The sequence below is a fragment of the Salmo salar genome, chromosome 20, assembly GCF_965601325.2.
Source record: "Salmo salar chromosome 20, fSalSal1, whole genome shotgun sequence".
Lineage (NCBI taxonomy): Eukaryota > Metazoa > Chordata > Actinopteri > Salmoniformes > Salmonidae > Salmo > Salmo salar.
The window spans coordinates 14,731,367-14,803,455 of NC_138310.1; the positions used below are offsets into that span (position 1 = coordinate 14,731,367).

At 44.2% G+C, this 72,089-nt stretch overlaps 2 protein-coding genes and 1 pseudogene across 5 annotated transcripts in view; 2 read left to right on the forward strand and 1 right to left on the reverse strand.

Moving 5' to 3' along the window:
- The first annotated feature begins 2,858 nt into the window (after window positions 1-2,858).
- Window positions 2,859-54,037, forward strand: LOC106580083 (protein prune homolog 2). Of its 4 annotated transcripts, XM_014160704.3 has the most exons (19): window positions 2,860-3,233; window positions 15,968-16,072; window positions 16,253-16,455; window positions 16,673-16,836; window positions 18,062-18,214; window positions 19,229-19,323; window positions 32,017-32,175; window positions 34,150-38,237; window positions 38,807-38,857; window positions 38,992-39,465; window positions 41,767-41,837; window positions 42,249-42,452; window positions 42,772-42,951; window positions 43,771-43,870; window positions 44,141-44,272; window positions 45,380-45,466; window positions 50,951-51,049; window positions 52,225-52,266; window positions 53,625-54,037. In XM_014160704.3, the coding sequence occupies exons 1-19, from the start codon at window positions 3,198-3,200 to the stop codon at window positions 53,653-53,655; spliced, it is 6,474 nt and encodes a 2,157-aa protein (XP_014016179.3). In that variant the 5' UTR covers window positions 2,860-3,197; the 3' UTR covers window positions 53,656-54,037. The 4 variants fall into 4 exon arrangements, with proteins under 4 accessions (XP_082822345.1, XP_014016179.3, XP_014016182.3 ...); XM_082966219.1 differs by lacking the exons at window positions 52,225-52,266; window positions 53,625-54,037 and adding an exon at window positions 52,331-53,618 and having other exon boundaries at window positions 2,859-3,233; XM_014160707.3 differs by lacking the exon at window positions 52,225-52,266.
- A 476-nt stretch (window positions 54,038-54,513) lies between these two features.
- Window positions 54,514-55,674, reverse strand: LOC106580232 (beta-1,3-galactosyl-O-glycosyl-glycoprotein beta-1,6-N-acetylglucosaminyltransferase-like; annotated as a pseudogene).
- Window positions 55,675-65,590: 9,916 nt separating this feature from the next.
- The window catches only part of LOC106580082 (riboflavin kinase), a 17,205-nt gene continuing 10,706 nt past the window's right edge, over window positions 65,591-72,089 (forward strand). The window contains exons 1-2 of the mRNA XM_014160703.3: window positions 65,591-66,103; window positions 70,770-70,921. Of these exons, the coding sequence (XP_014016178.1) occupies window positions 66,022-66,103; window positions 70,770-70,921 (234 nt within the window). The 5' untranslated portion in view covers window positions 65,591-66,021. The remainder of the gene's footprint in view (window positions 66,104-70,769; window positions 70,922-72,089) is intronic.

A 72,089-nucleotide genomic window follows, 5' to 3' on the forward strand; every position in this document is an offset into this window, starting at 1 on the left:
CATGTCAATTAATTAGCCAACATTATCTCTCCCGTTATGTCTGCCACCTTCAAGCACTACAGAGTCACCAGCGCCATATAAGAGTATATTTTATACATAGCGTATGAGTCCTCATATAACCACCTTTAAAATAAAGCACTTTTAAAACTAATTTAGGACTATCGGCTTCAAGAAAAATGCATTGTTTTTCAGCGCCTAAAATTGAGTTGGTGCCCTTCGAGGCCCACAGAGGCTAATGCGGGTGGATACATCCTCTTTAAACGCGCGGGAAAGATAAATATTAAATCTGTTTTCACATAGGGGGCCGTTAAGTAGGCCTAGACATCGCGCTGATATGCATAACAAAATTAATTAGGTAGTGTTCGCAGCATCCAACTCCTGGACAAATAACTAGGCTACTTGTAAAGCACACCTTCTGGGCATACTGAACATATGCTGGAATTATCCTTAATTGACTAATTACATAAATTACTCATTAATTTTTACAGCACATCAATTATAAAATATATATCAATTAATTTTGCATAAATTAAGGCGGAACACCGCTGAAGAAGGAGGTAGGGGGATAAAGGCGCAGGGAGGGGGCCCACACATGGGGTGGGGCTGCGGGGAAAGGGGTCGTCTGTTTGTTTCGAGAGTCTAATAATTATTTGTTCAGCTTAGGGCAGGATGTTATTCCTCTGTCTCCCATTTGAAAAGAGATGTGGATAATGGAAATTATGATAATAATCTTTAAAGACCCCTCGTGAAGTCATCAGGGCGCATAGCGGCAGAGCGAAACATTTAAATCAATTAACCCTATTGTTTCAACGGAACAATTAGCCGGTTTGGGAGTGGTAAGGTTTAGGCCCTACCGTTGGAGTAATGGGGAAATGATTTAGTGGTGACGCATAATGCTCCACGATTGCTCTATTTCCCCATAAAACAGCGGGTGGGGTGGTGGTGGCGTCTCCTTGTTGTCGTTAAAAGTTATTGGAAACTCAGTCAAGTTCTGGTGAACCTATATAATATGCCTCATGACAGAAAAGTGGCTTTTTGGTTGGTGCCATCATGAGATAAATCTGGTCCTCATTAAGTAATTGAAGTAGACTAGTTATTAAGACCGGCTTATATATTTTTTCACTAATTGGTCTTTTGACCAATCAGATCACATTAAATGATCTGACGTGATCGGTCAAAATACCAATTATTGGAAAAATATAAAAATTGGTCTGTCAGTTGTGAACAGTGAGTGAATTACACATTCACCTCGGAAGAGAGATCATTTGGAGAGATCATTTGGTACGGGGGACAGTTGTAGCGCAGTGGCTGGTAAGCGGGCAAGACCGTTGATGCTCTGTCGGGCAATGGACACTGGGCGGCAGTGGTCAGCTCTCTCCATCATTTCCCTCTCTCTACCTCCCCTCCCCGCCTCTCAGCTATAATGTTCTTCCCGTGCCCACACCATGGGTTATGCACCTGCCCTGGCCATGCATGACCAGTTTATTTGCAAGAATATTCGAGTTGTGGAGTTGACTAGCCTGGTTAGAGTCCGAATCACTGAAGAAGTCTATTTCAGGTATGTATTCCCTATTATGTACAATTGTAAAGTTTGAACGTTTGAAATATGGCTGAACAACCACACTGGGAGCTCTCCCGTTCAGGATTATTGTGCAGCCCTCTTTCATTAAATGGGTTTTTCCTTAGTGGCCAGTGAGATTTAGACTACTGATAGTCCCGCCTACCTAACGGCCGCTGTCCACTGTCAGTGTGGTGCTGAAGGTCAGTTCTCTGGAGTCGGGACGAGACCCATGTTTCGCCGCTGTCCACGCTGAAATCTCATATCGCTGGTAAGTTGTTTGTTGCTCATACATCGGATGTCCCTCCACAACTTCTGTGTGGTTTCAAGAAAGTAGACTTCAGAAAATTGTTAATTTTGGTTTCAAACAAGGAACAACAATTTTGACTATAATATAGTTAAGCAATAAGGCCGGAGGGGTATGGTGTATGGCCAATAAACTACGGCTAACGGCTGATCTTAAGCACGACGCAACGCAGAGTGCCTGGACACAGCCCTTAGACATGGTGTATTGGCCATATATGTGCCTTACTGCTATTATACACTGGTTATCAACATAATAAGAGCTGTAAAAATGAACGTTGTGTCATACCTGTGTTATATGTCTGATATACCACAGCTGTCAGCCAATCAGCATTCTGGGCTCGAACAACCCAGTTTCTAATAACAATTATAGAATTGCATTTTGTTGAGGAACAGAAATGAATTATTACCAAGTGATAGAAGTGATAGCCAGTCAGTTACAGTCATGGCCTCCTGTTTATAGAGGACAGGAGTGAGCTTGAAGATGGGTGAGAGGCAGGCTGCTGAGGTGTGTGTTGCACCACATTTACATATTGCCTACCGGTATTATGAAATGGTTGGGTAGGCCTATGTGACGCGAGGACTACAGTATGTAACGCCAAACGCCTTTCGCATGCGGTCAATCACAAATCGCTCCAAATCTATGTGTGAAAAAGAGAGAGATCTTCCCAAAGGTGTGTTTTTTATGTTATCCTATAACATTTTCACATTGCGTTTTAATTCAAAAAATTCAAATAAAATGTATGCCAAGGCAAATTGTATGAGCATTCAACATTTTGTTAACGTTTCTTAAAAACAACCTCTCTGGGTTTTTATTTGTCATGCAGTGCATATTATCAATTTGTGCGCCAACCGGACGCGCACGCGATCACACGCACGAAACACTCACGCGCATAAACACACACACACACACACACACACACACACACACACAGTCCTTGGCCTCCGTGGTCGGACAGTCTCATCTGTAGGCTACTACAAACACGTCAAACCGTGTCCTCGGTGCTGCAGCATTCTGCATTTCTGTAGCGTCTGGGCGCTCTATCCATGTTTGCTTTCCTGTCGCAAACTGCTTTAATCTACCCGGATACATTTTTGCCATTGGCGGGGATTCCCAAACGCTGGGTGCACGTTGAATTCAGTGAGCGCGCCCCCGCTGGATAGCTTCTCGTCACACCCACTCCATATCTGGCCAGCCTGGAGAGGGAGGACCGCTCGTTGAGCCAGTGCTGCAGTGAGCGCAGCGGGGGATTCGGCGGCGCAACAGCGTAAAGACAACCAGCGTTGTAAACTTGTATATGGAGACTGCAGCGTCCCCGCAACGACAAAGTCCAACATGGAAGATTATTTGCGGCGGGCCAAGACCATGCTGGTGAGTTTTAGCCTAAACAGCCCGGGGTTAATAAGGGTTTTACTGATTGGGATGATGACGACATGCTACAGGCTGTATTCCTGTTGCTGAACTGTACAGTCTCTCGTTTCTTTGCCCCACAAGCAGCACATTTAGTAGGCTACGGCGCAAGGCCTGAATGATGAATAAAAAACGAGTGGTCCAAACCATAAGCTTCTCCTCCCACACATTTTTTAAAATTGCATTTTGATCAGGGAATGCATGGAAACAACAGCAAGTTCATCAGAGGCACGCACCAGCCCGTACGCACCTATGCTGCAGATAACGCCTAATCTGTCATCAAGCGCACTATTTGCATTTTATTTACGCCTAATCTGTCATCAAGCAGACTATTTGCATTTAAGGCCTACTGTCTCGGCAGAGCTCAGGGAAGTAATTTCCAGTAAAAAGTTGTTGTAAACACCTCATGATGACGACTCACTTACTTGACAGGTAGGCGAAAGGATATTAACTGTTCGTTTTAGGTAGGCTTAGGCTACATCACAACGGTATAAATGAGTGTAGGCCTGTAGCCACAGTAAACATGTGGGCGAGGTCTAAAGTTGCTTGATTTTGTTTGGTCATTCTCCATTAAGTCATGTTGTGTCTAAAGCTCCCTGAATAGACAAACCCCAGTGAAGGCTGTCGTTTTCTGTATACGTCCAGAGCCATGCATTACAGCCTAATAGTGTCAGTATGCCTATTGTTGTAGGTAGTTGTGTGTGTTGTAGGTAGAGTGTGTGCAATGAATTATTTTTAAAAAAATTTGCTGGTCCATCCATTGAATACACAGTTCCCTTTTGTGTGATGAGATCATGGGATCCTACTAGGATGACATAGAAGGATAAGACAGAGATGATGTCATAACAGAAAGCAGGAAATACACATGGGAGCATGGGATCCACCATGGAGATTGGGATAAATTGAGCCAACTGAAAGAGAAAGAGTAATTGGACGATATGGCCCAACTCAGTGGCCTTGTGTTTAGTGTCCGCCCAGAGGTTGGAAGGTTGGGAATTCGATCCTCGGCCGAGTCATACCAAAGAAGACCGTAAAAATGGGACCCAATGCGTCTCTGCTCGGCACACCACATTAAGGAGACGGATTAAGGCCCTGCGATGGAGTATAGCGTCCTGTCCAGCGGTTGTACTTGTACATCAAGCTGTCTCACGCTACAGAAACAGGAGGCTCGCACAAGCCAAGGCTCGTGCTCGTGCAACTGGACTATAAGGATGCTAGCTGATTGTGTCGTGGTTGGAGATGCCGAGTAGTACAATACATGTTTATGGACATGAGGACTGCTCCCCCCTCTCTCTCTCCCATTCTCGCCATCTTTCTTTTCACCTTCCTTTAGCACTGCAGTGTGTGAATGGCCTCTCTTCCTCCTTTTTCATCTTCTCCTGCATGGCAACCATCCAGAACATCCATACCTCTAATTGGCTTTCCTGTATAAGTGCTTACTGGGTCTATCTTCCTTACTCGCTCGCTTTCTCTTTCTGTCTGTGGCTCTTTCTCTTTCACTCTCTCTCTTTCTTGCTCCCTCTCTGGCATGGCACTAAGGCAATGTGCTTAGTGGACACACACACACGTCCACATACGCACGCATGCATACACAGTGCACACATGTTTTTGAGGAACAGATTGATCTAGGCTTTGGCAAGGGGATTTGGGAAGTGGATCACCCTGTTCACCCCACGGCAGAACCCTGCCCAGTGTCTGCACACTTTGTGGAGATTGGAGACATATATGGAGATGCATATATATATATATATATACAGAGATGTATTGCCATAGTAGACCTAAAACATTTAGACTTTGGTCACTCTTTGACTCGGACAGTGAATGTGATTGACAGAAACACACAGACTATTGTTTCTTACACACATGGGCAATACGCATGTGTCTATGTGTGTCTGTGTTTTGATATGTACGCGTGTGTGTGTATACATTTGTATAAAAAGCTTTCCTTTTATTCATGACGACGCACTGTAAATCACTGATGCCCAGGCAGCAGTCGGCTGTAAGTCATTTTAGTCTTTAGTACGGAAGGCTTTATGGGCAGGCAGCCCTGCTAAATTAGCCACGTCACTGGAGAAGGAATCACGATGTTACCGCTGAGCTATAGAGGAGGGGAGAAGGGGGGGAGTAGGAGGGACTCATAAACAGAAGACAGTGGCGGTGAAAGAGAGGAGATGATGGAAGGACAGAGATAATGGAGGGTAAGAGATAGGGAAAGCAATAAGACGGCTAAGGAAGGCAGAGAAAAGCAGCAGCACTGCGTCTGTCCACCCCGAGCCTCCTTGAGATGAATGGGGTGAATTTTAGATGAGGAGCACACAGTGGAGATGAGAGAGCGGTACCGGCTGTGTTTTTGTTGTCTGTGTGCTGCTGCTGCAGTGGAACAGACAGTGAGTGGCCTTTCCTTTCTCCACTAATGCGTCTCTTCCTCCCGTAGCCATCAGAGTATCGACCGACCCAATCCCCCTCCCTTCTCCCACCTCCCCCATCCATCCACCTTAAGAAACATGAGACCCGATATTAACATCTCAAACAGATATCCCTGCCCAGTGCCCATCCCTCCCCTGCTCCCCTCCTCATCCACTCTAATCATGGACATGCACGGTAATATGAGACTGAGATATGGATGGGTATTCATTGCAAATTTCCCTATTTGACCTATGGTTGTATCCAGGAGAGATTTCAGCAGGCCAGTGTGGCACGGTATACTGCAGTTGGCGTGTATACCCAATACTGCCTTAATATGCTGACTAGCTCAATGTAACAACCACCCCAGATACTTACTATCCCATCCTGTCACAACCGTGTATGACGTAGTACTCTTCATTCTCATTGGTGTAGTACTAGTGCTGCTAGTTGTGACTAGGATACACGGATGCAAGTACACACAAACCACTGATCACACACATCACAAATCATATTTTGCATTATGCATGGATTTTTCAGAGTACTGCATTCCAGCATAGTGTTGGGTGGTCCTTTGCATGGGGTGATGTAAGTTTCCTTGAACAATCAGTCTTCCAGTTAGATGACACAGACACAGGAACCTTGGTATAAAACTCTTTAGTAAAAAATGCAATTGCAGACAGAGATTCACATCCAGAATACCTCAGTAGTCTATAGTAAAGATCCGTGTGGCGAAACAGGAGACACCTCTCTTTATATTTGTTGGTGTGGACAACCTACCGTCAATCGTACCTTAACATTGTTGCATTGGATTAGATACGAAGTATCCAAGATGAGAAAAACATGTCTAGACTGTGGTTTCTCACTCTACTATAAGCTATCAACCACACCTGTTTAGTCTCAGGCCCTTTGCTACTTTCGGAACATCTCAGCCTTGAGGCTGCATGACTATCAGCAGGTGCAGGCAGTTCTCAGCCTGAGAACTAAAGCATTTGCATAAACATAAACACTTTGATCTCTACAAGAATCATAACTATATAGGCAATTATATGTATAATCGTGATCTGTAATAATGCAATTTAGAAAGTAATATTTTATGATCAACTGTGTCAAACGCTTTGGATAAATCTAAGAAGATGACGAGCGGATTCATTGTTGCTAAAGAACCATATCTGTGGAGTAGTTTTTACGAAAACCATATTGGTGCTCATATAGAATACAGTGTTGATTTAAATGTTTCAACATTCTCTCATACACACATTTATAGAGGAGGATAACTTTGGCCATTTTAAACTCTTTATTAACAATACCAGTTTGCATTGATTTGGTGAAGATGTACGTTAGAGGCTCAGTAATCGAGGAAGACACTGATTTCACCAAAGAGGCACCAATCTCATCATGGCCTGCTGCTGATATCTTTAAGTTACCAATTACCTCCATCACCTCCATTACACCAGGAGGATCAAAGTGAAGCAGAGAAGGGACATTTCCCTTAATGTAATCCAAGGGATTTCCGTCAGTTTCCTCTATTTTCTTTGACATGGAGGAACCCACATTCACAATGAAATAACATCAGGATCACTATAGTTCTTATTTCCAATAATGCATTGAGATGGGATAGTTCTAGATGCCTTTTTCTTATTCAACAGTTGATTGATGATTTTCCAATTTGACTTTATATGATTTATTCTTGAAATGCCCCAAAAATGCATTTTACAAACAAATATCTGAAGTAGGTGTTCTTATACTTTTTGTAATTTGCAGAATTCAGAGGAGAGGGATTTGTGAGACTTTTTTTATATCCACTTTTTTTTCTCCCCAATGACGATCTTGTCTCATCACTGCAACTCCCCAACGGGCTCGGAAGAGGCGAAGGTCAAGTCATTCGTCCTCCGAAAATTGACCCGCCAAACCGTGCTTCTTAACACCTGCCCGCTTAACCTGGAAGCCAGCTGCACCAATGTGTTGGAGGAAACACCATTCCAGCTCGATGAACCAAGTAAAGCCCCCCCGGCCAAACCCTCCCCTAACCCGGATGATGCTGGGCCAATTGTGTCCCGCCCTATTGGACTCCCGGTCGGTTGTGACACAGCATGGGATCGAACCCTTGTCTGTAGTGATGCCTCAAGCACAGCAATGCAGCGCCTTAGACCGCTGCGCCACTCGGGAGGCCACAACTAGTTTTTTTTTTAACTGAGGATTTTTTTAAACGGGTTGTAAACCAAGATTTCCAGAACCCATCTGCTGCTCTCCTATGTGATTTAACTAAGGGAACGCAGTGGTGAAATACAGAATTGAAAGATGTGAGAAAAGTCTGGTAAGCAGACTCCACATCGGCCTGATTATTAAAACATTTCATCAATCAACAAGCGCCAACAATTACTTTTGTTAAATATTCTACCTTTTAATGGTACTAATCACTCACCATCTGTTCATTTCCAGCTGCCAAAGAGAAGTGTAGCTAGCTATAGCTGGTACACAGCGGCAGTGTGTCCTTTGCCCCCGCCTGTCAGGCATTGTTTTCCAGCAGTTCTGTTAATGACAGCGAGGGCAGGTGTTCGGCAAGTGGGAGCGAAGGACACTGTGCTACCTTAGCCAGCTAGTCCTAAGGAAGACTCCGGTACACAGCAGGCGGGAGGCAGGAGCGACACCGTGTACTAGCTGGCTAACTAGTAAGATTTCTAAACTCAGCAAGAAAAGAAACGTCCTCTCACTGTCAACTGCGTTTTATTTTCAGCAAACTTAACGTGTAAATATTTGCATGAACATAAGATTCAACAACTGAGACATAAACTGAACAAGTTCCACAGACATGTGACTAACATAAATTGAATAATGTGTCCCTGAACAAGGGGGGGGGGGGTCAAAATAAAAAGTAACAGTCAGTATCTGGTGTGGCCACCAGCACTGCAGTACTTAATTAATGCAGCATCTCCTCCTCATGGACTGCACCAGATTTGCCAGTTCTTGCTGTGAGATGTTACTCCACTCTTCCACCAAGACACCTGATTTCCTGTCTTGCAGGAAATCCCGCACAGAATGAGCAGTATGGCTGGTGGCATTGTCATGCTGGAGGGTAATGTCAGGTTGAGCCTGCAGGAAGGGTACCACATGAGGGAGGTCTTCCCTGTAACGCAGTGCGTTGAGATTGCCTGCTATGACAACAAGCTCAGTCCAATGATGATGTGCCACACCGCCCCAGACCATGACGGACCCTCCACCTCCATATCGATCCCACTCCAGAGTACAGGCCTCGGTGTAACGCTCATTCCTTCGACGATAAACGTGAATCCGACCATCACCCCTGGTGAGACAAAACTGAGACTCGTCAGTGAAGAGCACTTTTTGCCAGTCCTGTCTGGTCCAGCGACGGTGGGGTTGTGCCCATAGGCGACATTGTTACCGGTGATGTCTGGTGAGGACCTGCCTTACAACAGGCCTACAAGCCCTCAGTCCAGCCTCTCTCAGCCTATTGCGAACAGTCTGAGCACTGATGGAGGGATTGTGCGTTCCTGGTGTAACTCAGGCAGTTGTTGCCATCCTGTACCTGTCCCGCAGGTGTGATGTTCGGATGTACCGATCCTATGCAGGTGTTACACGTCGTCTGCCACTGTGAGGATGATCAGCTGTCCGTCCTGTTTCCCTGTAGAGCTGTCTTAGGTGTCTCACAGTACGGACATTGCAAGTTATTGCCTTGGCCACATCTACAGTCCTCATGCCTCCTTGCAGCATGCCGAAGGCACGTTCACGCAGATGAGCAGGGACCCTGGGCATCTTTCTTTTGGTGTTTTTCAGAGTCAGTAGAAAGGTCTCTTTAGTGCCCTAAGTTTTCATGTCTGTAAGCTGTTAGTGTCTTAACGACCGTTCCAAAGGTGCATGTTCATTAATTGTTTATGGTTCACTGAACAAGCATGGGAAACAGTGTTTAAACCATTTACAATGAAGATCTGTGAAGTTATTTGGATTTTTACGAATTATCTTAGCACATGGTGCCGCCCCAACCTCCCGCCTGCTTTACTAGCGGAGGTGGGGCGACCGGTAGACGGTGTCCTTGGCCCCAGCCTGTTGGGCAATATTTTCCCACAGTTCCATTAACGACAGTGATGGCAGGTGTTTGGCAGGCGTGAGAGAAAAAACTCAGATAATGCTTTTATTTCCCTTTAGACCCACATTCAAAGTGCCACACTAGCATGAATATTGATTTGACTTTCGGTTGACTCGGTACCGATACCCCCTGTATATAGCCTCGTTATTGTTATTTTGTGTTACTTTTTATTTTTACTTTTGTTTATTTTATTGATATTTTTTTTTAGATGTTCTTAGTTACTTAAAAAAAATCATAATTGTTGATTAAGGGCTTGTAAGTAAGTATTCGGCGCATTTGATTTTATGTCGCGCTCGGGGAGGAATTCATGCAGGAGCCAATGTGGTGCTGGAGGGAGGGGGGGTGTTCAGGAAGAAACCAATGGGTTGCTCAAGTGGGGAGGTGGGCGTTCCTGCAGATGTAGAAATGCAGGAATGCTCCGAATTGCAGGCTGCAGTTGCACCCTATCGCTTTTACTTTCGGTTTTGTACACCAGCTTCAAAAAGCTGAAAATACAATATTTTTGGTTATTGAAAAGTTATTTCACAGTGGATTAGATGGTACAATGATTCTCTACACTATACATTGCTTGTTTTCTCAGATAAACTGAAATTACACGACATGGGTCCCATTATGCCTGGCAAAAACCAAACTGCATTCCACAGTAAGAACCTTATAGCAACGGTCAAGCACGGTGGTGGTAGTGTGATGGTTTGGGGATGCTTTGCTGTCTCAGGACCTGGACAACTTGCCTTAACAGAAGAAACCATGAATTCTGCTCCTCTGTATCAGAGAATTCTACAGGAGAATGTCAGGCCATCTGTCTGTGAGCTGAAGCTGAAGCGCAGATGGGTCATGCAGCAAGACAATGATCCAAAACACACAATCAAGTTTACATGAAAATGTATAAAAAGCAGCATATGTGAAGTTTTGGAATGGCCTAGTCGATGTCCAGACCTAATCCCAATTGAGATGTTGTGGCAGGACTTGAAACGAGCAGTTCATGCTTGAAAACCCACAAATGTTCATGAGTTAAAGTAGTTCTGAATGGAAGTGTGGGACAAAATTCCTCCACAGCGACGTGAGAGACTGATCAACAACTACAGGAAGCGTTTGGTTGGAGTCATTGCAGCTAAAGGAGTCACAACCAGTTATTGAGTGTAAAGGGGGCAATTACTTTTTCACACAGGGGCATTGGGTGTTGCATATCTTTGTTTATTAAATAATGAAATAAGTATGTAATTGTTGTTATTTGTTCACACAGGTTCCCTTTATCTAATATTTGGTTTTGGTTGAAGACATTCAGTATCAAAAATATGCAGAAGTAGAGAAAATTTGAGTGGGGGCAAATACTTCACAGCACTGTATGCAAACCTAGTTTGGAAATATGCACAGGTGGCCAGGGAGGCATTTCTTTGTTTGAATGATGGCCCCTATCAACTCTGGTTGACTTCTTTACAATACAATATACTGTACTTCGTCCATTAGTTACAGTGAACAACAAAAATGTGTCTTTTGCTCAGTTCTCGACCCCCCCCCCCCCCCCCCCCAAACATACAGTTGAGACAGTCACAGGTTCAAACTGCATGCAGCACCCCTGGATGGAGAGCATGTTGTTGGGTTAAGGGCCTTGTTCAAGGACCCAACTGTGGGGGAATTGTTTGAGGATGCGAACCCAGCAGCCCTACTGTTGTCAGATCAATTCTACCCATTTCTGTTTTTCAAGCGGCCACCTGGGATTTGAACCCGCCACCCTTCGGGCGCAGGTCCAACTCCTGCCACACGTCCAACTCCTTATTTGATCCCCTGCTGATTTTGTACGTTTGCCCACTGACAAAGAAATGATCAGTCTATAATTTCTATTGGTAGGTTTATTTGAACAGTGAGAGACAGAATAACATTAAAAAAATCCAGAAAAACGCATGTCAAAAATGTTACAAATTGATTTGCATTTTAATGAGGGAAATAAGTATTTGACCTCCTCTCACTCAGAAAGATTTCTGGCTCCCAGGTGTCTTTTATACAGGTAACGAGCTGAGATTAGGAGCACACTCTTAAAGGGAGTGCTCCTAACCACAGCTTGTTACCTGTATAAAAGACACCTGTCCACAGAAGCAATCAATCAATCAGATTCCAAACTCTCCACCATGGCCAAGACCAAAGAGCTCTCCAAGGATGTCAGGGACAAGATTGTAGACCTACACAAGGCTGGAATGGGCTACAAGACCATCGCCAAGCAGCTTGGTGAGAAGGTGACAACAGTTGGTGTGATTATTCGCAAATGGAAGAAACACAAAAGAATTGTCAATCTCCCTCGGCCTGGGGCTCCATGCAAGATCTCACCTCGTGGAGTTGCAATGATCATGAGAACGCTGAGGAATCAGCCCAGAACTACACGGGAGGATCTTGTCAATGATCTCAAGGCAGCTGGGACCATAGTCACCAAGAAAACAATTAGTAACACACTACGCCGTGAAGGACTTAAATCCTGCAGCACCCGCAAGGTCCCCCTGCTCAAGAAAGCACATATACATCCGTCTGAAGTTTGCCAATGAACATCTGAATGATTCAGAGGACAACTGGGTGAAAGTGTTGTGGTCAGATGAGACCAAAATGGAGCTCTTTGGCATCAACTCAACTTGCCGTGTTTGGAGGAGGAGGAATGTTGCCTATGACCCCAAGAACACCATCCCCACCGTCAAACATGGAGGTGGAAACATTATGCTTTGGGGGTGTTTTTCTGCTAAGGGGACAGGACAACTTCACCGCATCAAAGGGACAATGGACGGGGCCATGTACCGTCAAATCTTGTGTGAGAACCTCCTTCTCTCAGCCAGGGCATTGAAAATGGGTCGTGGATGGGTATTCCAGCATGACAATGACCCAAAACACACGGCCAAGGCAACAAAGGAGTGGCTCAAGAAGAAGCACATTAAGGTCCTGGAGTGGCCTAGCCAGTCTCCAGACCTTAATCCCATAGAAAATCTGTGGAGGGAGCTGAAGGTTCGAGTTGCCAAACGTCAGCCTCGAAACCTTAATGACTTGGAGAAGATCTGCAAAGAGGAGTGGGACAAAATCCCTCCTGAGATGTGTGCAAACCTGGTGGCCAACTACAAGAAACATCTGACCTCTGTGATTGCCAACAAGGGTTTTGCCACCAAGTACTAAGTCATGTTTTGCAGAGGGGTCAAATACTTATTTCCCTCATTAAAATGCAAATCATTTTATAACATTTTTGACAAGCGTTTTTCTGGATTTTTGTTGTTGTTATTCTGCCTCTCACTAAATAAACCTACCATTAAAATTATAGACTGATAATTTCTTTGTCAGTGGGCAAACGTACAAAATCAGCAGGGGATCAAATACTTTTTTCCCTCACTGTAAGTACTATGGTGTAGAAGAACAACTTACATGCCTTGGTTGTCAGCAGCAGCAGAAAGAGAGATCCTCTGTTAGTTCTGGGTTACTGCCAGACTGAGCAAAACAGTTTGTTAATACTTATTATATTTCATTTATAATAAATAATTTATACATTCCTCCTCTCAGTCAGCCACAGTCTGCTATGGCTTCATGAAAGAGGCTTGTCCCCTAAATTGACTCCACACTGAAATACTGACACAAAACAAACACTTGGCTATAATGACAATGTCAGACTGCGTCTGTAGCTCTATTTGGAATATCCCATAATAAAAAATAATGTTTATTTAAAAGAGTTAGCTGGCTAGCTTGTAAAGTGGTGAATTAAGGTAATCTAACTTTTTATATTTAGCTAGCTGAGTTAGCTAGGTAGCTAGCTAACAAATGTGCTCAATTTCTAATATTGTTTCATCATCATTTATCTAGCCTATAGTTTATATCATATGACTTTGGCTTTATGTATTTCAATTAATCAACTTTGCTTACATTAATACATTGAAAATAACGTGCTTATTGGCAGGCTACTTCCAAGTTGGTTCAACCACAGTCCTATTGCGTTGTCATGCTGGAATGAATTGGCAGTTGGTTTTTGAATCAGAATGGCAGTTACATTTTGAATTGACCAAAAAAGTCCATATAGAACCCTTTCTATATCTAAGAGTGTATGCTTTTATTAAACATTATTTCCTCTTGCTTCTTGATAGTATTTAGTTTGCAACAGCACAAGTTTGTTTGAACCTTGTGGTTTGTCACTCAGACCTCGGCACAATGTTTCAAAATATGAATTCGATCTTCCCCTTGCCATAGTGAGCTAATGGTGTCGGAAGTCAGCTAGCCATTTTTATGTCCATGCGAAATCATGCTCCTGAATTTAAAATGGATTACATTTAGATTTTTGTGTCACTGGCCTACACACAATACCCCACAATGTCAAAGTAGAACTATGTTTTTAGACATGTTTAGACATTTTATTAAAAATGAAAAGCTGAAATGTCATTTGTCAATAAATATTCAGCCCCTTTGTTATGGTAATCCTAAATAAGTTCAGGAGTAGAAATGTGCTTAACAAGTCCCATAATAAGTTGAATGGACTCACTCTGTGTGCAATAATAGTGTTCAACTTAATTTTTTAATGACTACCTCATCTCTGTGCCCCACACATAAGTAAGTAAGTAAGTAACATAACTGTAAGGTCCCTCAGTCGAGCAGTGAATTTCAAACACAGATTTAACCACAATGACCAGAGGTTTTCCAGTGCTTCGCAAAGAATTGGTAGATGGGTAAACACTTTTTTTTATAGACATTTAATATCATTTTGAGCATGTTGAAGTTATTAATTACACTTTGGGTGGTGTATCAATACATCCAGTCACTAAAAGAGATACAGGCCTCCCCTAACTCAGTTACCGGAGAGGAAGGAAACTGCTCAGAGATTTCACCATGAGGACAATGGTGACTTTAAAACAGTTACAGAGTTGAATGGCTGTGACATGAGAAAACTGAGGATGGATCAACAACATTGTAGTTACTCCACAACACTAACCTAAATGACAGAATGAAAAGAAGGAAGCCTGTACAGAATAAAAATATTCCAAAACATGCATCCTGTTTGCAATAAGGCACTAAATTAACATTTTGCAATGAAATTAACGTTATGTCCTGAACACAAGCATTATATTTGGGGAATGTCCAAGACAACACATCACGAAGTCTTCATATTTTCAAGCATGGTGGTGGCTGCATCATGTTATGGGTATGCTTGTCATCGGCAAGGACTAGTGAGTTTTTTTGGGGGGGGATAAAAAAAAAATGGAATAGAGTTAAGCACAGGCAAAATCCTAGAGGAAAACCTTGTTCAGTCTGCTTTCACCAGACACTGGGAGACAAATTCACCTTTCAGCAGGACAATAACCTAAAACCCAAGGCCAAATATACACTGGAGTTGCTTACCAAGACAACAATCCTGGCCTAGTTACAGTTTTGACTTAAATTGGCTTAAAAATCTATGGCAAGACATGAAAATGGCTCTAGCAATAATCAACAACCAACTTGACATAGCTTGAAGAATGTTTTAAAATAATGATGTGCAAATATTGTACAATCCAGGTGTGCAAAGCTCTTAGAGACTTACCCTGAAGGACTCACAGCTGTAATTGCTGCCAAAGGGGATTATACATGTATTGGCTCAGGGGTGTGAATACTTATGTAAATTAGATATTTCTCTATTTAATTTTCAATACATTTGCAAAAATGTCTTAAACATGTTTTCACTTTGTCATTATGTGGTATTGTGTGTAGATGGGTGATTTAAAAACATCTCTCTAATTCAATTTTGAATTCAGGCTGTAACACAACAAAATGTGGAATAAGTCAAGGGGTATGAATACTTTCTGAAAGCAATGTGTGTGTATATATATATATATATATATAACTTTTTTTAGTAAAGGGTTATTTAATCTCATCCAAAGAACAAAACGTTTCTATATAGAACCCCAAATAACCATTTTTTTTTTTTCTAGGAGTGTATATGCCAAAACCATTCCAACTCAGAAATGCTTATTTGTAACATACTTAATTACCACTTTTTGGAAGGAAAACTATTTCACTCATATTGTAATTTAATTATAGGTCATATTTCAGGTCATACTACAGTTATTTTAAAATGCTTGCTAATCCACAGAACAGAAAAACAAACTGAAGTGTAAACGTTGCCAATGCAATAACTCTGATGCTGTCTGATCTTGTCAACCTTTTCTGTATTTGTGTTTGCTTGTCTTTTTGTTTGTTCCAGGCATCAGGACCTGACTGTCCTAAAGTCCATGCTGTTCTAGGAGGGGTGGACCCAGATGTAGATTCTGTGGCTTCAACACTTTGTTACGCCTACTTCCTCAACCAGGTAATGTGTGGGGACATGTTCACGTGTGCATGGTATTTATGTATGTGATTTGTGTGTGTGTGTGTTTGCATGTGTCTGTATTGTAGCCTTTGTGTACTTGTTTATGTGTCTGAGGTTGAGTTTACGTTTATCTTTGTGTCTTGTATTTGTACTTTCTGTGTGTGTGTGTGTGTGTCTCAGAAGGAGCGATCAGACTGTGTGTATGTCCCGGTCCTGTGTGGTCAGAAATGTGACCTGGGGTTGCCGGGGGAGACGGTGCGCTACCTTAAGAGGGTTAGGGTGTGTGAGTCTGCTCTGCTGTGGAGAGACGACATCAAACTACTGCAGCTCCACCACAGAGGAAAACTCTCCCTCACTTTGATGAGGGACGATGTGCTCGACAGGTACACGCACACACCCACATATGCGCACACACACACAGAATTGATGGGATAAATCATGTGGGTGATATTTTGTGTGTGTTTGTACATTTGGGTGTCTGTATTGTCTGATGTGTGTGTTAGATGGTATATTATGAGAATGTGTGTTTATTGTTTCAGACAGACCCTGAGGGCTTTGTGCAGATGTAGTGTAATGATCCCCTCCCCCTGTCTGATCCAGCTCCGACTATGAAGCTCTGGAGTCCAGCATCCTCCGAGTGGTCCATCACCACGAACAACGGGCAGGAGAGGAGGGGGATTTGTCCATGGCGATGGTGGTCGCCAGGGAGATTCTTCAAGAGGCAGTGGAGCAGATCTGTGCGCCGCTGGGGGAGCTCTTAGGAGGTGAGGGCCGATGGCGCCCCCCTGGGGGTAATGGGCCGACGCAGGACACACACAAAGACCCCCGATATGACTCGGTTAACACCCACCAGGAGAGAGGGTGTGTGCATGGCCGAGGGAGGGGAATAAAGAGTAACAAGTCATGACATCTAGACAGAAAGAGAATAGAAGAAAGAGTGTCAGAATGTGTACATGTGCGTCTGCCTGTGTGCATTTCTTTCTTTCAGCCCCTCTGGGTTGCTGGGTTTGTTGTATTTGACACTTTAAACACACCGTTATGATTCACTACCTCTGACATGGCAGGTGTGTGCGCGTGTGTGTGTGTGTTCTTCCCCCTGCCAATAAATCAGTCAAACAAGCAACCAAGCAACCAATCTTGTTGTTCTCCATTGCATATCCCTATGTCTTAGCTGTGCTTTACCGGATAGTGTGCGTGTGTGTGTATGTGTTCTGTGGAGGAGAGAACAACTGCCCCCTCTCAGTGAAGCCATGAATTTCAAGGCCGACCGGGGTACTGCAGGCTGTTGTTTTCAGAAAGCAGGATATCCCAATTATAGTGAAAGGTAAAATACCAATCTTCTAGGGCAATATTTGTGTAAATAAATAAAACATTAGGAGACAATCATGGTACCAATAATTGCTTCGATTACACCAAATGTATGTCCTTGAAACCGTTTATTTTAAAATCGCACACAGAAAAGGGTTATTAGGATCATTTAGTTGCTACCGGCAGCCTGCAGTATCCCGGTCAGCCTTCAAGAAGAGGCAGCACTGAGCTCATCTGCAACGTCACTTCCCCCGAGCAGCTCAAACTACGCATGTTATGTCTTGAGAATCCCCCGCATGAGACGCCATCGTAGCAAGCTAAAACTTCACGAGCTTCAAATGTGTCGTTGAGTCGTCACATGGTAACGAACGGTGTGAGGTCATCGGCGGCTTTGTCCAGTCATATACAGTCAAGGGTGCTGTGTTTTACGGAGCACAGCACCACCCAAAAGCTCCTGAGTGTGATGAGCTGAACTGATGTCACTGACATCACTTTGTGAGAGTACCTCTGTATGATATGATGGTCTTGATGCAGTGTCCCTGAGATATTTGCGGCCTGTACATTTCTTCTCCGGGTGGTTTCAGTGCCATTTTCCAAACATAATAGGATGACATGGTCTAATATGACACCAATGACTGACTATCGGTTTGTTTTTGATGCAGCCTGTGCGTGTTTTCTCAGAGGCCCTGCGGCTGCAGTCAGAGAGGATGTGGATCAAAGTTGGCCACTGCTCGGTGGACCTGGAGGAGCTGCTGAGGGCATTGGAAGAGAGAAGCGTCATCTCCCCCTATGATGTCACAACCGGTCCTAACGCTGGCGAGGCCCAGCTTCAAGGTGTGTGTTTATGGCTGTCTGTCTGTGTGAGGCGATGTAACTCATGAAGTGGACAATTGAATTGGAATTAGGGCAATGGAATTGGACTTGAATTGGAGTTAGGCTGTTTGGGAAATTGTAAAAGATATAGTTGGAATTTAATTAGAGTTCAGAATTGAATAAACTTGAATTCAATGACATGTACTTTGTATACACTGAGTGTACAAAAAACTGCTCTTTCCATGACAGACTGACCAGGTGAATCCAGGTGATTATGATCCCTTCTTGATGTCACTTGTTAAATCCACTTCAAACTGTGTAGATGAAGGGGAGGAGACAGGTTAAAGAAGGATTTTTAAGCCTTGAGTCAACTGTCATGGATTGTGTATGTGTCCCATTCAGAGGGTGAATGGGCAAGACAAAAGATTGAAGTGCCTTTGAACGGGGTACGGTAGTAGGTGCCAGGCACAGCGGTTTGAGTGTGTCAAGAACTGCAATGCTGCTGGGTTTTTCACGCTCAACAGTTTCCCGTGTGTATCAAGAATGGTCCACCACCCAAAGGACATCCAGCCAACTTGACACAACTGTGACAAGCATTGGAGTCAACATGGGCCAGTATACCTGTGGAACGCTTTCAACACTATGTAGAGTCCATGCCCTGGCGAAATTAAGGCTGTTCTGAGGGCAAAAGGGGGTGCTGTTCAATGTTAGGATGTTTTGTATACTCAGGTTTTTTAAGATAATTTCACATTTGTATCTACGTTCTAGCTGGACTGCCTGTGCTTAAGCAATGACATTACACGTACAGTATATTTCTAATTAATATTAGGCGGCTTCAATTACTATTTACCTCTTCCAAACGTGTACTCCCATCGGTGGAAAGTGTGTGTGAGTGTGTGTCCTCGTTGCAGGAGAATATTGGTAATTGAATTGAATTAGTGGTATTCCAGGGAGGAGACATTCGTTGGAATTTGTGGAATTGACCCTGAACCCTGCAATCTATACTGTGTGTGTGTGTGTGTGTGTGTGTGATAGGTATGGATATAAAGCAGATGTTTCTGAAGGAGCTGAAGGAGTTCTCTGATGGGGAGCTGACCATGTCTTTCACCACTGTGCCAGTAGATCTGGAGGTAAGATCAAAGGTCATTAGCAAAACAAAACTAGAAAAGGAAAATAAACACATTTTACCCTTTGGTTAACCTGATATAGTTATTGTGTGTTTACAGTAAAATGGTGTCATAAAATGTAATGATAACAATGCTCTAATCCAACTTCACTGGCAAATCGAAGGAGTCGGAAGCAAAAAGTTGTAGCTATAGTGCTTTTAAAATAGAAGTGATGACACAACAAAGAAGTCAACTTTCATTTGGTGTCAGGTAGAACATTTCACTATTTCTTTCCCCATTGACTTAATCCGAAACTTTTTATGGCAACTTTTAATGACACAGACTTTTGCGTTTTTATGGGCCCCTCTGTGTTCTTTTGCATTGAGATGTTATGGAAATAGGAGCCTAAATACGTGTCTCACAGCCAGGTGCACCACACTGGGCTCTGTATTTTAAACCCCTACCTGTCCAAACCACTTCCACTTTTTACTGTGGAAACTGAAAGCCACACGGGAGCAAGGCTGGAGACCTACAGACTCTCTCTCTCTCTCTCTCGTTCTTTCTCTCTCTCGTTCTTTCTCTCTCTCTCTCGTTCTTTCTCTCTCTCTCTCGTTCTTTCTCTCTCTCTCTCGTTCTTTCTCTCTCTCTCTCGTTCTTTCTCTCTCGCTCTCTCTCTCTCTCTCTCTCGTTCTTTCTCTCTCTCTCTCTCTCTCTCTCTCGTTCTTCTCTCTCTCTCTCTCTCTCTCTCTCGTTCTCTCGTTCTCTCTCTCTCTCTCTCTCTCTCTCGTTCTCTCTCTCTCTCTCTCTCTCGTTCTCTCTCTCTCGTTCTCTCTCTCTCGTTCTCTCTCTCTCGTTCTCTCGTTCTCTCTCTCTCGTTCTCTCTCTCTCGTTCTCTCTCTCTCTCTCGTTCTCTCTCTCTCGTTCTCTCTCTCTCTCTCGTTCTCTCTCTCTCTCTCGTTCTCTCTCTCTCTCTCGTTCTCTCTCTCTCTCTCGTTCTCTCTCTCTCTCTCGTTCTCTCTCTCTCTCTCGTTCTCTCTCTCTCTCTCGTTCTCTCTCTCGTTCTCTCTCTCTCTCTCGTTCTCTCTCTCTCTCTCGTTCTCTCTCTCTCTCTCTCTCTCTCGTTCTCTCTCTCTCTCTCGTTCTCTCTCTCTCTCTCGTTCTCTCTCTCTCGTTCTCTCTCGTTCTCTCTCCTCTCGTTCTCTCTCGTTCTCTCTCCTCTCTCTCTCTCTCGTTCTCTCTCTCTCTCGTTCTCTCTCTCTCTCTCGTTCTCTCTCTCTCTCTCGTTCTCTCTCTCTCTCTCGTTCTCTCTCCTCTCTCCTCTCTCTCTCTCTCTCTCTCACACTCCTCTCTCTCTCTTGTGCTCTCTCTCTCTTGTCCTCTCTTGTTCTCTCTCTCTCTCTCTCTCTCGCGCACACATAGAAGGTGCTTCCAGACACCCGCGTGCTTGTGCTTTTGTATCCCTCTCTGCTCTCTCTCCGCTGCAACTTCTAATGTGTCTCTCCAATTCATTTATTATTTCTTTATATCTTTTTCTTTTCCAAAGCCATTTTTCTCCCCTGCTGCCTGGCGTGCGATATTAGGGTATGTGTAAAATAAATGATGTCTATAGCTGTAGGGGTAGCTCTGCCTCCCCCGGAACTACCTACGTCCAAGGAACATTAAACATCATATCCTCGTTTAGCGAATAAATAACCGTTCATTTGAATGGCTTTGTGCGCTGGACTTCTGTGCATATTTTACCAGCCCAAGGAGAGGGCCCATTAGGGACTTAATATAGAATAAATGGCCAGGGGCGGCAGTGGCGCCAGCGGACGCGCGACTCAGCAGCGTCATGGTGGGTTACTAATGACCTGCGAGGGCTCCAAATGAATCCGTTATATGCATGTCATTTGCAGTATGTATATATTTATATATTATTTTTTAATTGTGTTTGAGAAGAACAAAACGCTAAGCACATCATTTAGGTTTGCCTTAAATGCTTTTCAAAAACTAAATAAATTAGATTCAATTAGCCCATAATGGAGTGTGTGTGTGTGTGCCTGTTCTTTAGTGTGTGTGTTTATCTTTGTGTATGTGTGTGGGTGGGTGGGTAAAGAGAGAGGGATTGGAGATTTTTACCAGTGCTGTGGAAGCGATTTGTAGCGCTGATTGTCTTGTTAGCACAAGAGTAAGCCCCAGAGTGTGTTGGGTAAAAGTACTTATGTGGATAGATACATGGACAAATATACATCAGTCTGCCTGTATGTAGTGCAGCAGCAGTGTTGAATAGAAGAGAGTGAGGGGTAGGGGTTAGCGAGATGGATATCAATCCATAAGGAAGACGGTTCCAATCCACTGTCTCTGCCTCTGGTGGATCTACATTAGTAATACATTATTATTATCATTCAGACATCTGTACACCTGTCACTGTGTCTCTGTCTGTAGCACTGCACCAATGGATCAGTGTAGGTCACACTTTATTTGGATAGTCCCCTATAGATGATCTACAGATGCCCTGCCAAACTAGCAACAAACTAGCAACGGCGACTCTGTTGATGTGCAGCAGCTTTCTAGGGTTAGGGTTAGGGTTACGGGGAGGGGGGTTCAGGGTTAGGGGGGTTACAGGGGGGGTTAGGGTTGGAGCGGGGTTAGGGGGAGTTACAGGGGTTAGGGTGGAGTTACAGGGGTTAGGGTTAGAGTTACGGGGGGGGAGCGGGTTAGGGTTGGAGTTACAGGGGTTAGGGTTGGAGTTACAGGGGTTAGGGTGGAGTTACAGGGGTTAGGGTTGGAGTTACAGGGGTTAGGGTTGGAGTTACAGGGGTTAGGGTTGGAGTTACAGGGGTTAGGGTTGGAGTTACAGGGGTTAGGGTTGGAGTTACAGGGGTTAGGGTTGGAGTTACAGGGGTTAGGGTTGGAGTTACAGGGGTTAGGGTTGGAGTTACAGGGGTTAGGGTTGGAGTTACAGGGGTTAGGGTTGGAGTTACAGGGGTTAGGGTTGGAGTTACAGGGGTTAGGGTTGGAGTTACAGGGGTTAGGGTTAGGGTTGGAGTTACAGGGGTTAGGGTTGGAGTTACAGGGGTTAGGGTTGGAGTTACAGGGGTTAGGGTTGGAGTTACAGGGGTTAGGGTTGGAGTTACAGGGGTTAGGGTTGGAGTTACAGGGGTTAGGGTTGGAGTTACAGGGGTTAGGGTTGGAGTTACAGGGGTTAGGGTTGGAGTTACAGGGGTTAGGGTTGGAGTTACAGGAGTTAGGGTTACAGGGGTTAGGGTTGGAGTTACAGGGGTTAGGGTTGGAGTTACAGGGGTTAGGGTTGGAGTTAGGGCTAGTGGATAGTTAATTGAGATGTTGTTCAGTTAGTTGACCATGTACTGAACATTTACAAACCATTTATTTGGGACTATCCAAATAAAGTGGTACCGACCGTGTCTGTGTTGCTAGGTATTGCTGTGACTGTATGTTAGTCTCTGTGAATGTAGTCTCTGTGCTTCTCTAACTCAGTGTAAGCAAAGCGAGGCAATCAGCCCTAAGTGCCTCTAACTTTCACAAAAAGCCGTTTACCAAAATGGGAGCATTTTATTTATTATTTAGCAAATTGACTTGTTGCTAATCTTCTTTGGTGGAAAAACAAATAGCGATTTCTCCCACTCTTCAGGGTGATTGAGCCATCTGGATCACTCTCTCTCTCTCTTTATCTCTATCTCTTTCTCTAGCTCTCTTTTCCACTTTCTCTTCTGTAATAATGAAGTTACTTGTATAAGTTACATTTCGGTAACTTATACAAGTTTAATCCAGTTTAACCAAGTTCCAAGTTTTGTACAGTAGAACAGGCCTAAACTTTCTTTCCTTACACAAATATCCAAACAAAACCATCTTCCATTATCCTCCAAGTAATACTTAAAGCAGGGGTCTTCAACCTTTCCTTGACCAGACACCCCCCTCCCAGGCAAACCGGCAACCCAGGGACCCCCATCATACATCATACATATCAGGTAAATGACAATGACAAGGAGAAGTAATCAACATTTTTAAAAGAATAGATTTGGTATTTATTTTTTACCTCGCCACATTATACTTATAACAACATACCTTTATATTTAATAGGCTAACTCCAAACACATTTTTGATAAGAGCAGCTGTTTAGCTATTTTTAACAGAGGTTAGCCATTTGTTAGCAAAAAAATCCAAGTCAAGAAATATATTAAAAAAAAGGGTTTTATTATAATCATTTAATTTACAATATTTTCACGGACCCCCTATAGTACCTCCGCGGTCCCCCAGTTGAATACCCCTGACTTAAAGGCACATTGTATGACATTTGAAACCAATCTTAATGGTTTTCTTACTTACAGAAGTTACAGTCGGGTCCAAAATGAGAGAGGACGGTGTCAAAAGATTCTTATAAATCAAATAAAGTAAAAGAATCTGCATTAATATTCTACTTTTTAATCTCAGTTTAAGGAACTGCATAGTGGCCTTCCATGGCTTCCTGTTTCACTGGGGTATAAAAATGAGGTACACGAAAGTAAAATCCCTTTGTCATCCATCACCATGGGAAAAGCCAAAGAGCTCGCAAACGAAAATAGACATGGTTGTTGACCTTGATAAGACAATGGGTAAAAATAAAGAATATATACCACTTACCACTGTTAGGGCAACACTTAAGAAGTTTAAAACCACTAGAACAGTGGTAAACTTGCCTGGTATTGGACGCAAGTGTATCTTGTCCCCATGCACAGCGAGGAAGATAGTTCGGGAGGCAAAGAAAAATCCAAAGGCCAAAGTTGGAGAATTACAGAACTTGGTTGTATCTTAGGTTCCCCAAGTCTCCAGATCTATAAGCCATATCCCCATGCACACGTCAACATCCACAAAGAAATAGTTCATTGACCATCTAAACCTGTGGTTTGAATTGAAGAAGGCAGTCGATAAGCGTAGACCAAAAGATGTCTACAATCTGGAAAGCGGCTCAGTGCCGTTATCCTCGCAAGGGGAGGGTGCCAGAGTATTGAAAACAGGTTTCAGAATTATTGGCACCCCTATCTTAAAAAATAAATATTACTTCATAAACAAAATCTCTCTCTCTCTCTCTGAGCAATTATATTAGTATAAAATAACATAATTTCCCCCTTTTTTGAGCATGCAGTATAGCTCAGTATTTGAATTATTTATTTCATATAGTCTTTTTATCTCATCTTTATCAAGGGTGGCAATAATGTTGGACCTGACTGTATGTATCTGCCTTAGAAGTTTAATACAAGCTAATACATGCCACATAGTTTTTCATTGTCAACGTGTTTATTTTTCATTGGTTAACATTTTAAAAGAATATGCCTAAACAGAACAAATGGAAGGCTGACAAATATTAGGAGATGCAGGGTCTTGGTGTTTTCTGCTAAGCTAACGGCAAGCCCGGTAATTAGCCGCAGCAGATGAAGCGTTGGTTGGCGTCGGCGTGCTGGGGAGTTGATGAACTGTAGGAGAGATAGAAGCCTGCAGCCACGTGCATAGAGACGTTACCATATTCATGAGAGAGTGTGTGTGTGTGTGTGTTTTGTGTAGACATTCCAGTTTGTTTGAATGCGAGTTAGACATTTCTTTTGTCGTGGTTTCACCTGCCATTTTAGCTGGGTGCAAAGATTGTGTACTATGTTTGTAGTTGGGTATTTTCTGTCAGTGTTTTGTGTTTGTGTTCCTGTGTATCATCATTGTGTTTGACTGGGTTAGAGGGTATGTTAATGTTGTTTGTCATCCGTCTCCGAGCACTCCTGTTTGTTTATGCCAGGCCAGTTTTACCCAGCACCCCTTGCAAATAATTATCCGTGCTAATTATGGGCCTGCAGTCACGGAGCTCTAAATGCCTTTCTGATGAGATGGGATGAGGGATAGCAGGTGCAGGGCGGCCCTCCCAGGGACTAAGATTGAAGAGTAGGCCTCTCTCTCTTCCTCCCTCTCCTTCTCTCTCCTTCCTTCCTTCTCCCTCTCTCCCTCCTTCCTCTTCTCTCCTTTAGGTCAAGCAGGTGATGGTGTCAGTTTGGGACCCAGACATCTCTACCCCGCCAAACAGACAGATCCTCCAGGGCCGTTTTCATAAAGCGTCTCAGATTAGGAGTGCTGATCTATGATAAATTGTCTTTTAGATTGTAATGAATGGGATTACATGGACACTACTCTGAGATGCTTTGTGAAATAGGGCCCAAGTTTCAATTTTTAATGTCACATGCACAAGTACAGTGAAATGCCTTTCTTGCAAGCTCCATACCCAACAATGCAATGATCAATAACAATGTAATACTAGAAAAACAAACATGAGAAATAAGAAGGAATATGAAGAACACAATAAGTTTGGAAGCGTACTTTATACAGGGTCAGTTCCAATAGCATATTTACAATGTCCAGGGGTACTGGAGTGATGGAGGTAGATATGTATAGGGGTAAGGTGACTAGGCACCAGGATGTAAGATAAACAGAGTAGCAGCAGCTTGTATGTGAGTGGTTGTGCGTGTGTGTAGAGTCAGTATAAATGTATATGCATATGTGTGAGTGAGCAGATGATGGAGTGAGTGTGAATGTGTAGGGCCCTGTGAGTGTGCATAGAGACAAGAAATACACACCGCCTGATATAGAAGCCCTGGGTGGCAGGGAGCATGGACCCAGGGACGTACTGGGCTGTCCGCACCACCCTCTGTAGCGCCATGTGATCGAGGGTGGTGCTATTGCCATACCAAGCAGTGATGCAGCCAGTCAAAACGCTTTCAATGGTACAGCTGTATAACTTTTTGAGGATTTGAGGGCCCATGCCAAACTTTTTCCAACTCCTGAGGGGGAACTGTGCACGTTTGTTTGGACCATTTTAAGTCTTTAGTGATTTGGACACCGAGGGACTTGATGTGGATGGGGGTGTGCTCGCAACACTTCCACCGGGCTGGAGTTAGCACACCAGTTGGAGTTGATGTAGAGGCAAACCCCCCCCCCCCCCCCCCCCCCTCGTTTTCTCCGACTCTACTGTCCTGTCCACCCGGTGAATGGAGAATCCATTGAGTTGGATGGCCATGGAGGGTATCTTGTCCAAGAGCCATGTTTCAAAAAAGCAAAGAATATTGCAATTTCGAGAGTCCGATTGGGTAGCAAATTCGCGATCAGATGTCATCCATCTTGTTATCGAGTGACTGTACATTAGCCAGTAGAATGGAGGGAAGAGGTGGCCGGTTCTTCGCCTTAATCTCACCAGGATCCCCCTCTTGCCTCTGTAACGCCGGTGTTTCCTCTTGGCTAGCCCGAGAATTACAGAGAGAGCCCAGGGCAGGTGAGTCGAAGTTGACTCCAATTGGGGTAACTGCTGATCTGATGTTTAAAAGTTTTTGTCGGTTGTAAGAAATAATAACCGATACATTTCGTGAAAATAAAGTAAAAATAAACAACAAACTAATCACAAAATAGCAAAGTTGGGTCGGAGCTTGCGAAACGGCGGACATCCAGTACGGCGCCCTGTAAGGTCTGTGGATGACGAACCAGGAAGGAGTGCCCTGTCAGATCAGGCCTAATGTCAGAACCCACAGCCAAATCTCATGCTAGCTAGCTAGCTACTGTGTGAAAGTCTGTCACAAGAGATTAGATGAAGCCTGACCAGGACACCAGTCACATCGGTCTTTGAAAAGACAAGGAGTGTAGCGAATTTCATAAGCACTCTATGCTTGCTTTAGAGATATGATATGGCCAATGGCTCTACTTTTAGTTTTAATATATGCCTCTGTGTTTTAATGTTTGTAAGTATGTGGTGACGGCTTGCTCACTAGACTCGTTCTGTCATTGTTTGAGACATAGCCCTCCCTTTGAGTTGCTTTGGGCAAAAAGGCCAATGGTGGACAAGTAAACAAAAAAAAATGCATCTGTAGATTCCAGCCCCAAATCTTTTCCCTTGTTGGGTTAATGAAGGACACGGAGCAGAATATGCGATAGACATTCATGCGTATGTCGTGTGTCAAACTTTCCCCCCCCTCTACCCCCATCCAGGCTGTCTCCCAAAGTTCCACAGAGTTGTGTGTGGAGCGGATGGTGTCAGCTCTCTCCTTGCCACTCCATTTGCTGTAGCTGTACTGCTGTGATCACAGACAGACGTATAAATCAAACCTAGCTTGATGGATTCATCAGGGCAACGAAACGATCGCCTCAGAAGAGTGCCGGAGCTCTCTGAGCATCGTGTTTCTGACAGAAAGGGTATGCAAAGAGCCTAAATGGATGAACGGTTGATTAATTCTTTGCCAGAGATGTTGTCGACAGCAGGAAATGTGTTTTGCTTTGACTGTGTTTGCATGGGAATTTACGCGCGTAGGGCGTGAGTTATGGAGTACAAGTTTATACCTAAGGCTATTCTGCATAATGATGGCAGGTTGGAGAACTTGGAGGAGCCACTAAAGACTTGCTACCTGTGGAGCAAACACAACTAGAGAGAGTGAGGGGGAGGGAGAGTGAGGGGGAGGGAGAGAGAGAGGAGGGAGGGAGGGAGAGAGAGAGAGAGAGAGAGAGATAGGGAGAGAGAAAGAAAGAAAGGGGAGGGAGGGAGAATAGACTAGAGAATAAAGGGAAGCTAAGAGGCAGAGAATCTGAGATGAAGAGATGAAGAGAGGAAGGCAGTGAGTTGAACACGGAGAAGGAACAAATTATCACGAGAAAGAAAGGCATTAGCTATGTATGGCTTTACCTCCCATGTTCAACGTGTTAATGCAGTTACATTGACCAAAATATTCATTATTTGTAATGATATAGGAATAGTATTCCAGTGTTTTTATTGAGACATCTTTGATCCTCTGCATTAGTGGGGTGGGGTAAGGGGAGGAAAGCAAGAGGCTCATACAGTAGTTTGAATAGGTGGAATGACTGGGGAAGGTGGGAGTGAATCTTCATGGGGGGAAGAGCTCTTTAGAAGTAAGTCAGACGTAGATGGAAAGTTTAGAAGATGTGGCCTGTGCTTTTAGGCAATGCTATCCTGAGGTTAGTAGGGTCTTTCCACGAATATCAAATATTTTGGGTAGTGTAACTTGTTTATAATTTTTTTTTTTTAAAGACAAGATTCATTTCACCTAATTTTAACATTTTGTCATAAAAAAACATGTTTTTCCATCTCAAGAAAGTACCATAGTAAGTGCCAATAAAGTCCCATTACAGTAACAGGGTTGACCGTAACAGGGTTGATTTTAAATCAGCCATAAATCCCGTTTTGACAGGGGGAATAGAAGTGTGTTATGTGCAACAGGAAGGGTCAATTGAATGCAAGCTTCACAAAAAATACTTTATTGTTAAAACATTTCTAGCCTGTCTATCTATTGGTAACAGAGTTGATGTGTTATGCTCAACCTGCTCAGTTTCCCGCCACAAAACACCAGAAAATGGGCAAGAAGAGTAGAACCAGCTCACCTGCTTTTACACTGATTTGACTATTAGATGTTCAATGTTTTGAGAGTTCAGTTCACATAACAGGGTTGACCTTAACGTGTAAATGAATCACTAATCACATGAAATAAATAATCATCTTCAGAAATGACTGTCAAAGCAACAACAAAGTGTTGTGAACACTTTATGTAATATAACAGACTTTAAAATGTCAGTGTTGGTGCACAATTTCTACTTAAAATATCAAAGGGACGCAAAATGTACTCTATTCGTGACCCAATAAGTGAAATTGTAAATTGTAGCTTATGATATGGGGGGGGGGGGGGCATGGAGGGGGGGCATGGGGGGATGTTGACTCGTGTTACAAACAAATGGTAGACAGACTGTGGCTCTGCGTGTTATCTGGAAGATTTGTGCTTCACTTTCTCTGTTTTCGTGTGTGTGTGTGTGTGTGTGCGCGCACATCGGTATCACTGTTTGCGTAATTGTATTCATGAGTGGACTGTGGACATGTAATATACAGTGTGCGTGCGCACTCGTTCGTGTGCACGTGTGTCTTCATATAAAGTATGTGTTTGCGCATTTGTGCCTGTGTGAGTGAGTGAATATGTGTGTTTTTAACAAAGCTGGGGAGGCCTCATTGCACTCATCAGGATATCGCTGGTGAAAAATGACTGTGTCGCCGGGGTGACAGTTGTGTGTGAGCAGATTGATGGGGCTCTCCCTGACAGCAGCCATATTGTGCAGGGGGAGAGCCGAGACAGAATCCGTGTGGCCTCATCCACGCAGGTTAATATTGACTCAGCCTGGGCAACACCATGCCTACAGCAGCCATCCATCACTACTACTGGACCTTCGCACACCACACAGGCACGGACCACACAACTCATGACACACGCTCCTGTACACACACACTAGCTCAGGCGCGCGCACACGCACTTGCACAAACACACACATATAAAGTACCAGTCAAAAGTTTGGACACACCTTTTTCTTAATTTTGACTATTTTCTACATTGTTGAATAATAGTGAAGACATCAAATCTATGAAATTACATATATGGAATCATGTTGTAATCACAAAAGTGTTGAACAAATCAAAATATATTTTAGATTCTTCAAAGTAGCCACCCTTTGCCTTGTTGACAGCTTGCACACTCTTGGCATTCTCTCAACCAGCTTCACCTGGAATGCTTTTCCAACAGTCTTGAAGGAGTTTCCACATATGCTGAGCACTTTTTGGCTGCTTTTCCTTCACTCTGTGGTCCAACTCATCCCAAACCATCTCAATTGGGTTGAGGTCGGGTGATTGTGGAGGCCAGGTCATCTGATGCAGCACTCCATCACTCTCCTTCTTGGTCAAATAGCCCTTACACAGCCTGGAGGTGTGTTTGGGTCATTGTCCTGTTGAAAATCAAATGATAGTCCCACTAAGCGCAAACCATATGGGATGGCATATCGCTGCAGAATACTGTGGTTATCATGCTGGTTAAGTGTGCCTTTTAATTCTAAATAAATCACCAACAGTGTCACAAGCAAAGCACCCCCACACTGTCACACCTCCTCCTCCATGCTTCACGGTGGGACCAACACTCTGCGTCTCTCAAAGACACAGCAGTTGGAAGCAAAAATCTCACATTTGGGCTCAACAGAACAAAGGCCAGATTTCCACCGATCTAATGTCCACTGCTCGTGTTTCTTGGCACAAGCAAGTCTCTTCTTCTTATTCGTGTCCTTTAGTAGTGGTTTCTTTGCAGCAATTTGACCATGAAGGCCTGATTTCACGCAGTCTCCTCTGAACAGTTGATGTTGAGATGTGTCTGTTACTTGAACTTTGAAGCATTTATTTGGGCTACAATCTGAGGTGCAGTTAACTCTAATGAACTTATCCTCTGCAGCAGAGGTAACTCTGGGCCTCCCTTTCCTGTGACGGTCCTCATGAGAGCCAGTTTCATCATAGCTCTTGATGGTTTTTGCAACTGCAGTTGAAGAAACTTTCAAAGTTCTTGAAATGTTACGCATTGATTGACCAGGTCTTAAAGTAATGATGGACTGTTGTTTCTCTTTGCTTATTTGAGCTGTTCTTGCCATAATATGGACTTGTTTTTTTACCAAGTAGGGCTATCTTCTGTATATCACCCCTACCTTGTCACAACACAACTAATTGGCTCAAACACATCAAGAAGGAAATAAATTCCACAAATTAACTTTTAACAAGGCACACCTGTTATTCGAAATGCATTCAAGGGGACTACCTCATGAAGCTGGTTGAGAGAATGCCAAGACTGTGCACATGTGCATTAGCTAGTCACTTCCTATACTGTGTTACAATAGTTCATTTTTATAAACTGCTTCTTGTGTCTCAGAACACATTATAACAGTTTCTCTCCAGTCTAAATTGTTATGCCAGACTGAGTGAACAAGTTTCTTTACACATATCGTTCATGCAATGACAATATGCTTTTAAACAATACTTACTTAAACAATATTTTATCATTTTCAAAAATCGAGTAAATTCATGTCATCTTTTTCTCTTTATATTTGATTTAAAGTAGTGTTTTAAATTTTTTTTTTTTTATTGGTTGACAATTTCCCTGTATTATTCAAAGTTATATTGACATTGTCTTATTTTTTTATTTTTGCAGGGTGTTATCTAAAAGAATACAAGTGTGTTAACTTGTACGCCATTGTAAAAACAAACAACTATCATACAACAAATGTAGTGATTCATCTCGCTATTTGTTTTAAACTGTAACACTTTTTTACACTTTTTTTTAATAAACATTCTCTTAGAAATTAGGGATGCCATAGCGTTGTTGTTAATCATTGAAGAGAGAAAAAACATAGATGAAAAAAACAAGCTCTCTTGACAAACAAAACCATTAATTAATGCAACTTTCTCTCCATCAATCACCGGGGCTGTCAGAGAATTACCATAAGCTGGGAATGTTGGATGTGTTAAGAGCAAACAGTTAATTTTCAAACAATAAATCATCAAATGTCTCTTTACCCCTCTCTGTGCTCTGACTGCTTTGTCTCTCGTAAAAATAGACAAAGGCATTCTTAAAAGCACTTTTGACTCAATGCACAAAATGAGACTGGACCAAAAAGTTTTTTTATATCAGTTTAAGTGGAGGTCAGTTTTTTTAAGTGGCACAAAATGGTGACAAAGTCAATACCTCAAATAAATGTTATGACAAAGTCAATACCTCGAGTAGACCATAATTATAAAACTCTGAATATGCTGTACATACGGTACATGTAAATATATATGAAAATAAGAGTATCTATCAAAATATAGCAGATACGAAACCTAACACATATCTTTGGTATTTTCATATGACAACCTAGGACTGGAATGCTCGCCATGGCCTGGTTGGGGAGTTGAAGTCCTTCTGTCATCACCACGGTTATGAGAGTCTAGTCATCGTCTCATCTCGCCAGAGTGACCCTCGCCATCCACGCCAGCAGGTGGCAGTGTACTCCGAAAACTCTGACATTCTCAACCAGGTGCGTGGTCTTTTTACATCAGGCTGCGCGAGATAACACAGGAGGTTGGTGGCACCTTAATTGGGCAGAACGGGCTCGTGGTAATGGCTGGAGCGGAATTAATGGAATGGTATCAAATACATTATTATGAGTCATCTAGTACACACATATACACACATCCTGTAGTAGAGACATATACACATGTCCCCTAGTAGAGACATACATTGCCTTCAGAAAGCACTCATACCCCTTGACCCTTGACCACATGTTGTTGTTACAGCCTGAATTCAAAATGGATGAAACATATCTTTTTTGTCACCCATCTCAACACAATACCCCATAATGACAAAGTGAAAACATGTTTTTTAGAAATTTTAGCAAATGTATTCAAAATGAAATACAGAAATATCAAATTTACATAATTATTTACACCCCTTTGCTATGACACTCCAAAATGAGCTCAGGTGCATCCAATTTTCTTTGCTCATCCTTGATTGGAGTCAACCTGTGGCCAATTCAATTGTTTGGGCATGATTTAGAAATAAACACACCTGTCTATATAAAGGTCCCACAGTTGACAGTGCGTGTCAGAGCAGAAACTATACCATGAAGTCCAAGGAACTGTCCGTAGATCTCCGAGAAAGAGTTGTGATGAGACATATATCTGGGGAAGGCTATAAAACAATTCCTAAAGTGTTGAAAGTTTCAAAGAGCACAGTGGTCTCCATCATTGGAAAATGTAAAAAATATGGGACTACCCAGAATCTGCCTAGAGCTGTCTGTCCTACCAAACTGAACAACCAGGCGAGAAGGACCTTGGTCAGGGAGGGGGCCAACAAACTAATGGCTGAGATGGGAGAATTGGCCAGACGGAAGCCACTCCTGAGAAAAAGGCATGACGGCACACCTGGAGTTTGCAAAAAGATACTTGAAAGACTGAGATCATAAGGCAAAAGATTCTGTGGTCTGATGAGAGGGCAATGGCCTGAATGCAAAGTGCTATGTCTGGGGAAAGAAACACCCGTCTAACACCATCCCTACCATGAAGCATGGTGGTGGTGGCAGCATCATGCTATGAGGATGCTTTTCAGCGGCAGGGACTGGGAGACTGGTAAGGATAGAGAGAACAATGAATGATGCCAAATACAGGTAAATCCTTGATGAGAACCTGCTTCAGAGTTCAAATGACCTTAGACTGGGGACGAAGATTTACGTTCCAACAGGACAATGACCTCAAGCATACAGCCAAAGCAACGTTGTAATGGTTTCTAAGCAACGTTGTGAATGTCCTTGAGTGGCCCAGCCAAAGCCCAGGTTTGAATCCCATTGAAAATCTGTAGATAGACTTGAAGATTGTTGTTCACCGCCGCTCCCCATCTAACTTAACAGAGCTTGAGAAAATCTGCAAGGAAGAACGGGAGAGAATCCCCAAATCCAGATGTGCAAAGCTGATAGACATACCCAAGACGACTCAAAGCTGTAATCACCGCCAAAGGTGCTTCTACAAAGCATTGACTCGGGTGTAAAGACTTATGTAATTGAGATATATCTGTATTTCATTTTCTAAAATAATAGAACTATGTTTTCACTTTGTCACTTCAGGGTATTGTGTGTAGATGGGTGAGAATGACTTTTTGAGTCCGTTTTGAATTCAGGCTGTAACACAACAAAATGTGGAATAAGTCAAGAGCTATAAATACTTTCTGAAGGCACTGTATACAGACATTACCTACTAGAGAGATTAACACAAACATAACTTAATAGAGAGGTATGCACACATATGACCTAGTAAAGAGATACACTGCCAATATATTTGTGTATATGTTGGAAATAATATAAAAACATTGACATTTTGAAAGTGAAAAAGTGAATCACTTATATTGAACATTTTTGTTTAAATAACATCAAAATGGAACAGATTTAATTTTGTCCTTGGCCATGCCAAAGCATTTTTTATACCATGCTGTCATTCCGCTTGTTCCGGTTCTGTTCCAGATCTGCTGTGAGCTGGAGGAGTCGGTGAGTTCCTCTCTTAGGCTGGAGCCTGTGGACTGTCCCCAGGGCTCCCAAGGGTCCCTGCAGCTCTACCACCACAAGGCCCTGGCAGACTCACCTCGAGGTCTGGGACCCCTGGTCATGGAGCTCCTCAAGGAGTTCATGGAGCGCCGGTGCCACTTGTTAGCCTGCGCCCCCACTAGCAGGACCTCCTCCACGGAGGGCGTGGCGGGCAGCGCCCCGCTGTCCCAGGGCTCCTCAGGCTTCACCGACATGTACGGCTCTGACGTGGAGAGGCCCGAGGGCCCCGTTGCTGTAGCGATGCCTGGTGATGTGGGTGCTGACCTGGTGAGCCCGGACAGCGGCCTGGCAACCATCCGCAGCAGCCGCTCCTCCAAGGAGAGCTCTGTGTTCCTAAGCGATGACAGCCCGGTAGCCGAGGCGATGGCTGGGGGTTTCCTCCTGAACCCGGCGCTCGGGTTCCCCTCTCTGTCCCCCATCCCGCATGAGAGGAGACACTCAAGCAGGAACAGGAGCGGCGAAAACCTTGAGCTGTTCAGCTTTGACCCACTGCACTGCAGTAACTCGTCACCACCTGCAGAAGATGCAGTGCTGCACTCCTCTCGAGGTACAGGAGGCCATGGCAGCTCCAGCCTGTCTGAGTTTGACGAGCTGAGCATGGTGGATTTCTACACCCCTGACTCGTCAGCTGGGCATGGAGGATTTGTAGGAAACGACTTGATTGGGGGAGGAGATCTGATGGACCAGAGCATGAACAGGGTCCCTCCCACTCCTGTCAACAGCCTTGTGGGTAGCAGCACTCACAGTGGCACAGAGGTCCGCTTCTTTCCAGAGGACGTCGCTGAGAGAATCAACGGGCTGCAACACAAAGAGAGCGTATCCTCGTCAGAGGCCTGGGATGACTTTGCCTTGGATACTAAAGGCTCCACCTCGGATGACGCCAACACGTGGAGCCTGACAGAGGCTGGGTATGTCTGCACAGATTGTCCTAACCCTGACATTGATCTGGAGGGACTGAGAGAGGACGAGGACAGCGGAAGAGGAGAAGGAGATGTGAGAAACTCTAAGCTGCGAGAAGAGAAGGATGTCTGTTCCAAACCAGTGGAGAGACAGCTCACTCTTGTGAATGAGTACATAGAACCCTACGACACCTGGAACCCTGACTCAGGTTTCACAGAACCATGGCAGCCAGTGACACTGGACGATCTGCAGCTCACTCCTCCGGACGAAGAAAACGGAGAAGGGAAGCTCCTCAATGTCACATCACGTGCACGGTCTTCTGTGGTAGGAAAAAAGCGAGCGTCTATGGCCCCTCTCACGCCAGAGACCTCGAAGGAAGAAGAGGATGGTCTAGTCAGGAAGGCCACAGAGCTGGACTTCTGGACCTACTCAGCCCAGAAGGGATTTCTCAAATCGGACAGTGCGACCAGCGCCACCAGTGTCACGACCCCGTCCTACCCAGAGTCTCTGGACCTATGGAACATGACAATCCACGAAGACAGCCAATCCACACTCACTACCCCAGACCTGGCCGATCTGTCGGAGCGGTCGGACTCCTGCGGGCTCCCTGCGCTGGGAACATCCTTGGAGAGTCCACTGGGTGTGTCTAGTGAGGGGATGGACATGTGGAACACCACCATACAGGAAGACAGTGCTTCCATGGCAACCAGTCCGGAGGTCGCTGGGACTGGGAGGGAGGAGCTTGCTGGCATGGAGCCCTGGGAGGTGGAGCCTGGGACAGACCTAAGGCAACATGAGGGGGAGGGAAGATATTCTGAAGAAGCCTCTCCACTGCAAGAGAATGTAAGGAGGCAGGCCCAGAGAGTTCAGATAGTCATCAATGGAGACGAGGGAAAAATATGTCCCCAATCAGGGCATGATGATCACATGATGACAGAGAATCAAATTGCACAGGATCAAATGTCGGGGGCCATGCTCATCCCCGTCCCCAACATGGTGACGTCTACCTCTGAGTATGATAACGTAGGAGGAGGAGGCATCTGGAGTCAGAACTCCTCCCCTGACCTCCAGGCCTGCCCTGGAGCAGACACTACTGAGCTGATCCAAGGTCAGTTCAGCCCTTTTATAGCAGTGCTCAAGCCAGAATCAAGTGGAAGCACCACTAAACATCAGGCGTCCATCGTGAAAGGCAACAGTGATTATAGCGGGTCAACAACGACAGGCATTGAACAGTTGACTTCCACTGGCAGACAGGTGTTCCTGTTCGACGGAACCTCTGGACTGGGCCACAGGATCAGAAATGGGAAGCTTCCAGTTCCAGGGGGGCCCTCTGTGGAGAGTGCGTATGACAACAGAGGGCAGGGGTCTGAGGCATCTGAGGGCCCCGATTGGACAGAGGACCTGAGTAGCCATTCCCCATTTGTGCTGGTGGATGATGGCTCCTCCCCCACAGAGGATGACGCCTTACCTCTGAGTCACGGGGAGGAGCTAGTCACTGAGTTAAACTTTGACCAGACATGGAAAGACCCAGCCATAACCCAGACTCAACCCTCTGCATCCCCAAAGCTTGACAGTTGGGACCACCTATCAACCCCTGTTGTAAAAGCCGGTGATTCTGAATCGCCACCAAATGGCGCATCATCCCTCCAATGGACTACTAAGGTGATCTATCCGGATGGGGAACCTCATCATGTAGAAGATAGCATCCATACTGTTCCTATGTCACTGAGCTCCAGCTCAGGGGAAAAAGACAGGCTCAAGCCCAGCCCAGATAGCCTTCCTCCCGGGAGCAGCGAGGACGTCAGGTCCAACTCAGATGGAGAATCCTCATCAGGCCTGGAGATGGACTACATCATTGTGTCAGGGACGGTCAGAGAGAGTGATAGAGAGATGAAGGATGATTATAGAGAGAGGAATGTAACCAGAGACAGTGATATTGGCAGGAGGGAGGGGTCTAGATCCTTAGAGACATATAGCATGCTCTCTTATGCGGCTACTTTACTCCAATCCGGCACAGCCACTCACAGACATTACCAAGAAAACAATGAGCTAAATAGGCGTGATCGAACGAACATGGATATCCACAGCCCATTCTGCTCAGATGCAGGTGACAATCCTATTTCGCCTATTCCCACAGATGAAGACCACTCTACCCAATCCCAAGCCAACGCAAATGGGATTGGCTTCTGTCAAAGCTCGCACACAACCAACCAAAGGTACTCCAAAACAGCCGCCTCTTATCTTGTTAGCCCTCAAATCCAAGTAACCACAGAGATAAGCGGCTGCGGCCAATCAGACACCAATCGGCCAGGCCTCCACCAGTCAGAGATGAGAGTAGCAGGCCTCGATAGTTCGGACTTGGTTGACGACCGCTATGATGGCCAGACGAACGCCAGAGTCGTAAAAAGCAGCAGCGCCTCCCTGAGATACCCAGCAGAACAACACTTCCTCAAAGCCAGGGAGGAGGTCTACGTCCACTCTCAGATCTCTCTGGAGGACTCGGACGAGGGTGGGCTCTCCCCCTCCGTCCCCCCATCTCCCTCTCAACGGAGCCAGGGCTGGGGCTCTCTGCCGAGGGAACAAGACGACCAGCAGCGGCATCACACCATCCCCCAGTCTCCCCTCCCCCTCACAGACAGCTCACAATCCCCATTGGGGGACAGCTCGTTGATGGGCACTCCCGAGAACCTGTCAGGCGGTCCCTCTCCTGTCCAAGAGGTGGGGCTTCCGTTCTCAGGCGACCTCATGGACAAGGAGGAGGAGGAGTTTGGCATGGACCCTCCCAGTTGGGACACAGGTGAGGAGATGGAGAAAGGAGTATGTGGGGTGATACGCAGCCACGCCCATGCACCAAACCCTGGGCCTACCGCTGAGCTACTGGAGAATAGTGAGCACCCGAGTGGAGGTCATTTCTCAGAGGATGGTGATAGACTGACAGCACAGCCATTGATTGAAAGGTTCTTGCAGAATCAGGTTGACTTTGCAGCTGAGCAACCAATGAGAGATCAACCCCGAAGACCTATACAGGGCCTTGAAGACCTGTTAGTCGATCCTAAAATGGGAGGTTGTGGAGATGATTTTGAAGAAATGGACTCATCCTATCTGGGGTAAGTAATATCTATAAAGTAACATGCAGTATATTGCACACCGTACAATTCTTTACATAAATGAGAGTTATGGTGTTTCTTTGTGTATATTATGCTTCTTTGTGTTTGCCCTTAGGCTATCCTGCCTTTTCTATGGGTTTCGGAGTGTGTATGGGTCTCTAAACAGCTGCTGGGTATTTGTAAAGTAGCACAGACTGTGCAAGCAGAGTTAAAAGCTCTCAGGAGAGTGAGACGGTGTGTACTATGTGAGAGAAGAATGGGGTGGGTGGAGGGGGAAGAGCGTGGATACTGCACCTGTGTTGCCTCATACGCCTCTCCAACAAGATCAGAGCTTTTGAAGATGAAACAAGGGTTGTGTGTGTGTGTGTGTGTGTGTGTGTGTGTGTGTGTGTGTGTGTGTGTGTGTGTGTGTGTGTGTGTGTGTGTGTGTGTGTGTGTGTGTGTGTGTGTGTGTGTGTGTGTGTGTGTGTGTGTGTGTGTGGTGTTGCGCCAGACTTTGATCTCAGCCCTGGGTGTGTTTAGAAATCTGTTTACGCCTCATTAAATATGCATTACCTGCCTCATTACAGCTGTATCCCCACCACAGCTAATGGAGCCAGCTCCCCTCTGTCTCACACAAGGTGTGTATGAGAATCTGTGATTTCTAAACAGTATTTTGCACTCTTTAGTGGACATGAGAATGACTGATAGTCAGTGATTATTACATGTTTGATGTGTATTTGTCATCTGTTTTGTAAATTTTTCCCCCCTTTAGACTTGAAGATGTTGCATCCCAGTCTTGGAACCATCAAGCCAGCGGGGGGCTTCCTCACCAGTGGACAGCGGGCCAGGACCAATCCAACAACAGTTCCACCCAGTATGGATATGGACACACTGACCACCACACTGAACAGACTGAAGACCATGCCTACTACCAAACCTGTGACCATGCTGAAGATGAGAGAGATGATCTCCTCAGCCAACACTATGAGGCTAAAGGACATACTACTAATTCCTACTACTACCATACTGAAGGCAATGGCCAAGACCGGTCTGATGACTGCAGCCATTATGACAGTGAAGGCCAGGCCCACTGGGAGGCTGAAGGTCAAGACCACTCCAGAACTCCTGAAGAGCCATATGACCCCACGGGCAACGCTAAGTATCTTCTTGAAGACCATGCCCGTTATGAGACTGAAGAGCAGACCCATTATGTTCCTGATGACTATTCCCACTTTCTACTCTCCAGGTAAGTTATTTACTAACCTCCTCCTAGATCTGTTTGTTCTGTCTCGGTTGGCATGTTTGGCATGAAAATGACCATAGGAGTATAAACATATCTAGGACCAGGTTCTTACAATTCCAAATTTGGACAGATCTGAGTGAAAATATTATGTTGTCTTTTGAGAATCTCTCAAGTATTCAGTATCTAATTCATCATTTTATTGACTAGATTATTGACTAGATCAGAATAGACTGGAGACATTGAGCTGCAGTATTGTGTATTACCACAGGAGTGCAGTATAGGTTCATACTGAACCTATAGGGTGTGTGTGTGTGTGTGTGTGTGTGTGTGTGTGTGTGTGTGTGTGTGTGTGTGTGTGTGTGTGTGTGTGTGTGTGTGTGTGTGTGTGTGTGAGATAGAAGCAGCTCACTGTTTAGTGTAGCCCAGAGCATCATATTTCAATATCCAGACTGGTTATTCCAGAAGTATTACTCAAAAATGATTACTTACTCACAACCTAACAATTTAAATGTAGAATTTCCATTGCTTTTTAGTATAGAATGTGACCAAATCTGTGTCCAGGAAACCAGCCCTAGGTGTGTTTATTTAGATCAGTTTGTCTTGATCCACACATGCTTTTAAATGAATTATATTGCATAAGGACCTCCAAGCATTTCTATTTCCTTAAAACATTTTGGGGGGGTTATTTGCATCTCAAGGTTTCACTGTGGAACCAGATTGCCAAAGTATTCAACTGTATGTGTGTGTACTTCACTCACTCACTCACTCACTCACTCACTCACTCACTCACTCACTCACTCACTCACTCACTCACTCACTCACTCACTCACTCACTCACTCACTCACTCACTCACTCACAAATTCCTCTGTGGGATGGGCCACTTATTAGGAAGTCCTGACCTCTGTTGCTTGGCAACTGTCCCATTAATGTGGAATGCGCTCCCAAGCAATGGAGTTGGCTCCATTCCAATCTATGCTCCAGAATGGGCTACATGTCATTTCATACTACAGAGTATTTATTATGTCTACACTCCACATGCAAATTCCAACATGCTATGTGTAACATGTAGCGTACATTCTATGTTCAGATGTACACTCCCTTGAATAGGCAGTGTTTCCAATGGAGAGCAGTTTCAGTGAAAGGAACTTTAGGTTGCTCTTTTATGAAGTGTTTACTCTGTTTTTTGGTGTGTGTGTGTGCGCTTTTTTTAATCTCTGCCCCAGTTGCATTCCCACTGGGCAAAGATGTAAATTTAACGTATATTCAACGTTGATTCAACCTGTGTGTGCCCAGTGGGTTGTGGATGTTTGTCTTGCCTTGTCGCCCCTCTTTGTAATTCTAATGACTCCTCCCCTCTTTGGTTACAGGGGGATAAATATGACCCCTCCCCCTATTTGTGTGTGTTGAATAATTGTGATTGAGTTCTGTTTGCTGTACTGTTTATGAGAAAGGGGGGAAACTAACTTCTAAATACATTCAATGTATTTTTGACAATTAAATTCGTTGTGACAATCTTGTTTTTTTTTAACCGTTTTTTTTTTTGGAGGCCGACATGGAGTCTAATTTTAGAAAGAGTAGTGGACAAATGTAACTAAACAGCTTAATATATTTTATGCTTAATTTGTGTTGATTTTGACATGCTCTACACTCTGCGATAGCTGATCAGTTCTCATTAAGATTCAGAGGGAGGTCACATGACTCCAATATGGCGAGTGAGGGTCCGAGCCTCTTATGCTGAAAGAAAAGAATCAGAACAGCCAGAAAGAGAAGCAAAGTGTGGAAGATTTTTAAAAAAAACAAGAGTTGGGGAAGAGAGAGAAGTGTGTGGCATCCCAGTTGACAGGAGAGCAGCACAGAGATCACCTGGTTGTCTGGGAAGAGGCGAGTTTGTAGAGCATCTTTGTTGGAGAGAACGGCACCAACAACAACTCTCTTTAGACTAGAAGCAATTGGTTAGTCGTTAGTATATTTTCGGCCCATTGTTGGGAAAGCTGGGTATGTTGGAAAGTGTGTGCATGCGCGAGTGCGTGCGAGTCTTTGTCTAACTCCCCATTGTTAATGGGAGTTATGCTAATAAGGGTGTGCGGCTTGGAGGCGAATACATTTAAAAAAAAAAGGTTGTATTGTCCCTGGTCCACGTGCGTTTAGTGATGCTTTGTGGTCAAGTATTTACAAACAAATTATTAGAAGTGTATGTTCATCTATTGAATTGTGTCAAACTCGTTTTCTTGAATGTTTTTTAAAATTCCTAGAGTCCTTGGTTGTTTTAGTCGTGACTGGATGATTGTGTGTGTTTGGGGTAGGCCTGCTTCAGACGATCCTGGGATGATGGCCTCAAATAAAGACCACACAGATGGGTCGGAAAACAGACCAGGTGATGCACATACATACACGCACGCACTTTTCGACACACACGAGGGAAAAAAGTGCATCTGTGCAGAGTCAGTTGTCATTGATCTGTGGGTCGAAATACTGTCTCTTGACCAATGGAGCGAGTGGGACATGGGTTATCTATACTACAACCAACGCCACTAGCATCCTGCTATCAATTTGTGGTAGATAGGTTTACACTCAAAATAAGAAGTCATATCTCATCTCCTAGTCATTCTAGTGTATCGCTGTCTCTAAAGATATTGCTATCTATTCTCTCCACTAATACATTTTTTTTTATGTCAATTGGGCTTGTATCACCGTTTACTGATCATGAATTCAAGAACTTATGAGGAAATATTCATTCGCATACAGAGAGTCATATCACTAACATACCGTGGACATTTTTTATTAGATCCCCCTTCCTCTCTGGAGCTGAATGGGGACAGCCTCCCACCCAGGAAGAAGCTGGTGGCCCCGCCCATGAACGTGTCTCTGGACCGCAGCGAGGGATCCCTCCTCTCTGACGACGCCTTGGATACGGGCGACGATCTGGACATCAACGTGGACGAGCTGGACACACCTGACGAGGCCGACTCCCTGGAGTTCAACGGAATAGGTGAGACACACACACGAGCTCATTGTACACACACATGATACAGACAGACAGACTAAAACAACCACAGGCTCTACGCGAAGGAGGAATTAAAACGCGTTCAAGAAAATGTGTTGGACACAATTCAATATATGAAAAGACACTTTCAGTCATTTGTTTGTAAATAAAAACAAACAATAAAGACTCACATACACTCACCCATACATGTCAAGCAAGGTGTGTTTGCATTTTGTTTTTATGAAGACTCTTCTAGCTGTATTCTTATGCATCATCATGACGTGTGCGAGTCAGGCCATTAGCTATAGAATGATTTCACCAACAGGTGACCCCCAGGGGTCCAATCAGGAAGCAGACAGGGAGCCTAGCGAGGCTATCCCAGAATACAGTGCAGAGGAGGAGCGACAGGACGCCAAACTGTGGAGGACAGTCGTCATCGGGGAGCAGGAGCACCGCATCGACATGAAGTGTATTGAGTCTTACCAAAGAGTCATCTCTCATGGAGGTACACACACACACACACACACACACACACACACACACACACACACACACACACACACTCCGAGTCATATTGAAGTCAGTCAATTGAGGAAATAAACAGAAATGCCATTGAAAATTGCATCCATGGCCTCCCGAGTGGCGCAGTGGTCTAAGGCACTGCATCGCAGTGCTAGCTGTGCCACTAGAGATCCTGGGTTCGAGTCCAGGCTCTGTCGCAGTCGGCCACGACCGGGAGACCCATGGGGCGGTGCATAATTGGCCTAGTGTCGTCCAGGTTAGGGGAGGGTTTGGCCGGCACGGATATCCTTGTCCCATCGCGCACTAGCGACTCCTGTGGCGGGCCAGGCGCAGGGCACGCTGACATGGTCGGCAGGTGTACGGTGTTTCCTCCGACACATTGGTGCAGCTGGTTTCCGGGTTAAGTGGGCATTGTGTCAAGAAGCAGTGCGGCTTGGTTGGGTTGTGATTCGGAGGACGCACGGCTCTCGACCTTCGCTTCTCCCGAGTCCGTACGGGAGTTGCAGCGATGAGACAAGACTGTAACTACCAATTAGATACCAGGAAACTGGGAGAAAAAGGGGTAAAAAAATAAAACAAAAATAGCTTCCATTTTCAATGATTTTCCCAATCAACTGAAAAGGAGAAGCTATACATTTTTTAATGTTTGCATTTTTTATTCAAATCACTTCCTGAATTGAGTGACTTCAATTTGAATTGACCCCAACCGTGACACACAGACACACTTTTGCATTGAATAGCCTGTGATTATTCAGTAGCCACCTCCTCTTGATGGCCCTCCACATCTCCTCCTTCTCCTCAGGATACTATGGTGACCTGAATGCCATCATCGTGTTTGCAGCGTGCTTCCTACCGGACAGTAACTGTGAGGATTACCATTACGTCATGGAGAACCTCTTCCTGTAAGTGCTACTGCTATTGATTGTGATTGTGTGTATTTAAGAGGGGAGTTCCAAACAGTGCTGTTGTTCTATTGGCCTGGTGTGTCTAATGTAAATAGAAATACTGCAACTTAACGTTGTGTAAAGGTCAGAGGGAGTCTGTTACAGGAATCTGTGTATATGAATAAAGAATGCTCTACCTTTTTGAGATCCATAAGCATAACATGTATCATGCATGTACTGTATAATCATGTATCAAAACGTGCTGAACAGTATTGTGTGTGTGTTCAGGTATGTGATCAGCACTCTGGAGCTCATGGTTGCTGAAGACTACATGATTGTGTATCTGAACGGAGCCACACCCCGCAGGAGGATGCCTGGAATAGGTTGGATGAAGAAGTGCTACCATATGATTGACAGGAGGTAACAAGTCTCTCACACACACACACACACACACACACACACACACACACACACACACACACACATTTGTTTTTCTATCCTTCTGGGGACCAAAATCCTATTTTCCCTAATACCTAACCCTAAACCTTTAACCCAACCCTAACCTTAAAGAAGTTGACCTAAAATCCAGAAACTCCCAAGTGATTCCATACATTGAAACTACTGCTGCGTTTGCCCTCTCCCACTTCCTCTCCCTGTAGTGCTGTTCTGAAACAGCTGCAAAAACGGGTCACGTGACTTGGGACGTTGCTGGATGCAGGCCTCACTATGCTCCGTTGCCAGTGAATTCGTGATTCAGAAATCTGTGAAGTTTGGACAAATTGGTTGTTTTATTGAAAATGTACGGCTGAAAGAGATATTTTTGTCAAAAGTACTATCAGTTTGGAGTTAGGAAATGTGTACTTTTCCACCTAAAACATTTGCGATTATTTGATATAATTATTTTATGTAGCCAACTGCCACAGCAGTGGAGATGGGTAACAACTGTGGGTGTGCGCTTTTGGGGGAATCCCAGCAACGTAAAACTGCACGTTATGCCCTTATTCACAGATGCACGTTTTATTCGGAGGAGAAGTGAAGACAGCATTACACATTAGTTATACAAAGTAAACAACAACCTACAAATACTGTATGTCTGACGATGAAATACTTGCGATGAAGAAAACTACTGTGGGGGTGCCGATGTTGTCATCGAACCGTATTTATTTGAGTATTCAGAAGAAGAATTTTGACAAATTTAAGCTTCAGATGGTCGCCGCCTTCTAGCCATCAAAGCCGCAGCCGTTGTTTCATTGTATGGAATCACTAGGGAGTTTCTGGATTTTGGGGAAACCCCGAAACCAAACCCGAACCCATAATTCTAACACTAACCCCTAAAATAGCCTTTCTCCTTGTGGGGACCGACAAAATGTACCCATGTTTTACTATCCTTGTGAGGACTGCTGGTCCCCACAAGGATAGTAAAACCAGAAATACACACACACACACACACGCATACAGTACATACAGACTCATGCTTCAATTTTCACTAACTCTTGTTTTCTTTTGTGTTTTCATGTCTCATGTCAGGCTCAGGAAGAATCTGAAATCCTTTATCATTGTCCATCCGTCTTGGTTTATCCGAACAGTGTTGGGAATCATCAGACCCTTCATAAGGTGGAGATACCCGTTCTTTCTCACACATTTATTTGTCTTTTATTTAACCAGGGAGTCATACTAAGACCAATGTCTCTTTTACAGAAGAGCCCTGAATTATGGAAAGTTTGCAGAATACAAACATCAAATATGAAATGCAAACAGAAACAAAACACATTCATCAATCAGGAATCTGAATTGCCCTAGAGGCACAGACATCTAATTTAAGAGAATTTTGAAGATTGTTTCACAAATACAGTGCAAAAAAACTAAAAGCTGATTTACATAACATCCCTGAGACCGGGTGTGGTAACTCATATGTCTAACGTTTAGTAAAGATGTAAGGTACAGTGGGATTCTTGATTAAATCGCATTTTTACCCCATAATGACAAAGTAAAAACAGGTTTTTAGACATTTTTGCTAATTTTGTATTTTTTTTAACTTAAATATTACATGTACATCTCCCATGGGTATTCAGACCCTTTACTCAGTACTTTGTTGAAGCACCTTTGGCAGCGATTACAGCCTCAAGTCTTCTTGGGTATGACGCTACAAGCACACCTGTATTTGGGGAGTTTCTCCCATTCTTCTCTGCAGATCCTCTCAAGCTCTGTCAGGTTGGATGGGGAGCGTTGCTGCACAGCTGTTTTCAGGTCTCTCCAGAGATGTTCAATCGGGTTCAAGTCCGGGCTCTGGCTGGGCCACTCAAGGACATTTAGAGACTTGTCCCAAAGCCACTTCTGCGTTGTCTTGGCTGTGTGCTTAGGGTCGCTGTCCTGATGGAAGGTGAACCTTCGCCCCAGTCTGAGGTCCGGGGCGCTCTGGAGCAGGTTTTCGTCAAGGATCTCTCTGTACTTTGCTCCGTTCATCTTTCCCTCGATCCTGACTAGTCTCCCAGTCCCTGCCACTGAAAAACATCCCCACAGCATGATGCTGCCACCACTATGCTTCACTGTAGGGATGGTGCCAGGTTTTCTCTAGACGTTACGCTTGGCATTTAGGCCAAAGAATTCTATCTTGGTTTCATCAGACCAGAGAATCTTGTTTCTCATAGTCCAAGAGTCCTTTAGGTGCCTTTTACTGAAGAGTGCCTTATATTAGATGGCGCGGGAGAGGAAGGCAGACGTTTTACGTGTCCCCAAACTATTGTTTTACTTATTTTGTACATAATGTTGCCGCTACCGTCTCTTATGACCGAAAATAACTTCTAGACATCAGGTCTGTGATTACTCACCACGGACTGGCAGAATCCTTTTTTTCCTTTCACGACTCTGACGAGCCCAACGCAAACGATATACTACTTTCTTGGGAACAGGCCAAGATCCCTGCAGTTTGCGTGGAGGCGGAGAAAAAGGGGCCAAAGGGTGGGCTGCCTTCTGAGAATTCGTAGGCGATAGAATAAACCCCCACTTCCTTCCATTCTACTAGCAAACGTGCAATCTTTGGAGAGTAAAATCGACGAGCTATGCGCAAGATTAAACTACCAACGGGACATTAAAAACTAACATCTTATGCTTCAAGGAGTCGTGGCTGAACGACGACACTATCAACGTACAGCTGGCTGGTTACACGCTATACCGGCAGGATAGAACAGCGCCGTCTGGTAAGACAAGGGGGCGGCGGACTATGTATTTTTGTAAATAACAGCTGGTGCACGTTATCTAAGGAAGTCTCAAGCTATTGCTCACCTGAGGTAGGGTATATCATGATAAGCTGTAGATCACACTATCTACCTAGAGAGTTTTCATCTGTATTTTTCGTAGCTGTTTACATACCACTGCAGTCAGAGGCTGGCACTAAGACAGCATTGAATGAGCTGTATTCCACCATAAGAAAACAAGAAAATGACTCCAACACCATCATAACATTTTACGATGACACAACAGTGGTAGGCCTGATCACCGACAACGACGAGACAGCCTATAGGGAGGAGGTCAGAGACCTGGCCATGTGGTGCCAGGACAACAACCTCTCCCTCAACGCAATCAAGACAAAGGAGATGATTGTGGACTACAGTAAAAAGAGGGCCGAGCACGCCCCCATTCTCATTGACGGGGCTGCAGTGGAGCAGGTTGAGAGCTTCAAGTTCCTTGGTGTCCACATCACCAACAAACTAGCATGGTCCAAGCACACCAAGACAGTCGTGAAGAGGACATGACAATACCTATTCCCCCTCAGGAGAATGAAAAGATTTGGCATGGGTCCTCAGATCCTCAAAAGGTTCTACAGCTGCACCATCGAGAGCATCCTGACTGGTTGCATCACTGCCTGGTATGGCAACTGCTCGGCCTCCGACCATAAGGCACTACAGAGGGTAGTGTGAACAGCCCAGTACATCACTGGGACCAAGCTTCCTGCCATCCAGGACCTCTATACCAGGCGGTGTCAGCTGGCTCTAAAAATGGCTCTAAAAATGGTCAAATTGTCCAGCCACCCTAGTCATAGACTGTTCTCTCTGCTACCGCATGGCAAGCGGTACCGGATCGCCAAGTCTAGGTCCAAGAGGCTTCTAAACGGCTTCTACCCCCAAGCCATAAGACTCCTGAACATCAAATCAAATGGCTACCCAGACTATTTGCATTGCCCCCCCCCCCCTCCTCTTTACACCTCTGCTACTCTCTGTTGTTGTCATCTATGCATAGTCACTTCAATAACCTACATGTTCATACTACCGCAACTAACCGGTTACCCCGGCACATTGACTCTGTACCGGTACCCCCCTGTATGTAGTCTTGCTATTGTTGTTTTACTGCTGCTCTTTAATTACTTGTTACTTTTCTCTTATTCTTGTCAGTATTTATTGAAACGGCATTGTTGGTTGGGAGCTCGTAAGTAAGCATTTCACTGTAAGGGCTACACCTGTTGTATTCGACGCATGTGACTAATAAAATTTGATTTGATTTGTCTGGCCACTCTTCCATAAAGGCCTGATTGGTGGAGTGTTTCAGAGATGGTTGTCCTTCTGGAAGGAGAGGAACTCTGGAGCTCTGTCAGAGTGACCATTGGGTTCTTGGTCACCTCCCTGACCAAGGCCCTTCGGCCCCGATTGCTTAGTTTTGCCAGGCGGCCAGCTCTAGGAAGAGTCTTGGTGGTTCCAAACTTCTTCCATTTAAGAATGATGGAGGCCACTGTGTTCTTGGGGACCTTCAATGCTGCAGAAATGTTTTGGTACCCTTCCCCAGATCTCCAATCAAGTTGTAGAAACCTCTCAAGGATGATCATTTGGAAACAGGATGCACCTGAGCTCAATTTCGAGTCCCATAGCAAAGGGTCTGAATTCTTGTAAATAAAGTATTTCAGTTTTTTATGTAAAAAAAACTTTTTTTGCTTTGTCATTCTGTGGTATTATGTGTAGCTTGACGAGAAAAAAAAATATTTCATCCATTTTAGAGTAAGGCTGTAACGTAACAAAATGTGGAAGTCAAGGGGTCTGAATACGTTCCAAATACACTGTATAACAAGTAATAATGCATTTGATGAACCTGTCAGCTTTAAGTTAAGTGTTCTATCAGGCCTTTGTTTTTGCCCCCCCACCCCCATTCTCTGCCACCTCGCCACCTTTCTCACAACTTCTCGCTCTCTCTGGCTCTCTCTGGCTCTCTCTGGCTCTCTCTGGCTCTCTCTGGCTCTCTCTGGCTCTCTCTGGCTCTCTCTGGCTCGCTCTCTCTGGCTCGCTCTCTCTGGCTCGCTCTCTCTGGCTCGCTCTCTCTGGCTCGCTCTCTCTGGCTCGCTCTCTCTGGCTCGCTCTCTCTGGCTCGCTCTCTCTGTCTCTCTCTCTCTGTCTCTCTCTCTCTGGCTCTCTCTCTCTGGCTCTCTCTCTCTGGCTCTCTCTCTCTGGCTCTCTCTCTCTGGCTCTCTCTCTCTGGCTCTCTCTCTCTGGCTCTCGCTCTCGCTCTCTCTCTCTCTGGCTCTCTCTCTCTGGCTCTCGCTCTCTCTCTCTCTCTCTCTCTGGCTCTCTCTCTCTCTCTGGCTCTCTCTCTCTCTGGCTCTCTCTCTCTCTGGCTCTGTCTGTCTGTCTCTCTCTCTCTCTCTCTCTCTCTCTCTCTCTCTCTGGCTCTCTCTGGCTCTCTCTCTGGCACTCTCTGGCTCTCTCTCGCTCTCTCTCTCTCTCTCGCTCTCTCTCTCTCTCGCTCTCTCTCTCTATGGCTCTCTCTCTCTCTCTCTCTCTCTCTCTCTGGCTCTCTCTCTGGCTCTCTCTCTCTCTCTCTGGCTCTCTCTCTCTGGCTCTCTCTCTCTGGCTCTCTCTCTCTGGCTCTCTCTCTCTGGCTCTCTCTCTCTGGCTCTCTCTCTCTGGCTCTCTCTCTCTGGCTCTCTCTCTCGCTCTCTCTCTCTGGCTCTCTCTCTCTCGCTCTCTCTCGCTCTCTGGCTCTCTCTCTCTGGCTCTCTCTCTCTGGCTCTCTCTCTCTGGCTCTCTCTCTCTGGCTCTCTCTCTCTGGCTCTCTCTCTCTGGCTCTCTCTCTCTGGCTCTCTCTCTCTGGCTCTCTCTCTCTGGCTCTCTCTCTCTGGCTCTCTCTCTCTGGCTCTCTCTCTCTGGCTCTCTCTCTCTGGCTCTCTCTCTCTGGCTCTCTCTCTCTGGCTCTCTCTCTCTGGCTCTCTCTCTCTGGCTCTCTCTCTCTCTCTCTGGCTCTCTCTCTCTCTCTCTCTGGCTCTCTGGCTCTCTCTCTCGCTCTCTCTCTCTGGCTCTCTCTCTCTCGCTCTCTCTCGCTCTCTCTCGCTCTCTCTCGCTCTCTCTCTGGCTCTCTCTCTGGCTCTCTCTCTCTGGCTCTCTCTCTGGCTCTCTCTCTGGCTCTCTCTCTCTGGCTCTCTCTCTGGCTCTCTCTCTCTGGCTCTCTCTCTCTCTCTGGCTCTCTCTCTCTCTCTGGCTCTCTCTCTCTCTCTGGCTCTCTCTCTCTCTGGCTCTCTCTCTCTCTCTGGCTCTCTCTGTCTGTCTCTCTCTCTCTCTCTCTCTCTCTCTCTCTCTCTCTGGCTCTCTCTGGCTCTCTCTCTGGCACTCTCTGGCTCTCTCTCGCTCTCTCTCTCTCTCGCTCTCTCTCTCTATGGCTCTCTCTCTCTCTCTCTCTCTGGCTCTCTCTCGCTCTCTCTCTGGCTCTCTCTCTCGCTCTCTCTCTCTCTCTCTGGCTCTCTCTGGCTCTCTCTGGCTCTCTCTGGCTCTCTCTCTCTGGCTCTCTCTCTCTGGCTCTCTCTCTCTGGCTCTCTCTCTCTGGCTCTCTCTCTCTCTCTCTCTGGCTCTCTCTCTCTCTCTCTCTGGCTCTCTCTCTCGCTCTCTCTGGCTCTCTCTCTCGCTCTCTCTGGCTCTCTCTCTGGCTCTCTCTCTGGCTCTCGCTCTCTCTCGCTCTCTCTCGCTCTCTCTCTGGCTCTCTCTCTGGCTCTCTCTCTCGCTCTCTCTCTGGCTCTCTCTCTGGCTCTCTCTCTGGCTCTCTCTCTGGCGCTCGCTCTGGCGCTCGCTCTCTCTCTCTCGCTCGCTCTCGCTCTCTCTGGCTCTCTCTCTCTCTCTCTCTTTGCAGTTCTAAGTTCAGCAGTAAGATAAAGTATGTGAACAGCCTGGCGGAGCTACGAGAGCTAATTCCAATGGAGTATGTGCACATCCCTGAGAGCATTATCAAGTGAGTGAGTGTGACGATATTGTCAGCTTGAAGATAATGTAACAACACACACACACACTCACATGGAATGAGAGTGGAAGAGAGTTCCACCACTTTAGTTCTGGAAACGGTGTGATCAGACGACTAGATGTCTGTAAAAGGTATGTTACAAAAGTAGCCAATTTGGGGGTTAAACTTTACAGCACCTGATACATTGCATTTGCATAAGATCACACTGACATTATGTAATACAACATTTAAAAAAGTGACAATGTTTAGATCCACACAGGTACACAACATTGTCACTGTTAAAAGGTGGTATGAGGAGCATAATAGTGTGGTGTGGGCCTTTTTTGGGGGAACCATAAAATCAGTGTAAAATGTTGCACTACTGGCTGTTATTGAGGGGGATAGACTGGGGGGACATTCATTCCAGACCATGGATAGCCAACTCTGGCCCATGCCAGGGGACAGATGCTGATTTGAAAGGAAAATGACTAAATCCAGCATGACATCATCTTCCAATTTGCTTATCCCTGTTCTAGATCAACTTGCCATGCTGTCATTGTAACTAAGAATTTGTCCTTAAAGGAATATTTCAGTATTTGGCAATGAAGCCCTTTATCTAATTCCCCAGAGTCAGATGGACTGGTGGATACCATTTTTATGCTTCTGTGTCCAGTTTGAAGGAAGTTGCTAACATTAGCATGCTAGTATATACCATAGACCTCCAGTCATTGTGCTAACGCTAGTTAGCACTGGCTCGCAAAGCTACCTCTAACTTCCTTCATACTGGACACATCTGACTCTGAGGAAGTAGATAAAACCCCAAAGTATCCTTTTACACTCAAATGGTTAAATTAAGCTTAATTAAAAATAGTCAGACGGATGGAAGGAAATGATTGGCTGAGAGCAACAAGAATGCATGTGTAGACTACAAAGGCCTTTGGATGATTTCTCATTGATGTGTAGAGAGTCAAAGGAGACCTGCTGCGAATCCTCTGTAACCTGGACACTGTGTCATTGGAGACATGTGAAAGACAGAATAGAGCTGAGACATAATAACCCTGGGGATGTTCCTGTACTGAGTTGAGGGAAACAGAGCCATTGTGATTGGTTGGGAGGGAGGATGAATCCTCTGTGTTGTGTCCACTCACTAACTGTACCCCTCCTGCCTCTCTCTACTCCCGTCTAAGGTACGAAGAGGAGAGGGGTATAGAGACATTTGCATGTATGAGGTAAACTCAAAAGGTCTGCCTGTGTTGGTTGAGTTCCCTTCCCCCCCCCCCCCTGTATTTTCAGACTGGCCCTACTTCCTGGCACTAACACCCCTCCCACCTACGCCCAGGCTGATTTAATCTGATGACCTCACCCACGGTCTGTGTGATATGTAAGAATGTGTCCTGTCTGTCCTGTCCTGTGATTGGTTGTTTCTGATCGCTGCATGAGGGATTTTTTTTTTTCTCTATTGGATGATCAACTTGTTTGACCTCTTCGGGACTCCTTCACCCATAATCCACCCCAACTGACCGTAGACCCCTGCCTACAGTTCGGTGCGTTGAAAAGTTAGGTCGTAGCACAGTGTTGTCGCAAAGCGTGGGTAACTGCACCGGCCGTGTTTTCTAAGTGTGGGAACATGTTATGTTTTAATATCCCAATGTGAATTCAATAAATACTCAAAAATGTTTTAAGATGAATTCATTTAATGCAACTTTTATCAAACTTACTCGACAAACATGCTATTGTACTTGCTGCCACAAGGAACTCTCCTTCATCCCGGCACAGGTGTCCTAAAACTTTTCAGCGGGCACAACTGTATCTTTTTAGCATTCTCCGATCCCTTCCTAACCCTCTTAACCCTTTATAGCCCAGGATGAACTGAACTAGCTGCATGCGTGCTGACAGTACCCCTTGGTGTGTTTCTCACCCTTTACTAACCCTTAACCTTTGACCTTGATCCAGACAGGAGGAAGCGACTAAGAGTGCATAGTGTGTGTGTGATGTGGTTTGTGTGTCATTGGTTGGTTTTCTGTTGTATGTATCATACATTAACAGTAAATGTATTTAGGTCTAAGCCTTTTTCCATCTAAGGTTAGAGCACGAATGTAGTATCCCCTCAGCCAGCTGACGAGACTAGAGCCCTAATGTCAATGTTATCTAACACTGAAGGCTCAACTGGAACAAGGAACAAGCTACAATGCTAAATCATTTGCATGTGAGGAATTCCTTGAAGGCATAGTCTCTGACTCCCTCACACGGATCCCCTTGATGCTCCCTCTTGTAACCAAAGACGACATATCCCTCTCGACGTTTCTAAATCTCGCTTCATAGAGTAACATTCTCACACTTTCACAAAACACTATGCCCATACTCTTGTCATTTACCAGACGCTTTAATCCAGAGTGACTTACAGGAGCAATTATGGTAAAGTGCCTTGCTCAAGGGCACATCAGCAGATGTTTAACCTTAGTCGGCTCGGGGATTCAAGCCAGCAACCTCTCGGTTACTGGCACAGTACTGTTAACCGCTAGGCTACCTACCGCCTAGTCTAATGAAGATGCTCTCTCCCCCCTCCCCACCTCTCTCTTTCTCACAGAGTGGATAAGAGAGTGAACTCTGGTGTTTGATCGTTCCCTGGTGCCTGCTATCCGTTTGGCCCTTGCCATATGAGCCTGCGGTTTAGAGTAGACCACATTGTCCTGCCTACACACACCTGTGGTGAAGACGGGCTATTCTACCATGTATGATTCCTTATTAGTCTGTCCCCACAAGAAAGAGGCACAGAAGCAAGAACCCAGGAGGTCCCTAAGTTATGATTTCTTCGCAGGCAGTGTTCAACACAACATATAACGCATAAACTGTCACTTTTGGCAGCGAGTAAGCATGAGTATTTAAAGGGGAACTGACATATATTCTGGGAAGTAATGGGGATTGAGTTTTTGAAAGAAATTGGATTTCATTTGAAGAAACATGCTTTCGAAATGTAATAAATTGTTTAACACCTGTCAATCTGTCAATCAGTAAGTTATTTCTAATGACATACAGTTGGGGGCCAAAAACATTTATTTTTCAAAATGATTTTGCTGCAGCAACGATACACTGTTAATTTGACAAACTCTCTCAGAGTGACGCCAAGCAGCAAGTTTATTAACTATCATCTACCAATGAAATATATATTTAAGAAAACAATCAATACCAACTCCCTATTTACAAATCACATTGTTTATTTAATAATGAAAGTAAAACCACAATCAGAATATGAAGGTAAGACAGGAAATCACCAGGAAATGTTGATAGAACTTCCTGCGTTATTTATCCAAAAGAAAACCTATATCTAGGATGACATTAAGAAGGATAAAATAGAGATGGCGCCATAAAGAATTTGATTTGGTTCCCAATGCAGATGTATTGTACTTCCTGATGACTTGAGATTCATGACAGCACTGACCTATCCTTCTTTATCTCATTCTAACTTTGTATCACATTTCAGAGGATACAAATTATTTTATTTTGTGTATTTCTGCCAGTCTAAGATGCTCCTCCAGACATCTGATAGCAATGGGGTCCATGTCTGTGTCAAACTTGTTGGCAAAGAGGTGGTGCTGCCGCAGCATCCACTGCAGGTCTCCAGCCCTGTATACACACCCCTCTAACATAAGTACCATGGCACGCAGATACACTGCAGAGCTGGCGTACTCTTCCCTCTCATACCACAGCAACTTCACCAGCCTGGCGATGGCGTACATGTCCGTCATGTCGAATGTGGGCCTGGGGTGCATGGTGCCGGGCACGCTGGGAAGCCCACAGGAACTCATCAGGATTCAAGGTGTCATTAGCCCAATGGATCAGAGCCAGCACCTTGCTGTCCTCAGCACAGCATGCACAAAGCCCCTATTCACCAGCGTGTACACCTCACTTGACCAGATGGGTACACTGAAGGGTGGGGGGCTTTGTCCTGCTCTGTTCCTTGAATTTTGCCATCAACAACCTGCTGCAACGTCTTCCAGCGGCCCTTCTTACCTCTGGCCATGGACTCTGACTCCATGGTGTTTCCCCCAGCCAGTGCCTGCAGGCTGCGCACCATCTCCTGGTTGGTCTTGATGGGGAAGTCCTGGCCACAGAGGTTGATTTAAATACTTCCAGTGCGGGCTATCCCTGTACAGATCACCAGTACAATGGATGTCAGCCTGGACTCAGCTCCAGCTTGGGTACACCACACTTAACGGATGGCTGGCCAAAATAAACTTTGTCAAAGCAGGACGTGATAGCTATGACAGAAGCAAGAACGGACACTTTGGCCTTCACGTCCACGTGGACGCAGTACATGTTTTGGGGGGCGAGCAGTCTCTCGAAGTTCACCTTGTGGTGGACGACCAGCGAGAAGGCCAAGGGGAAGTGCTCCTCCTCAAGATTTAGGGGGATCTCCAGGTACTTGCGTGTGGACCTGAACCTCTGACAGTCCCTGGTCAGCTCCAAGTACAGTCGTGTTTGTCCGGGAACTGCGTGCTGTTGAGGAAGCTGTGTGTAATTGACAGGACCTTGGCATGATCGATGTCCATCATGTCTCCTTGCAGAATGGCGCTGCAGTCACTGTCGTCCTGCGGAAGGTGGTTCTGCATCTGAGTACTGCAGCCAGCTCTAGCCATAGTCGTACAGGCTCACCTGAACAGAACCGAGCTGGGTAAGCATCCAGATCCCAATGGATACCAGCATCGCACTGAGCAGCAACTTTAAGAGTCTCCTCCATCTCCTCAGTCTCGTCAATGCCATCTAAGAAGGGGCAATGTAATGATGATTTTTACCGGGTGGTTTTTAATATCACTATTGCAGGCGGATATCTAGTGAAGTTACCTTAGTTAACATGTCTTTATTCAGTGTGAGTGTCTAACGACATCAGTTCTCCAAGTTGATATTCTGGGATGTCATTGTGGTTTAAGCTGTAAATGTGGCATGCCACTATTCTGCTTAAGTTTATAATTCCAGTCCTGCTGAGTGCCAAAGAACTATGGAAAAATAGAGAAAGAACACTTGAGCACTTCCCAGTTTACATTTGTAGTCATGAAGATGTACACAAATTAGCTCTACCAGGCGGTTGAGATGTCAAATAGGGTCATACCAGCAATGGCATGTTAGAATGACAATTTGCATAGCATTTTTACTCATTTCAACAATAGTGCATGAATTAGTTTAGGTCTGCTTCAAAGGCTTTTGTAACTGTTGCTAAATGGGGATGGGTGTCAAATTTGAACAAATTATGGTAATTGTTTGTCCAAACATGAATATTTAAATACATTGAAATGAATGTACCCCAAAATAGTTTTCCTCAAATTTCAAGGAAATAAATTATGTAAATCGATGCAGGAGGATGGGGGAAGTTGACCAATCAAGTTTAAGTATATATTTTTGTTCATATTAATTTCTAAATTCCCTGTCAAAACATGCTCTACCAACTGGTTGAGAAATTGTTTAAAGGAACAATCTTTATTTTGTTCTGCTGTGAACTAAACACATACGTCTAAAGGTCTGGTTGGAAGTTCTGTTGTTAACTAGTTGTGCACATAAAGTATTTCACAACAATTAAGCAATTTGTCAAATAAAATATACTTTATTTTTTACAGTTACACAAATTATAAATTACAGTTGCGGTCAATTAGATTGGCACCCTTGTATGATTCAGTATTTCTTCTAAAATAACTTGGTGTTCACACATGGTGTTCACACACAAACTGTTGAGCGTGAAAAACCCAGAAGCGTTACAGTTCTTGACACAAACCGGTGCGCCTGGCACCTACTACCATACCCCGTTCAAAGGCACTTAAATATTTTTTGTTGCCCATTCACCCTCTGAATGACACACATAAACAATCCGTCTCAAGAATCCTTTTTTAACCTGTCTCCTCCCCTACACCGCTTGAAGTCGAATTAACAAGTGACATCAATAAGGGATCATAGCTTTCACCTGGGCCCTGTTTCAGAAAGCAGGTTTAACAAACTCTGAGTTGAAACCTGAACTCTGGGATGACTAACTCTGAGCTGTCAAACTCAAGAGTTTTCAGTTTCAGAACAGGTGATTTGTTCAATCAATTCTGAGTTTAGTATTGTCTATTTGAAAGTAACACCTAAATGCTTTTATACATACAAGTATAAAAATTTGTGCTTACTGGACATTTTCAAATTTGACCTCCATTATAGCCAATAGAAAAAAGGCTAAGGGCTGAAAAACAGGTGAGGGTCCACCACCACTGAGGCTGAAGAGATGGGAGACCTATTGACCCCCCCCCCCCCCCCCCCAGACACAAGGGCCTACATTAGAGGTTAGTTATTCAAATTAATGATATGTACATTCATCCTTTTGCCAGTGTTACCTCAGTGATGCCCACCCACCCATCCAACTATCTTAGACACAACTTGGCACACTGATTTTCTTGTATCGATACAATTCTTTATAGTTGACTGTTACTTTTTCAGATTCTTAGTTGTCCTTCAGACGTCACAATCTATTTTAAGGTGACTCAAAGTTATATATTTCAGAAATTGTGATGTGGCCTTCACACTGTTGTAAAAACAAAATTCAAATTAGGTGGGGCACTTTTCTGGGTAAAGTTATAATTTAACTGTCTAATCATCTTCTACCAGTTACTGATGGTGTAATCTGTCTGGTAGAGTCTTCTGCCATAACAGACCTCCATGCAGTTGTAAGTACTCTTAATACTCCACACATTTTTTTTATAATGGGTTAGAGTAGAACGCCAAAATTGTTGATTTTCATTACAGGAGGATGAAGACACCTTGTCAGCTGCCACAGAAAGGGAAGATGCATAGAGGCCTATTGAGGTTTACACCTTAAATAACATCAAACAGTTGATGATAGTGTTGTACCATAATAAAACTTGCACCTTCTTTTTCTCTGACAGAGCAATGCTGGAAATTACAATGAGGAAGAGGGTCCATCCACTTCCACAGCACAACTTACCTAAGATGTTCAGCATTGGCCCATGACTTACAATGACACTAAGTAGACCTGGCACTGTGAAATTCAATGTCATTTGTGTTCCTATATCTCCCTGTGAAAAAGCTGTACAAGGTGTACTGAGAGAAACAAATTGAAAAATGTAATTTAGAAATTGACCACAAGGCTGCAGATGCTAAAGATAAAAATAGAAATACAACTGCTGGAACATCAGTTAAAAGGTGGGTGAGGTGCCCAAAGGTGGATGATTTTACATGTTTGAACAACATAAAAAATATTAACTACTGCATTTGTACTTTATATAAAGAAAGGCATATTGTCTTTGACACTGGGGAGGTGATGGGTCAATCAGAAATGGTAGCATATTGTGTCTCTTCCATCTCGTGCATCAGCAGGGTGGTCAGGATCATTCACTGGTTGAGTAGGACATTGTTCTGCTCCAATTGTGCCAATGTTGTGGAGAATCACACATGCCACAATAATGTCACATGTAATAATGTCACATGCTCGTTCTGGGGTGACCCTGAGCTTATGAAGGCACTGGAACCAGGCCCTGAGCATCCCGATGGTCATCTCTACCCTGGCTCGTGTCCTGCAGTGAGCCAAGTTATAACGTTGCTGCGGGCCGGGATCAGGGTAAGGGGTCAGCAAATAGGGCTGGCAGGGTACCCTATGTCACCGAGCAGGTAACCATCGAACTCTCCTATGATAATACAAGGATACAGTTTCAATTTTCAGTTGCAATAGGATGAAACAAAATATTGATTAATATAGGAACCTAGCGCTCGGTGTACACTCACGAAAAATGTGCGAGTCATGCACAGACCCAGGCCACTTCGCTTCCACGTTGCTGATGATGTGGGCTGCATCACATATGATCTTCACAGTGCAGAACAGGAATTAGCTGCAGTAACTGTCTTGTTAGGTATTTTTCATTTGGAATGCTAAAGGCTACTATTTAGTTCTACCTGCCCATTAATGCTGTGGAAAGACTTCCTATTAACATCTCCTCCATTTACTGAAGGAGCTGTGATAGGAATAGGAGTGCCATCTATGAGCCAATCACACCTGGCAACCCCAAAATATATCAAATTAACTGATTAGTACTTCAAGTCTCGAAGCTTCATACTAAATTAATTGTTGCTTTGACTGATAACTGCAGTTATGTGGAATTCTTCTTTGGGTCTGTGACTTGGGGACACCCCAAAAGTGTACAGTGAACGTTTCAGCGCAAGAGTCACATTTCTGACAGCCCGACAGACTGTTGCCTTGGAAATGTGCTCAGTGTCACCGATGTTATATAGAAAACTTCTGTTGGCAAAAAAACAAAGTGCAACACAAAGAATTTGTTCCGAACTGGGAGCATGTCCACGATGTGTCATGTGAATGACGAGGGCTGAGAATATTGTTCAGATGAATGATCGATTGTGCAGAAAAACAAATCAAATCAAATGTATTTATATAGCCCTTCGTACATCAGCTGATATCTCAAAGTGCTGTACAGAAACCCAGCCTAAAACCCCAAACAGCAAGCAATGCATGTGAAAGAAGCACGGTGGCTAGGAAAAACTCCCTAGGAAAAACTCCCTAGAAAGGCCAAAAACCTAGGAAGAAACCTAGAGAGGAACCAGGCTATGAGGGGTGGCCAGTCCTCTTCTGGCTGTGCCGGGTGGATATTATAACAGAACATGGTCAAGATGTTAAAATGTTCATAAATGACCAGCATGGTCAAATAATAATAATCATAGTAGTTGTCGAGGGTGCAAAAAGCACGTCTGGTGAACAGGTCAGGGTTCCATAGCCGCAGGCAGAACAGTTGAAACTGGAGCAGCAGCACGGCCAGGTGGACTGGGGACAGCAAGGAGTCATCATGCCAGGTAGTCCTGAGGCATGGTCCTAGGGCTCAGGTCCTCCGAGAGAAAGAAACAGAGAATTAGAGAGAGAATATTTAAATTCACACAGGACACCGGATAAGACAAGAGAAATACTCCAGATGTAACAGACTGACCCTAGCCCCCCGACACAAACTACTGCAGCATAAATACTGGAGGCTGAGACAGGAGGGATCAGAAGACACTGTGGCCCCATCCGATGATACTCCCGGACAGGGCCAAACAGGCAGGATATAACCCCACCCACTTTGCCAAAGCACAGCCCCCACACCACTAGACGGATGTCTCCAACCACCAACTTACCGTCCTAAGACAAGGCCGAGTATAGCCCACAAAGATCTCCGCCACGGCACAACCCAGGGGGGGGCGCCAACCCAGACAGGAAGACCACATCAGTGACTCAACCCACTCAAGTGACGCACCCCTCCCATGGACGGCATGGAAGAACACCAGTAAGCCAGTGACTCAGCCCCTGTAATAGGGTTAGAGGCAGAGAATCCCAGTGGAGAGAGGGGAACCGGCAAGGCAGAGACAGCAAGGGCGGTTCGTTGCTCCAGCCTTTCCGTTCACCTTCACACTCCTGGGCCAGACTATACTTAATCATAGGACCTACTGAAGAGATAAGTCTTCAGTAAAGACTTAAAGGTTGAGACTGAGTCTGCGTCTCTCACATGGGTAGGCAGACCATTCCATAAAAATGGAGCTCTATAGGAGAAAGCCCTACCTCCAGCCGTTTGCATAGAAATTCTAGGGACAATTAGGAGGCCTGCATCTTGTGACCGTAGCGTACGTGTAGGTATGTATGGCAGGACCAAATCGGAAAGATAGGTAGGAGCAAGCCCATGTAATGCTTTGTAGGTTAGCAGTAAAACCTTGAAATCAGCCCTTGCCTTAACAGGAAGCCAGTGTAGGGAGGCTAGCACTGGAGTAATATGATCACATTTTTTGGTTATAGTCAGGATTCTAGCAGCCGTATTTAGCACTAACTGAAGTTTGTTTAGTGCTTTATCCGGGTAGCCGGAAAGTAGAGCATTGCAGTAGTCCAGCCTAGAAGTAACAAAAGCATGGATTAATTTTTCTGCATCATTTTTGGACAGAAAGTTTCTGATTTTTGCAATGTTACGTAGATGGAAAAAAGCTGTCCTTGAAACAGTCTTGATATGTTCTTCAAAAGAGAGATCAGGGTCCAGAGTAACGCCGAGGTCCTTCACAGTTTTATTTGAGACTACTGTACAACCATCCAGATTAATTGTCAGATTCAACAGAAGATCTTTGTTTCTTGGACCTAGAACAAGCATCTCTGTTTTGTCCGAGTTTAAAAGTAGAAAGTTTGCAGCCATCCACTTCTTTATGTCTGAAACACAGGCTTCTAGCGAGGGCAATTTTGGGGCTTCACCATGTTTCATTGAAATGTACAGCTGTGTGTCGTCCGCATAGCAGTGAAATTTAACATTATGTTTTCGAATGACATCCCCAAGAGGTAAAATATATAGTGAAAATAATAGTGGTCCTAAAACGGAACCTTGAGGAACACCGAAATGTACAATTGATTTGTCAGAGGACAAACCATTCACAGAGACAAACTGATATCTTTCCGACAGATAAGATCTAAACCAGGCCAGAACTTGTCCATTTAGACCAATTTGGGTTTCCAATCTCTCCAAAAGAATGTGGTGATCGATGGTATCAAAAGCAGCACTAAGATCTAGGAGCACGAGGACAGATGCAGAGCCTCGGTCTGACGTCATTAAAAGGTCATTTACCACCTTCACAAGTGCAGTCTCAGTGCTATGATGGGGTCTAAAACCAGACTGAAGCGTTTCGTATACATCGTTTGTCTTCAGGAAGGCAGTGAGTTGCTGCGCAACAGCTTTTTCAAACATTTTTGAGAGGAATGGAAGATTCGATATAGGCCGATAGTTTTTTATAATTTCTGGGTCAAGATTCGGCTTTTTCAAGAGAGGCTTTATTACTGCCACTTTTAGTGAGCTTGGTACACATCCGGTGGATAGAGAGCCGTTTATTATGTTCAACATAGGAGGGCCAAGCACAGGAAGCAGCTCTTTCAGTAGTTTAGTTGGAATAGGGTCCAGTATGCAGCTTGAGGGTTTAGAGGCCATGATTATTTTCATCATTGTGTCAAGAGATATAGTACTAAAACACTTTAGTATCTCCCTTGATCCTAGGTCCTGGCAGAGTTGTGCAGTCTCAGGACAATGGAGCTTTGGAGGAATACGCAGATTTAAAGAGGAGTCCGTAATTTGCTTTCTAATGATCATGATCTTTTCCTCAAAGAAGTTCATACATTTATTACTGCTGAAGTGAAAGCCATCCTCCATTTGCGAATGCTGCTTTTTAGTTAGCTTTGCGACAGTATCAAAAAGAAATTTTGGATTGTTCTTATTTTCCTCAATTAAGTTGGAAAAATAGGATGATCGAGCAGCAGTGAGGGCTCTTCGATACTGCACGGTACTGTCTTTCCAAGCTAGTCGGAAGAATTCCAGTTTGGTGTGGCGCCATTTCCGTTCCAATTTTCTGGAAGCTTGCTTCAGAGCTCGTGTATTTTCTGTATACCAGGGAGCTAGTTTCTTATGACAGATGTTTTTAGGGGTGCAACTGCATCTAGGGTATTGCGCAAGGTTAAATTGAGTTCCTCGGTTAGGTGGTTAACTGATTTTTGTCCTCTGACGTCCTTGGGTAGGCAGAGGGAGTCTGGAAGGGCATCAAGGAATCTTTGGGTTGTCTGAGAATTTATAGCACGACTTTTAATGGTCCTTGGTTGGGGTCTGAGCAGATTATTTGTTGCAATTGCAAATGCAATAAAATGGTGGTACGATAATCCAGGATTATGAGGAAAAACATTAAGATCCACAACATTTATTCCATGGGACAAAACTAGGTCCAGAGTATGACTGTGGCAGTGAGTAGGTCCAGAGACATGTTGGACAAAACCCACTGAGTCGATGATGGCTCCGAAAGCCTTTTGGAGTGGGTCTGTGGACTTTTCCATGTGAATGTTAAAGTCACCAAAAATGTGAATATTATCTGCTATGACTACAAGATCCGATAGGAATTCAGGGAACTCAGTGAGGAACACTGCATATGGCCCAGGAGGCCTGTAAACAGTAGCTATAAAAAGTGATTGAGTAGGCTGCGTAGATTTCGTGACTAGAAACTCAAAAGACGAATACGTCATTGTTTTTGTTTTTTTGTAAATTGAAATTTGCTATCATAAATGTTAGCAACACCTCCGCCTTTGCCGGATGCACGGGGGGTATGGTCACTAGTGTAACCAGGGGGTGAGGCCTCATTTAACACAGTAAATTCATCAGGCTTAAGCCATGTTTCAGTCAGGCCAATCACATTAAGATTATGATCAGTGATTAGTTCATTGACTATAACTGCCTTGGAAGGGATGGATCTAACATTAAGTAACCCAATTTTGAGATGTGAGGTATCACAATCTCTTTCAATAATGGCAGGAATGGAGGAGGTCTTTATACTAGTGAGATTGCTAAAGCGAACACCGCCATCTTTAATTTTGCCCAACCTAGATCGAGGCACAGACACGGTCTCAATGGGGATAGCTCAAACAGATAATCATCAGGGGATGATAAAACATTCAAGCGAGGTCTGATCATCCTCTCCTGACAGAGATTTCTGCAGAGTATTTGTGCTTCTATGTCAACTGGCTCTTCAAGAAAAGGACACGCCATGTCTGACACCTCCTTCAGGCTTCAGCTAAAGAGGAGAAACTTAGGGTTAGTTGAAAACCTGCCAGGGAGCAGGTTAACAACATGGAGTATGTTGCCATAGTAACCGATTCAGAGTTAAGCTGAACTGGCTTTGTGAAACCGAAAACCCAGAGTTTCCTTCAACTCTGAGTCAATTGACTTGAGTTTTCACTAAACCCACGTTCGGAAACAGGGCCCTGGTCAGTCTGTCATGGAAAGAGCAGGTGTTCATAATGTTTTGTACACTCAGTGTATAGATGCTGTTTGTAAATAGAAATAGGCCTATGCCAGGGATAGGCAACCCTGTTCCTGGAGAGCCACAGAGTATGCAGGATTTTGCTTTAATGGACCAAGACCAGGTGTGTTGAGTTTAGTCAATCATTGAACTGACCACCTGAGCTAATTGATCAGTTCAGTGATTGACTAAATTCAACACACCTGGTCTTCCAGGTCGGTTGAAGAAAAATCCGACATACCCTGCAGCTCTCCAGGAACTGGGTTGCCTACCCCTGGTCAACGCAATTTCACTCATAGAGGATTAGACGCATTCATTCGTTTTACAGCGTCATCTAGTGGCATATTTGTGTAGGACCTGGTAGTTTATTACTCAGTGAATAATTGATGTAGAAAATGGACGTGAGATTGGTAATCCTACTGTCCTGAATACGTATTTTTTAGTAAACTGAAGGTAACAGAGTCATCTCCAAGTAGGAGAAATCCTGGACATAAAATCATTTTAACTTACATTCTGATGTATTATACGCCTTCGTCATACTGTGTCTCAATAACATTGTCGACCTTTGAGACCAAGCACTTGTGGCGCTGCATAGAGATAAAGCGGCGGAGGCTACGTAATGGATGAGAGCAGTCATTGGATGAGAGCCGTGGGGTGGGTACGAGGTCAGTTAGCTACTAAGCACAGGTCGTCACTAGTTACCACAGCCACAAAGTCATAAATCCCGCCTATATCTACAATTGATCTTCTTAAATTGTGATTTTAAACCTAACCACACTGCTAACCTTATGTACAACCCTAACCTTAAAGTAGGACCAAAACGCTAATTTTGGCTGTGGTAACACGCAGCTCTCCAGTGCAAGTGCTATGGATAGAAGCTAGCCTAAATAAATAGCCTGGTCTCATAGACTAAAAGTAACATAGTAAACGTAATTCCAGACCTCTACATTAGTTTGATATGTCATGTTTGGTATGCTTACATAGACAGATGGTTACTTAACTCTAACCTTAACCCATAGCTAACCTTAGCCAACTAACTAATGTTAGTGACCTAGCTATAATTTGTAACATACTATATGTTTCGCAAATTCGTAACATATTGTATGTTTTGCAAATTAGTAACATATTGTACGGTTTGCAAATTTGTCATGTATATTGAGAATTGTAACATAAACGAAATTAGTGGTGGGCATTAATACATACCATATGAAACATAACATAAATGGAGTGTCTCGGATTTACAGAGTAGAATTGAGATACTAAGGGCAGGAATTTAAGTACAGAGGCGAGGATGGCAGGAAGGGATAGAAGAGAGGAGGCTATTTTTACAAGATAAAGGGTGGGACAAAGCCGCTTGAATAATACTTTAAATGTGATAGGAAAGTGTGATTATTGCCAGGAAACAGAGACCGTGGAGCATGTATTGCTACAGTGTGGGCAGTATCTCAGCTTACGAGAGAGGCTGAGATCTAGTATGAGGGAGAAGGGCCTACAGGAAATGATTTTAAAGAATATATTGAGTAGATATTAACAAAAAAAAATTAAAATGTATTTTTTTTACGGCAACAGGGCAGGCAAATAGGATTTAGTTTCTCCCTGTCTCTGACCCACACTCCAGTACAGTAGGTGGCGGTAATGCACCAAAACGTTGGACGCCCACTGCTGATAAATCCCACCGAAGAAGTACGTACAGAATAATACGATATGCTCTGAGACCAGGTTGCAGCAAACCACTGAGCATTATCGACTTCATGCACGTAGGCTAAAGTATAAAAACACCGAGCAGTGTCGACCTCAATTACAAATTCAAATAGGCTAAATTAGCTAGGTACTTGACCAAAGCGCAACAGGGTGAAGAGCGAAGTATCTCAAACTAACGTTACCTAGCTAGTTTAGCTAAATGAATTGTTCTGTCATTTTCGCCGGTCAATAAGCATTAAAGTACGAACTTTGGTCCTTGTTGGAATTGCTGGGAAGAATCTCTTGTCAGTGGTTAGCTAACTAGTTGTCTTTAGTTTCGAGGTCATCCTCACCAGTGTGTATCGAGTTAGCTAACGTTACAGCACGCTTTGTAGAGGCTTGACTAGGTAGCTAACTACACAACTCGTTAATAATTTAGCTAACGTTAGTTGAAAGTCGTCTCCAGTTGGAGAAGAGCAGACATGAAGCATCTTCCGTATTTCTGCAAGGGGGAAGTCGTTCGAGGATTCGGGCGAGGAAGCAAAGAACTAGGGATTCTCACAGGTAATGTTAAACGTAGCTAACGGTATCATCTAAATATGTTTGATTGTGTTAACGTTATGTTTCACCGGCATGTGGTTTGATAATTATGATATGACTTCACTGCTTAGATAGCTAACGTTACTGCTGTTGACAGCTAGTTAGAGATTATATAGGCCTTGTATCACGCTAGCACTTTAGCCAGCTAAAATAAATTAACTAGCTATCTATCTTTGCTATGACTAAAATGTTTTTTAAAAAGGAAACAATAAGACAAATCCATGCTCGAATACAGTTAACTGACTACAGGTATACAACGGGTGGGTGCTGAATGCTGATTGGTTAAAAGCGCGTTCCAGCCGGTGTCTATTCCACAAATGACCGCCGGCTAAATCTGACGTTAAAATGCCTATTTACTCTGTTCCATCTGACTGCGCAATCCACTGTCCTTTTTATTGTAATATTTATTTTGTAATTTAACCTTTTATTTAACTAGGCAAGTGTAAGAGCTACTTATTAACAATGACGCCTACACCAGCCAAACCTGGACCAATTGTGCGCCGCCCTATGGGACTCCCAATCACGGCCGGTTGTGATACAGCCTGGATTATCGACCCAGGCAGGGAAGTTATTAACTTTGTCTCCACTATAGAAAGCATCTACACATTGTCACATTTCTTTTAGACTAGCATTTAGTTTTCAACTGCGGCGATTTGAATAAACCGTACTGTCTGTGTCTCCGACATTTGCAACATTGTTAAAATATTCAAATTCGGTCTCCAAATGTCCCATAGTAAAGAATGTGTATGGGGTCGGGACGAGCGAGTCAGGCTGCGTTTGTCAGTCGAAATCACGAATCAGTTCATTTTTATGGATATATATACAAAATATCCATAAAAAATGTTAAACTAAGTGCAGCTGGTTTGCAGTCTTTTCAGCTTCAGTTTGACGTGTATTGTGTTAGCTAGCTCCCCTGAACAGTGTCCAAACGAGAGAGCACTTTTTCGATGCCTGGCGAAATCGTGCCTCATTGTTAAATGTCACTAGAAAACGGTTTAAACAGATGCAGCTACTACTGTAGTGTATAGCTAGCAAGCACGGGAGAAGAACGTTGCCAGACAGTATGGCAATGGAACAACAGACTGAACGACTGGGTCGCGTCTCTGTCAACCAGCCGGCTTGGGTAGCAACCCTAGATTTGTGTCGGGACTATATTGTGGAAGGATGAAATTATATGAATAAAATAACCAAAATATAGCTTTTGATGAAAATGTGTCAATCATATTTGAATATGTTGGTAACCCGTATTATAAAAGGGATAATCCCGGAGAAGCCATGGCAAACGTGCCAATATATCCTCCAAACACCGGCTTCTGGGGCATTATCACTTAATGAACGAACTAGATAAGTTACCTTACCTAGCCAAGTTGTACTATTTACTAGCTAGTGGACTTGCCTGAAACATTTGACATGTTAAAGGTACACTACATTACCAATAGGATGAGGATACACCTTCAAATTAGGGGATTCTGCTATTTCAGCTGCACCTGTTGCTGACAGGTGTATAAAATCTTGCGCACCGCCGTGCAATCTCCATAGACAGACATTGGCAGTAGAATAGCTGTACTGAAGAGCTAAGTGACTTTCAACATGACACCGTCATAGGATGCCACCTTTGCAACAAGTCAGTCAAAATTCTGCCCTGCTAGAGCTGCCTCAGTCAACAGTAAGTGCTGTTATTGTGAAGTGGAAACATCTAGGGGCAACAACGGCTCAGCTGCGAAGTGATAAGCCACACAAGCTCACAGAACGGGACCGCTGAAGCGGGTAGCGTATAAAAATCGTCTGTCCTCGGTTACAACACTCACTACAGAGTTCCAAACTGCCTCTGGAAGCAACGTCAGCACAAGAACTGTTCGTCGGGAGCTTCATGAAATGGTTTTCCATGGCCGAGACCTGTTTCTGAAGACCAGCGTCAGCTGTAGTGGTGTAAAGCTCACCGCCGTTAGACTCTGAAGCAGTGGAAACGCATTCTCTGGAGTGATGAATCACGTTTCACCATCTGGCAGTCCGATGGACGAATCTGGGTTTGGCGGATGCTACGAGAACAGTACCTGCCCCAATGCATAGTGCTAACTGTAAAGTTTGGTGGAGGAGGAATAATATATATATATTTTTTTATTGTTCTGGCTAGGCCCATTAGTTCCAGTGAAGGGAAATCTTAACACTACAGCATAAAATGACATTCTATACGATTCTGTGCTTCTAACTTTGTGGTAACAGTTTGGGGAAGGCCCTTTCCTGTTTCATCATGACAATGCACCCGTGCACAAAGTGAGGTCCATATAGAAATGGTTTGTCAATCGATGTGGAAGAACTTGACTGGCCTACACAGAGCCCTGACGTCAACCCCATCGAACACCTTTGGGATGATTAGGCCTGCGAGCCAGGCCAAATCATCCAACATCAGTGCCCGACCTCACGAACGCTCTTGTGGTGGAATGGAAACAAGTCTGCAGCAATGTTCCAACATCTAGTGGAAAGCCTTCCCAGAAGAGTGGAAGCTGTTATAGCAGCAAAGGGGGGACCAACTCCATATTAATACCCATGAGTTTGGAATGAGATGTTCGATGAGCAGGTGTTAACATACTTTTTGGCTATTTAGTGTACTTAGCTACCTTTCTTAGATGTAAGGGGACCTGCATGGTTCTGGTACCGACTCTGACTGACATTTTCACTTAAATCGATCTGTGGAGACCATAGATTGCAATGGCTTCTATTGAGTGATAGCCCTGGTTCCCATGGACACAATAGTATATTTTTGGCACCTGTATGACAGGATGCAAAACCACTTGAAGCTATGATGTGCTTCTGACTGCCAATCAACTCCTGGCTGAACACTGTCACAGCCACTGACAAAGCACATGCCTGCACCCTTACATCGTAGAGATGACAAATTCAAAGATGGCCTACTTTTCTATACTCAAGGGGGAGAGAGACAAACATAGCGAGACAGTTGTTTTACTATTAAACTCAATGCTATCATTTTAAATCTTGTAAAGCCGCTTGTTTCTGAGCCAGGCAAAGGGTAGCTAACGAGAAGGCGGGTGACTGGTTAGTTACAAGCAAGCAAAAGTTGCCTGCGCGATATGTATGATCGGAGCCAGAGAATCTCTGCCTGTCTGCCCACACTCATTGATGTAGGCTGTGTGGCGTGTCCTTACCACTGCTGAACAGACCAGACCTCTTGCTGCACAGTGCATCTAGTGCTGTTAAAAGTCTGCTTATCATAGCCTATCCAGTCCAAGCAAGTTCTAGTCACCAGTGGTCGAGAAGGCGAATCACAAGTCATGGAAATCGTGTGCTAGACTCGAGTACTTAAACACTGTTCTGAATAAATGTTTTCGTTTTCAATGTCATTCAAGGAAGCTTCAAGGGATCCAACATTAAAATATAATATAAGCGTATTTTACAATGTCCGGCAGAAATGCATTTGATGGAATGAGACTAAGTCAAGAAAGCGACTTAGTCAAGACTACTGCCAGTGAAGTCAACCTTTTCAGACCAACAAGCAAAGCTATGGAAATGCTTTTCAAGTACAGGTTGACTTGCATGTCACGACTTTGTTAGTCATTTTATTGTGGTGTAGTTAATGGGAGAGTGGGTTAGTGATCAAATGGGCACTCACTGCAGACTCATACTTTTTGATTAACGCAGGGCTCGGCATTAAGGCTTGTCCGGGCAAGTAAAAAAATAAATAATTTGTCAGACAACCAGAATTTAGATTTCAGTTGTCAAGTAAAAAAACAAAACAATTACTCCGATCAGAATTGGATCAGGCAGCACACAGCCCATGTTTATAGCCTATTTCAATAAATATTATTTCCTCAAAGCAAGAGAACAGTGTAGATGGCGCTAAGAGTCTCTCACCAAGCACTACAAAATATCTGGTCAGAATGTTTTGTCAGATGATCTGGGCCAATAGCTCTGATTTTTCTATTTTTATAGTGGACCCTCCTGTGTCTTGTCATAGAAGATATGGCTTGCCCTATTAAGTAATTTAATGCATGCTAGATTGGCTTAGGTCTAATTCCATAATATTCTAGCAATGTGCAACATACCTACAACACATGCATTAACCTAGGCCTAATAAGTCAGGAGGAGTTGCTCTCCATGGTAATTAACCCGTCACAAGACTCGCAGCAAGGCTGGTTGACTGTCATTTGCACCATCTGCGTGCTTCGGCACAGACACACAGATGGGCCTAGGTTACTATACATCCCTTTTGTGGAATAAGCTAATTGAAAAGATTTGGCTTCACAAAATATATTTTGTCAGTCATGATTCCTCTCATCCCACCGGTAGCATGCGAGCCAAATGCATAGCAGCCTTAAAAAAATAAAAAATGTTTTAACCTTTTTTGGGATGGCCGCTAGGGGAGCAATAACATCGTCTATAGGCAAGTACAGAAAATACTTTCACATCCCTCCTATGTACTTCACTAATTTTAAGTCACCATTTTGGCTGATGGTGTTACTGACTTTGTTTTTTTGGGGTGGGGGGGGGACAAGTGACTACAGCTTTCAGACATGTAAAAAAAACAGTCGTACTTGTCTAACGGACAAGTGGCTGAAAAAATTAATGTCAAGCCCTGGAACGTAAATGTAATTTTAATGTCTCTTCTGATCAGCCAACTTCACAGATTCTGTGGTGGAGCTCCTGCCTGGCGACATCAGCACAGGGATCTACTATGGCTGGGCGTGCGTGGGCAGCGGAGACGTCCACAAGATGGTGATGAGCATCGGCTGGAACCCCTACTACAACAACGCCAAGAAATCCATGGCAAGTCCAGCTCGCCCACCCATATAGGTTATAAAAGTATATAGACCAATATATTGGCACCCCTGCACTTCTTAAATAATTCCCTATTTCTTCTCAAATAAGTTTGAAAAATGAATTTAAAAAAAAATGTTGGTCTCCACACCTTATTGGACTCTCAAAATTGCAGAACAAATTGTATTTTTGTAAACTGAAGTTTAGAATGTATATCTTTTTATATACAGTACCAGTCAAGTTTGGACACAGGTACTCATGCAAGGGTTTTTCTTTTACTATTTTCTACATTGTAGAATAATATTGAAGACATAAACTATGAAATAACACACATTGAATCATGTAGTAAGCAAACAAGTTTTAAACAAATCAAAATATAGATTTTAGATTCTTCAAAGTAGCCACCCTTTGCCTTGATGACAGCTTTGCAATCTCTTGGCATTCTCTCTACCAGCTTCACGAGGAAAGCTTTTCCAACAGTCTTGAAGGAGTTCCCACATGCTGAGCACTTGTTGGCTGCTTTTCCTTCACTCTGCGGTCAAACTCATCCCTAACCATCTCATTTGGGTTGAGGTTGGGTGATTGTGGAGGCAAGGTCATCTGAGGCAGTACTTTACTGCTCTCCTTGGTCAAAAAGCCCTTACACAGCCTGGAGGTGTGTTTTGGGTCATTTTCCTATTGAAAAACAAATGATAGTCCCACTAAGCGGAAACCAGATGGGATGGCGTATCACTGGGGTAGCCACGCAGGTTAATTGTGCCTTGAATTCCAAGTAAATCAGTGTCACCATCACATCCCCTCCTCCAGATAGCGACTCTAGCAATTCTAGACTTTCCTCTGGATCCTGTATGAAGATGCGACGCTACTAGCCAGTACTGGCTTCTAACTAGTTAACCCAAGCCAGATAACCTTATACTAGCAAGTCAATGCTGTAAGTACCGTGTGTCGAAGTAGTTTAGGGTGAGCTCTAAGTCTATTGATTGACTTAGTGCCATACTGATTGGATTATGTTTAATGTCTATTGCTGTGTTCATTTTGTTGTAGTGTGTCTGATAATGGGTTAGGTTATACTAAGGGTATTTGAATTGGGAATGAGTACACACCTAGGGTTATTTCATTTTCAACCCAAGACCACCCCTTTTAGACCACTATCAACCAGACTTTACCCTGACTATGA

What these genes read in the sequence shown, in the direction of transcription:
- LOC106580083 (XM_014160704.3), top strand. Translation starts at nt 3,198, where the DNA reads ATGGAAGATTATTTGCGGCGGGCCAAGACCATGCTG. An exon ending in GCTGGGGGAGCTCTTAGGAG is followed by an intron (nt 16,837 to 18,061) that starts GTGAGGGCCGAT and finishes GTGTTTTCTCAG; the next exon opens with AGGCCCTGCGGCTGCAGTCA. An exon ending in ATGGACTCATCCTATCTGGG is followed by an intron (nt 38,238 to 38,806) that starts GTAAGTAATATC and finishes GCCTCATTACAG; the next exon opens with CTGTATCCCCACCACAGCTA.